At 37.8% G+C, this 72,089-nt stretch overlaps 1 protein-coding gene and 1 non-coding gene across 3 annotated transcripts; both read right to left on the bottom strand.

Annotated features, from left to right (window-relative positions):
• Positions 1–20,789: 20,789 nt before the first annotated feature.
• Positions 20,790–23,815, bottom strand: LOC112800902 (binding partner of ACD11 1). Of its 2 annotated transcripts, none has more exons than XM_025843352.3 (5): positions 23,760–23,815; positions 23,349–23,485; positions 22,389–22,464; positions 21,798–21,911; positions 20,790–21,516 (listed from the first exon to the last, which is right to left on the bottom strand). In XM_025843352.3, exons 2-5 carry the CDS (start codon positions 23,465–23,467, stop codon positions 21,085–21,087), a joined length of 741 nt encoding a protein of 246 aa, XP_025699137.1. In that variant the 5' UTR covers positions 23,468–23,485; positions 23,760–23,815; the 3' UTR covers positions 20,790–21,084. The 2 variants fall into 2 exon arrangements, with proteins under 2 accessions (XP_025699137.1, XP_025699136.1); XM_025843351.3 differs by having other exon boundaries at positions 23,658–23,768.
• Positions 23,816–46,963: 23,148 nt separating this feature from the next.
• Positions 46,964–47,070, bottom strand: LOC112805081 (small nucleolar RNA R71). Its single transcript, XR_003203692.1, has one exon. It is a non-coding gene; the product is annotated as a small nucleolar RNA R71 (small nucleolar RNA).
• Positions 47,071–72,089: the final 25,019 nt, after the last annotated feature.

The raw sequence follows: 72,089 nt of genomic DNA, 5'->3' as shown, positions 1-72,089 counted from the left end.
CGAAGGCACAACTCCAACACCATGAATCTAGTCTCGTCCAAGTAATGCATTATAGCTAGCCTTCGAAGACACCACCACAAAAACTGTGTTTCGATATGTGATGCAAATTTTGAATACCACAAACTAACCGACAAGTGAATCGGGTCGTATCAAGTAATAACTCAGGTGAGTGAGTGTTGATCCCACGAGGATTAATAAACTAAGCAACAATAGTTGAGTGACTAGGCTAGCCAGCCAAGTTGAAATGAGTGTTTTGAATTCCAAGTAGCATAAAACAATAAATCAGTGAGTTCAAGAATGGAAATAGTGAATGATTTGTGAGAATAATATGAGAAAATAGTTACGGCTTTGGAGGTATTTAAATTTTTGGATTGACAATTCTTATCAACTACTTTAATCATGCAAAGATTCAATTCATGGCAAACCTTAAGTGATTAAACCCTATTTCCTTAGTAATTTAATCTTCTCTAACCCAATCAACTGCCAATTCCTTGGTCACTTATAGATTAGAAGGTTAAGTTCAATTCTAGTTCATGAACCACACAAACCCAAGTACCAAAAAATGTGGTGATTATATGTCACGTATCGCATTAAATCCAGATAATTAGAGAGTTGTAAGGAATTGATTTCAAGCTTTAATTCTAGTGATATAACTTTTCGAAGATTCAATAAGAATTCAAATAGAAAAAGAGTTATCTTCTAATATAGTCTAATTCCTTGGATGAAGAACGAAATCAATTCTTGAATTTAAAGTATTGCATTGATTAAGAGTAGAATGACAATAGTATTAATCCATCAAAATAAACAGAGCTCTTAACCTTAATAATGGAGGTTTAGTTACTCATGGCTAAGAGAAAAACCTAGAGTTGTGAAAATTGTAAAAGTGCGAAATGAGGAAGAAGAAGAGTGACGGAGGGAAATCGTCAGTTTGAATTTTCACAAAAATAATCTCGTTGAAGTATAGATCTAAACCAAACAAACAGCACTCAATCAAAGTTTAATTTGTTTGTCACTTAAGCAAACCAATAAAAATCAAGAGTATTTAAACCTTGGGTCGTCACTCAAGGAATTACAGAGAAGTATGCATATTATTGGTTATGGGAAAGTATTTTTGGGGTTTTGAATGATAGACAAGAAATGTAAATAACAAGAAAGTAAAGCTACAACTAAGAAGGTCTTGGCAAGGTGAGAATTGAAATTCCTATCCTCATTGTCATCCTCAATTGTGATGGTAGTTGTCTTTTGCTCTCACTTAGTTATCCTCTAACAATTAAAGAAAAGTCAAGTGAGTAAAATAGACTCTTGTCCACAAGTCCTAATGAAATATTAGCATTAGTATAATTCAAGCCAACTAGCAATCCTCAATCACCAATTAACAAAATAATTTGAATACTCAAGAGTTTCCAATTACTCATCTCAAACCAAGAGTACAAAATTCTAATCTAAAATCTAAATAAGCATTTTATCAAACACTTAGAAAGTATAAAATGAAAGCATGTTAAACAAGAAATATAAAATCTAAAGTTACCAAATGCAAGATAACAATAATAGAAACTCAATTAAGCAACAATAAACAAAGAAACATCAAATTGCATTAATAGAAAATCAAGATCCAACAAGAGTTCATAAACATAAAAGTGACTAAAATAAGAAATTAATAAGAAGAACTAAGAAAATTAAAGCAATAGAATGAGAAATATTAAAGAAAACTAAATCAAAACAATAATTGAAACCTAAATCTATGAAAAGAAGTAATCTAAAACCCTAATTTCTAGAGAGAAGAGAGAGCTTCTCTCTCTAGAAATCTAACTTAAAACACGCTACTAAACTATCCTAATTACTGTCTCCTTGTTCCATCTTGAATTCTGCATCAAATACCTTTGGAAATGAGTTAGATTTCGGCCTGGATGAGCTCAAAAATTTCCCCCAGCGTATTTTCTTTAATGAGGTCATGTGCTGTTTATCATGCGTATGCATGGGTCACTTGTACGCATGGCCTGGCAAGTTCTTGTCTCACACGTACGCATGAGTCACACGTACGCGTCGCCATAAATTCACCAAATCTTTATTTCTTCACGAATTCTCCACTTTGCATGCTTTTTCTTCACTTTTTCAATCCAATCCTTGCCTTATAAACCTAGAGTCACTCAACAAACATATCAAGGCTTCGGATGGAATTAAAGTGAATTAAATTTGGAAAATTAAGTGCATAAAAAGCATGTTTCCACTCTTAAGCACAATTTAGGAGAGATTCACAAAAACCACGCTATTTCATTGAATAAATGTAGGAAAAGTTGATAAAACCCACCAAATTCAATATAAGATAAACCATAAAATTATGGTTTATCAAAGAGAAGAGAGCCTGAAGGGCAGAATCTTTTCTCCTTTTATAACTAATCCTAATTGATACAAAATTGAAATTCTAAAACCTAATAATATCTTTTCTTAATTCAAAAATTAAATAAAAAACCAAAAATGTCTTCGGTGGAATTGCTTGACACATGTGGTCCCCACTTGAAAATGCGGGCCTGGCGCTAAACGCCTAGTAATGGCGTTTAGCGCCACTAAGATAGAATGCTTTTCCCAGTTTATGAAGAACCTAGCACTAAACGCTGGTAGTGCCGTTTAGTGCCACCTTCATAGAATTGTTCCACCATTTACAAAGCTTGTGGTGCTAAATGCCGAGTAGTAGCATTTAGTGCCAGCTTCACAGAATGCTTACAGGAACTACGAGGCCTTCGGTGCTAAATGCCAAGTAGTGGCATTTAGCACCAGCTTGATAGCAACTATTTTTCTTACTTTTTTCTGCACGAACTCTGTCAAACTCGCCCAAATTTTTTCTGTAATAAACAAAATAGCAGTACAACTCAAAGTAGCATTCATGATGGTCGAAAATACCAAAATCTCATAAAATTTCAATAAATCCACATCTAAATTACTAAGAAAAGATAGGAAAGAATCTCACGCATCAATATGATGATCCCACTTGCACTTGGAAAGTCACTAACCCTTTTGCAGGGGTTGATACACCACTATAATCGGTCACTGAAATATTAGTAGGGATCAAATCATCAGAATGCTTCCCTATCTTAGTTAACATTCGTTCTGGCAACAAACTAATCGTTTCTCCTCCATCGACCAAAGCTTTGTTAACACAGATACCACTCATATAAGCAGTAACATGCAATGGTCACAACTGTGATTTTTGCTTTTTTGTTGGTCTTTGGAAATATCCCAATTTGTCTTTTGAACGAACAAAAGCAAAAGCCTCTTTATCTTCCACATCATAATCCTCATTCGGATTACCTTCGTATTCGTCTAAGTATTCAGTTGATATCAAAGATGGTGCTTACTATTTCCTCATCTCCTTTCCCAAAATATTCTTCATCCAAATCGACATCTTTCTCTTTATAATCGACTGACGCGACAACAACAACCTTGCCTTTTTTGAACTTAGCTAGAGATGGAATTCCTTTAGAAACAGTTTTCCCATTAGATGGGAAAACTATGCGAGAATGAATAGAAGGCATTGCCCTATTGTCCTTAGAGTTTGTTGATTCCTTCTGCACTATTTGTCGTCCGTACCTTCCACCTCAATTTCCTCTAGCTCTTCCTCGAGGATATGGATAACGGCCTCAATTAAAACCTCTGACCTCTCTGAGGATTACGCCTATATTGTGCATCTTGATTACGAAACTCTTGATAATTTCTTATCCATTGCACACCCAAAGCTTGCGAACGACTCATCGAAGAAAAAAAATTCATCTGAGGGACACCAGAACTTTGTCACTCTTGTCTTCGAGGAAGTTGCCTCTAACGAATTTGTTCTTCTTTATAACCTAATTCTTTTTTCATTCTTTCTTTCTTAAAGATAGCTACAGCATTAGCATCGAACACAATATTACACTGAGGGTACAAAGACACATCTCGATCTTTCAATTTCTGCTGCATCAGGAATTCTAACAATCCTTCACTAACACCCGGATACACTAACCATGTTGATCCCTAAGAAAGACTCCGCAAAATTTGCACCAGCATCAAAAGGATCAGAGTCAACCTTCATATCTTTTTTACCATCATTGAACTTTAATCTCCCTTCCATAATTGCTTCTTGAATCAAGTTCCTGAAAGGACACAGTTATTAGTTGAATTTCTAGTTGCTTGATGAAATTTACAATAGGGTTTTCCCTTTAAATCTTTTATTGAAAGCAATGTCTTGCCTTCTGGAAAGATTACTTATTTATCTTTAAACAACACATCAAATATTTGATCTGATTTTGAAATATCAAAATTGTACTTCTTTTCACTCTTATGTTTCGTATCATTAGATCTATCGACAGTAATAATTTTCTTAAGCAGAGAGCATACATAAGGTGGACCTTTCTTTAATTCAGCAAAATCAACTTTAGAAAATTCAAAATCAGACTCCTCACTTGAGGATTCCATTTCGACATATGAAACCTTTTCTTTTCAAGAAAGATATTTATTTTTCAACCTTTTCTCATTTTTAAATCTTTCTTTCTCCTTTTGAAGAATCTCCACCTGATGAACTCTTTCTGCCAGATAAGCTAAGTCAGGTATATGGACATTAAGTAACTTTTGATGCATGTAAAATCCTAAACCCATAGTTGCTATTTTCATTACTTCACTTTCAAGAAGAGACACATAGCATCAACTTTGAGCATTTTTAAAACGAATCATGAAGTCATCTATTGATTCATCATCCTCTCATTTCAAAGCCATTAAGTCACTGACTGTCACATTCAATTTTCCTCTAAACAATTGAGAATGAAAAGCACTCTCCAATTGTGCCCAAGTTACAATAAAATAAGCTGAGGTTAGAAAATCAAGTAAATGCATTCATCGTTAAAGAAGGAAAAAATTTCATCTTCAGGTTTTCATCATTTGCTAAATTTTCTAATTCAACCATATATCGAGCAATATGCTCCGTAGTCAACTCACCAACTTCTCCTACAAACTTTGTTACTATTTTATGATTTTTTACACACATAGGAACCTCTACTGCTTGCATAACAGCAAGAAAAGCAGAAACAAAGTATGGTCGATTCATGAAACTCACATTAAATTCGAATCTATTAAACACATCCCCAACATTTCTAGTAACTTGGTATCTCTCACCACGTTTATTAGCTCACATCCAAACCCTTATTAACTCAAGAAAGTACTTATTGTAGAAAGCTGCCTGGAATAACGTCTATGTAATGTCCATATTCTGTTGGTGTAGCAGTCCGTGCTCTCCTTGCCACCATTGTTGAGCTTCTCCACTAGTTGATAAGCCACATATTCCATGAATTGGTCATAGGGTACATGTTGAGTTCGCAATGCACTCTCCACAGCTTGGAACCAGTTGTCTGCTTCGGTAGGGTTTGTTGATCCACTGAAAACCGGTGAGTCAACTTTCAGGAAAGCAGCTAGAGTTCTCGAAACACCATCTAAGCGGTCCTCAGCACCTTCTCTATTTTTGTTTTTGGCTGATTGCCTTGTCCGCCACATAGCATGAGTAGTCATAGCAGTGCTCGCTTGAATCGTGTTAACCAAGTTAGTCATCGCCGCCATGAGTTTAGCGTGATTATCTGTCAACGGGTTACCCTCACTCTCTCTTTGAGTATGTGTTTGACCTCGTCTGTGAGTCACCATTCAGGGTCTTGTCTACACCAAGCAATTGATATCAAGGTGATCAGTCTCAATATCTCAAGCCTAGTATTTCGATTATCCCAAAAAAGCACTCACAAACAAGCATGCTATGCAATATCAAGTAGATAACCTAAATAGCATCAAAGAAAAAGACACAGAGTATGCAATGAAGTACAATCAGTCCATCCTTTAGGCCCACGAGGACCAACCGTTCTGATACCACTAAATGTAACATCCTAATTACCATAAGCCTTACCTTATTCCGTAAAGCGAAGGTTAATCAAAGGTTACGACAATTCTAAGGCTTATACATAAATACATATAGAAAAGATTAATAGTTCTAGAAGCCTGATGAATAAAATAAGCTTAAATCCAAAATTACAAAGTGCGAACATTCACATGAAGCTATAACTTGCAAGCAAGAAAAAGGTACAAGATAACAAAAATACAAGAGTATAATAATCATAAGATACTAACCACAGCCTGCGGATTTTAGGACGACTAGTTAAATACTGACATACAAAAGTGAAGGTAAAACATCTTATACAATATTTCTCTCAAGGTAAACCTCTAAGGCAATATAAATACAAAACTGAGAGAACTAGTCAAAATAACCAAAAGACAACAAAATGGAATAAGGTCCTCTGCTCTGTCACCATCAAGCAACTCACCGAGGTGGGTTGTGACCTGCATATGAAAAATAACAACAGAATATGGAATGAGAATTGGAAGTTCTCAGTATGGTAACAGTGCCCAATAATGTAAGGTATGAGACCCCGGGATACTAGAGGCAATCCTAGAGCTTTATATCAATCATAAGATTCAACTTAAAGCATAACTAAAATTAAAACCATAACCTTAAAACATTTATGAAATAGGGTAAACTAACTTAAGGGATTTCTAACTATCAATTCACCATTGTCCCATAGCCTTCACCAGCTTAACCGCTCTACGATCCCATCGCCACCGCCTTCCGAACCTGCTCAATCCCAGTAGAAAACACAAGTAATAACAATGCAAGTAAAACACAAGTATAGCATGTATATCAATGGTGCACGAAATTGCAATCACACTTTTGCAATCCGCACAACTAACCAACAAGTGCACTGGGACGTCCAAGTAATACCTGACGTGAGTAAGGGTCGAATCCCACGGAGATTGTTGGCTTGAAGCAAGCTATGGTTATCTTATTATTCTTAGTCAGGATATAATATCAATAATAATTTTTAGTTTCAATTGTAAAAAGTAAAAGAGCATGAAATAAATACTTATTATGCAATAATGGAGAATATGTTGGAGTTTTGGAGATGCTTTGTCCTTTGAATTTCAGCTTTTCCCTTGTCCTCCTCTTCATACACGCAAGGCTCCTTCCATGGCAAGCTGTATGTAGGGCGTCACTATTGTCAATGGCTACTTCCCATCCTCTCAGTGAAAATGGACCAAATGCTCTGTCACAGCACAGCTAATCATCTGTTGGTTCTCGATCATGTCGGAATAGAATCCATTGATTCTTTTGCGTTTGTCATCACGCCCAACAATCACGAGTTTGAAGCTCATCACAGCCATTCAATCCTTGAATCCTACTCGAAATACCACAGACAAGGTTTAGACTTTCCGGATCTTCAAGAGTGGTCGCCAAAATGTTCTAGCTTATACCACGAAGATTCTGATTAAGGAATCTAAGAGATACTCATTCAATCTAATGTAGAACGGAGGTGGTTGTCAGGCACATGTTCATGGATTGAGGAAGGTGATGAGTGTCATGGATCATCACCTTCTTCATAGTGAAGCATGAATGAACATCTTAGATAGGAACAAGCGTGTTTGAATGGAAAACAAAAATAATTGCATTAATTCATCGAGACGCTGCAGAGCTCCTCACCCCCAACAATTGAGTTTAGAGACTCATGCCGTCAAAAGGTACAAAATTCAGATCTAAAAATGTCATGAGATAGAAAATAAATCTCTAAAAGTTGTTTAAATACTAAACTAGTAACCTAGGTTTACAGAAAATGAGTAAACTAGGATGGATAGTGCAGAAATCCACTTCTGGGGCCCACTTGGTGTGTGCTAGGGCTGAGACTTAAGCTTCTCACGTGCCTGGGCTGTTTATGGAGTTGAACGCCAGGTTGTAACCTGTTTCTGGCGTTGAATTCCAACTTGCAACCTGTTTCTGGCGCTGAACGCCAAACTGCAACATGGAACTGGAGTTGAACGACAGTTTACGTCGTCTATCTTCGCGCAAAGTATGGACTATTATATATTGCTGGAAAGCCCTGAATGTTTACTTTCCAACTCAATTGAGAGCGCGCCAATTGGACTCCTGTAGCTCCAAAAAATCAATTACAAGTGCAGGGAGGCCAGAATCCAACAACATCAGCAGTCCTTTTTCAGCCTAAATCAGATTTTTACTCAGCTCCCTCAATTTCAGCCAGAAAATACCTGAAATTACAGAAAAACACACAAACTCATGGTAAAGTCCAGAAATATGAATTTTGCCTAAAAACTAATAAAATTATACTAAAAACTAACTAAAACATGCTGAAATCTACATGAAATTACCCCCAAAAAGCGTATAAAATATCTGCTCTCATCAATCAACAAATTCAAGAAGCAATTAATTATGTTATACAATTAGGCAAGCAATTTAAGTTGGCAAAGCAAACAAACAGAGAGAAGATGCGCATGATGAATGCCTATCCTACTGGTTGTGTTATCACCTTGTCAGTTCAACTGCTAACCCGACACATCTCCAAGGAGATGTCGCCCTTCAGAATCATAATGGAACCCCCAAGATATAGTGCCCAAAACACAGTCCAGGATATAGTGCCTGCACACTCTAGTGATCCGAAGGGATGCAAGCGGGATACTTGGTGCACGAAATTATGATCAATACTTTTCACAAATCAAATAATCCCCGGTAATGAATCCAAAAACTTGGTGTTCAATACCATGGCATAAACACAACTTCGCACAACTAACCAGCAAGTGTACTGGGTCGTCCAAGTAATAAACCTTACGCGAGTAAGGGTCGATCCCACAGAGATTGTTGGTATGAAGCAAGCTATGGTCACCTTGTAAATCTTAGTCAGGCAAACTCAAATGGATATGGGTGATATACGAATAAAACATAAAGATAAAGATAGAGATACTTATGTAATTCATTGGTGGGAATTTCAGATAAGCGTATGGAGATGCTGTGTTCCTTCCGTCTCTCCGCTTTCCTACTGTCTTCATCCAACCCTTCTTACTCCTTTCCATGGCAAGCTTATGCAAGGGTTTCACCGTTGTCAGTGGCTACCTCCCATCCTCTCAGTGGAAATGTTCAACGCACCCTGTCACCGCACGGCTATCCATCTGTCGGTTCTCAATCAGGCTGGAATAGAATCCAGTGATTCTTTTGCGTCCGTCACTAACGCCCCACCCTCAGGAGTTTGAAGCTCGTCACAGTCATTCAATCATTGAATCCTACTCAGAATACCACAGACAAGGTTAGACCTTCCGGATTCTCTTGAATGCCGCCATCAGTTCTAGCCTATACCACGAAGACTCTGATCTCACGGAATGGCTGGCTCGGTTGTCAGGCGAGCGCTCGGTTGTCAGGCGATCAACCATGCATCGTGTATCAGGAATCCAAGAGATATCCACCCAATCTAAGGTAGAACGGAGGTGGTTGTCAGGCACATGTTCATAGGTGAGAATGATGATGAGTGTCACGGCTCATCGCATTCATCAAGTTGAAGAACAAGTGATATCTTAGAACAAGAACAAGCGAAATTGAATAGAAGAACAATAGTAATTGCATTAATACTCGAGGTACAGCAGAGCTCCACACCTTAATCTATGGTGTGTAGAAACTCCACCGTTGAAAATACATAAGAACAAGGTCTAGGCATGGCCGAATGGCCAGCCTCCCAATGATCTAAGATAGCATCAGAACAAGGATAACTACCCCCGATGAATATACAATAGTAAAAGGTCCTACTTATAGAGAACTAGTAGCCTAGGGTTTACAGAGATGAGTAAATGACATAAAAATCCACTTCCGGGCCCACTTGGTGTGTGCTTGGGCTGAGCATTGAAGCATTTTCGTGTAGAGACTCTTCTTGGAGTTAAACGCCAGCTTTTATGCCAGTTTGGGCGTTTAACTTCCATCCTTGTGCCAGTTCCGGCGTTTAACGCTGGGAATTCTGAGGGTGACTTTGAACGCCGGTTTGGGCCATCAAATCTTGGGCAAAGTATAGACTATCATATATTGCTGGAAAGCCCAGGATGTCTACTTTCTAATGCCGTTGAGAGCGCGCCAATTGGGAGGTCAGGGAGGTCAGAATCCAACAGCATCTGCAGTCCTTTTTAGTCTCTGAATCAAATTTTTGCTCAGGTCCCTCAATTTCAGCCAGAAAATACCTGAAATCACAGAAAAACACACAAACTCATAGTAAAGTCCAGAAAAGTGAATTTTAACTAAAAACTAATAAAAATATACTAAAAACTAACTAGATCATACTAAAAACAACTAAAAACAATGCCAAAAAGCGTACAAATTATCTGCTCATCAATACTCTTGCCAGGGACCTCACATCTAAAAGTAAGCGAAATAAACCTACCGTCCTTACGCCGCCGCCGTGACCTCGACAGGCAGAATTAACCTATCGTCCCTGCCAGGCGCATAGCGTCTCAACCATCTCAGTATAAAACAGTGATTCAGTGGTTTTCAAAAATCATTTTTCAGTATATCAGGGATCCATCATTCCATTCCGAGTCCCAGACTCGTCTCAACCAGTCAACCACCATCAATTCATAATTTCCACAATGCATAGTCAGTGATCATCAACACAATACTCTACCTTCTCACTCAACCAAATCCGTCCTCGGCACTCCAGAAATCTAAGTCTCCATTTTCTAAATTTTTTACAAGAAAATATCTAATTAATTTCGCCTCGAGACCTCTCTATGTTCTGACACCTAAAAACAATCTCAATAGTCTTATATAAGTGTCACGAAAGTTTACAACCTTACTGGGAAGGTAAAACAGATAAAAACAAGATTTTTATTGAAGAACAGGGCAGTGTGCGTACGCATAGGGGTGTGCGTACGCACACCCAGAAGGATTTCCAAGAAGTGTAGGTACGCATACAGGTTTGCGTACGCACAGAAAGTAAAAATTTCCATTTTGCGTACACGCACAGATACGTGTGAACGCCCTCAAAATAATGCACCTTGTAGTGTGTGCGTGCGCATGAGGTTGTGCGTACGCACAGCTTGCAAATTTCGCAAGGTGTGTGTGCACACCTGAGTGTGGTAGCGCTCCCAATAGTAGGCACCTCCCTGTGTATGCGTGCGCACAAGGGACGCACGTTTTCAAATTTTCATAGAGTGTGCATGCACACGGGGCTGTGTATACGCACAACCCTAAAATCGCCACAGATCAGAGCACGTGCACAGCAGTGTACGTGCGCACACAAATCTGAAATCACAAATTCTGCAACTTCACAGAATTCATATTTTTTACACGAACTTCCAACAATCATATCTTTCTCTACAAAATCTATACCATTTTAAAGCTCTTTAAATTATCTTTCATTTGATATAAACTTTATTCAATTTCAAAAACTGTAGCTAAAGATATGATCCGTCAAAGTTCACCCAAAATCCATTTTTACCAAAGTTCACTAATTTCTCAAATCCTTAAAACTCATAACCAAAACCAAATCAAAAACCACACCAAACTCCAATTTACCTCAGAATTTAACCTTTTGAGTCTTATTTTACAAATCTTACCAAGTTTCCATTCACATTACCCAATTCTCAGCTCCAATGATCAATTATATCATACTAAAACAATTTCTCACCCAACACAATCATCAATCACCATTATATCACTATCAATCATCATAATCAAACTCATTCAACTTCAATATCAAACTTCAAATATCATTTATCAACCTCAACATCACAATTCATTAAAAATATTCAAATTCATCAAAGCATCATACATCCTCATTCATCAATCTCAACAACCATTTCAATCCAATCTATCCTATGAATCACTAACCTAAGAGTTGATGCGTGAACATCTTTCTTATCTTTTTCTAGCGAATTTGCATTTAAATTGTTGAGTTTAATCAAGAATTAATTATCTTTTAGCCACTATGATTGCTACTTTGAGTCTCGTGCAATTTTGTTTATTTTAGGTAGCATTTGGCTGGATTTGATAGAGAGGAAGCTTGCATAAATAGATGGAGCACAAGAATTAAAGAAGGTGATCAGCGAGAAGCGATGTGTGCACGTACCTGGCGCGTGTGCGTGATTTAGAGAATTGTGCAGCGACGCGTGCGCATACCTGACGCGTACGCGTGACACACGAAGAAGATCATCAATGTGTATGCGTGACATGCGCCACGTACAGAAAATGCTAGGGACGATTTCTGGGCCCCATTTCGGCACTCAAGTAAGGCGCAGCTCTCTGCCAAGTTAGGTGCGGATCCAGTGAAGCCAAGTGGTCCCCACATTACAAGGCGCGGATTAGTTAATTAATTCTGATTTAAATTTAAATTTTAAAATAGGAAAAGATATTATTTTAATTTTAGAAATTAGATTTTAAGTTAATTAGGATTAGATATAAAAAGGAGAAACTTTTCTTCATTAGGGGGATTCCATTAGGGGATTCTATTCCAATTTACATTCCGTACTTTACAGTTTACCTGAATCCTTATTTTCTCTCTGAGCTATGAGCAACTAAACCTCCACTGTTAAGGTTAGGAGCTCTGTCTATTGTATGATTGATACTATTATTTTTCTATTTTAATTCATGTTTTGATTTATATTTCAAGAATTGTTTTCGTTCTTTATCTTATGAATTTGGGTGGAACAGAAGTATGACCCTTTTTCTAATTGAGTTCTTGTATAACTTGGAAAAGCTTTTTACTTGAACAACAGCTTGAAAATAATTTTTCCTAAATGCTAATTATATGGACTTAACGGGATACATGACATATAATCCTCTTATATTTGGATAATTAGGATTTTTGTGGCATAATAGCCAGAATTAAACTTCACCCCCTAATTGGAATTAATTGACCAAGGAATTGGCGATTGATGAGAATTAGAGGAGACTAGAAAGGTCTAAGGAATTAGGGTCTAGTCACATATAGTTTGCCATGAATTAAATCTTGCATGATTAAAACAGTTAGTAAGAAAAGTCAATCCGGAAAATAGATAACTTTAAAGCCTTAACTGCCTTCTTCATATTGTTCTTCCAACTTATTTACTTGCCTGTCTTTCTAATATTCTGAATTTATTGTTAATGCTTTTGAATCTTCAAAACCATTTTCTGTTTGTCTAACTAAGCTAATCATTCAATTATTGTTGCTTGATCCATCAATCCTCGTGGGATCAACCCTCACTGACCTGGGGTATTACTTGGTACGACCCGATGCACTTGCCGGTTAGTTTGTGGGTTATAATTTCTGCACCAAGTTTTTTGCGCCATTGCCGGGGATTGATAGTGATTAACAACTATTAGTTGTTTGATTGCTTAGATTAGGCATTTTAGTTCTAATTCTATTTAAATTTTGCTTTAGTATTTTCGAAAAAAAAATTGATTTATTTTATTTAAATTTGTTTCTTTTCTCTTAATTTCTGGAATTAAGTTTGGTGCCCCCTTAGTTGTTTTACTCTTCCTAGTTATTTTATTTATTGAGTTTAAATTTCCTTTATGTTCTTTCTTCTTTGCTTGCCTGTTTACCACATGGTGTGTTTAATTCTGTTTGGTGTTTTGTGCTAAGGAAAAATAATGGAGAGAGATCACATGGGTTACTACTCACACCTAGGGAGTGACTCTTATTATTGTGGATGGAGAAACTACCCAAATTTTGGTTAACAAAGTCAGAACTAAAGAAACTTTAGTACTCCATGTTCCAACTATCAAGAACCACCATCTCCCTATCTATACCAAGAGCCACCATCTCCCTATTCATACCAAGAACCACCACCTCTCTATCCATATCAAGAACCATCATCTTTCTACTCATATCAAGAACCACCATCTCCCTATTCATACCAAGAACCATCCTCTTTTTACTCTTATCAAGAACCATCATCTTCTTCTTATTCATATCAAGAGCCACCATCGGATCTTGAGCATCTCATGAAAGAATTCATACATGATATAAGGACGAGTGTAAAAAATGTAGAGAAATATGTGCAGTCGATTATCAAGAACCAGGAAAAGGAACAAGCAAATTCCTTCCCAAGAGATACAATGCAAGATCCTATAGAAGAAAGTGAGGAAATCAATCAAAGAAGTTTATACTCCAATAAATTAGAGAACTTTCCACCCTCACACATGGAAGAAGAGGAAGATGCAAAAACAAAGGAGGAAGATGCACCAACAAAAGAGGAAAATACACCAACAAAGAAGGAAGATTCACAAACAACGGAGGTTGTAAAGGATGAAAACAATTATGGGAATCTAGACTCCAATGAAGCAGAGAGTGGCATAGAGAGTGAGTTTATTGAACCACCAATTCAAGAAGTTCTCGATGAAGGGTACACTCTAACCATCACACAACACCAAAATTTTGAAATCAAAGAAGTGAAGGCAACCAAGGAAAGCACTGAAAAGGGGATTGTGACCAAGAAACAGAAGAAAATATCTACGAAGAAGAAAAGGTCAGCAAAAAACAATCCAACCTCTACCCCAACAAGCAAGGTGAATCAAGCTAATCACAATAAAAGAAAACTTGTTAGGAGGACTTGATATCAGGGGGCACTAATCTTCACCTCTCCCCCCTTGGAGTCATTTCTTTTAACAAACTGGAAGAAGAAGAAGAAAAATCAACAATCAAGTGTTAAGCTAGTGACATTAAAGAAGCGGTTGTCGGGAGGCAACCCGATAAATTCGTATCCTTAGTTATTTTCGTAGTTGTGATTTTCTTATTTATTTATTTTTATTGAGTTTTTACTATTTTAACTTCGTTTTACGTGTGTTCTGATCATGCAGCTATTGTAGAACAGGAATCGAATAATTCAAAAAAAATTTCAAAAAAAAAAAGAGCAAAAGAGAGAAAGAGCAAATAGGGCGTAAGTTGCGCTGGAGTTGTGCAGGAACTATGCATCACGCACCAGCTCACCCACGCATACACGTACCAGAAGCGTACGCGTCCCTCTGGTTCACGGACCACCCACGCATGCACGTGCCTTGAAAAAATCGACGTAAATGGGTGCATGGTCGAAAGTTATGCTGGTCTCGTGCTGGTACTGTGCTAGCCGCGCAACTCAACCTACGCGTCCGCGTCCCTGACGCGTACGCGTCACCCTCACCATGTAACCAATCACGCGTGCGCCTGTCTGATGCGCACGCGTCAATTGCGCCGCATCACTTACCCAGCGCGCCGCCCTATTTTCATTCTCTCTCCTCCCAAATCCTAATTCTCTCTCGTTCTTTTCCCCCTTTTTATTGTTCTTTTATCATGCTAATTGTTTTTATATCCCTCTCTGTTTTCAATTCTTCTTTGCTTGAGGACAAGCAAACCTTTAAGTTTGGTGTTGACGCTTCGCTTATGGCTTTTTAGCACCAAAGGGAGATGAATGTTCTTCATCAAGGAATGAGATGACCACCAGCATAAGTGAGGTGGTTGAGTTCCTTTCATTCTATTTCTCTTCTGTTCTTATTTTGTTATCTTCTGTTTTCTGTTGCTTTGATTGCTTGCATGATCTTTAGTACTTTTAGTTAAAAAAATTAAATTTGCCTCATGTATTGCTCACTAAGCTTGAATTTAAAAGAAAAAGAAGTGATGTATTGCATGAGATATTGAGTTTATATTTAAGAGTAGTCTTACTTAAATGTGGTGGTATTATTTGTGATTTTGAATGCATGACATGAACAGTGCATATTTGAATTTGAATCAAAAGATGTTGATGTAAAAGGAATAGGAATTTAGAGAATTATTATGACTTTTCTGAAATAAACAAAAATTTAATCATTGAAGCAAAAGAAATAGCAAAAAAAACTATAAAAGCAAGGTCCAAGGCTTTGAGCATCAATGACTAGGGAGGTCAGACATGATTAAAAGCTCAAAGAGTTGTTTCCCTAGTCATATGCTTGTGGTGTGATTGTGTCAAGTAATCCTTGAGACATAACACTTAGAGTCGAGATCAAGTGCGTTTAACAGAGTATGCCAAAGGCTTTGAGCACCACTGTCTGGGAGTAACTAAAAGGAAATTCAGAACTTAAAGAGATTTTCCCAGTTAAGTGCTTGTGGTGTTTTTGTGTCAAGTGAAGTTTGAGACAAAACATTTAAAGTCATGGCTAGGCTCAAGGTGCAAAGCACCAAAGAAAAGAAAATTAAAGTAAATTTTGTTGTGTTCAAGGATTAAACTGGAGTATAAAGATCCGAGAATTCATAATATTATCCGGATTCTAATTCCGAATGACAATGACATCCTTCCGATTCAACGGAGAGTGAGATGCCAAAACTATTCAGGATTGCAGTTGTAAACCCCATTATAAGAAGAGACATGAGCTTAATCGAACTCTCATTCTCATGCAAATTCACATCCTAAGCCTATATTAGTTTGGTTGCTTGAGGACAAGCAACAATTCAAGTTTGGTGTTGTGATGCGTGAGCATCTTTCTTATATTTTCCTAGTGAATTTGCATTTAAATTGTTGAGTTTAATCAAGAATTAATTATCTTTTAGCCACTATGGATGCTACTTTGAGTCTCGTTCAATTTTGTTTATTTTAGGTAGCATTTGGCTAGATTTGATGGAAAGGAAGCTTGCACAAATAGGAGCACAATAATTAAAGAAGGTGATCAGCGAGGAGCGACGCGTGCGCGTACCTGACGTGTGCGCATACCTGACGTGTACGCGTGACACGCGAAGAAGACCATCGATGCATACGCGTGACTGACGTGTACACATGACATGCGCCACGTGCAGAAAACGCAGAAAACGCAGGGGGCAATTTTAAGGCCCCATTTTGGCACTCAAGTAAGGCGCAACTCTCTGTCAAGTTAGGCGCGGATCCAGTGAAGCCAAGTGGTACCCACGTTACAAGGGGCGGATTAGTTAATTAATTCTGATTTAAATTTAAATTTTAGAAATTAGATTTTAAATTAATTAGGATTAGATATAAAAAGGAGAAACTTTTCTTCAGAAGGGGGAATTCCATTAGGGGATTCTATTCCAATTTACATTCCGTACTTTACAGTTTACCTGAATCCTTATTTTCTCTATGAGCCATGAGCAACTAAACCTCCAATATTAAGGTTAGGAGCTCTGTCTATTGTATAGATTGATACTATTATTTTTCTATGTTAATTCATGTTTTGATTTATATTTCAAGAATTATTTTCGTTCTTTATCTTATGAATTTGGGTGGAACAGAAGTATGACCCTTTTCTAATTGAGTTCTTGTATAACTTGGAAAAGCTCTTTACTTGAACAACAGCTTGAAAACAATTTCTCCTAAATGCTAATTATCTGGACTTAACAGGATACGTGACATATAATCCTCTTATATTTGGATAATTAGGATTTTTGTGGCATAATAACCAGAATTAAACTTCACCCCCTAATTGGAATTAATTGACCAATGAATTGGCGATTGATGAGAATTAGAAGAGACTAGAAAGGTCTAAGAAATTAGGGTCTAGTCACATATAGTTTGCCATTAATTAAATCTTGCATGATTAAAATAGTTAGTAAGAAAAGTCAATCCGGAAAATAGATAACTCTAAAGCCTTAACTGCCTTCTTCATATTGTTCTTCCAACTTATTTACTTGCCTGTTTTTCTAATATTCTGAATTTATTGTTAATGCTTTTGAATCTTCAAAACCATTTTCTGTTTGTCTGACTAAGCTAATCATTCAATTATTGTTGCTTGATCCATCAATCCTCGTGGGATCGACCCTCACTCACCTGAGGTATTACTTGGTAGGCCCGGTGCACTTACCGGTTAGTTTGTGGGTTATAATTTCCGCACCAAGTGTCTAGAAATATTATATATTACATAGAGAAATCCAAAACCATACCTTGGCCGATTCTCAATTTGCCAAAATCCCAAAACTGAGTCCAACTTTAGCCTCCAATCTCCAACAATCAATCCAAACCTCCAAATAAATGCCAACAATCACAACTTCAAGCTATATACATAATATATAACCATTCAACCTAGGGTTCATCATAATCACAATTTTACAAGGTAAAGAGCTTTTTTACCTTTTTCAATGGTGTTTGGGGCACAAACCACCAATAGCCCAACCTTAGATATTACCTAATCAATTGAAAACACAAAGATTCACTCAAAATCATCACCCACATTTTCGGATTTTTAGTGCTGCAGAAAGGAGAAGAAATTTCGAAATATTGCCTACAAAAGTTACATGAGAGTAACGGGCTCGGCAAGAGTTTCACATAGGCACTGACGGCATACGAATCGGAGCGCTGTAACTCGAGTTATGATCAATTGAATGTGGATGTGAATAGTAACTTTGTAACCCTTACTCTCTCCTCTCTCAATCCAAGTTGCAGCTGTGTTTGTGACTTACGAAGGGTGAAGTGGCTGAAATGGCCTTCACTTAAGTATATATATATGTTGGGTTTGGGCCCAACTTGGCTCGGTCTAATCCGTTATCGTTTTTGACCCGTTTGGCCCAACTTTGGATCAAACCTCTAAAATTAGTGCCCAGTTTTTAACTTTAATTTATTTCCTAACTTTTTCTACTGTTTTTATCTCTCATACAGTACCAGACAAATGAAAGCCGGTACTGCCGGTTAATTTACCTGTTCCGGGGGTTACCTGAAACGAGTAGCTCGGACGTCTTGGTGAGGCCCGAGGTGGGGGTCAGGGACCCGAGCTTGATATGTGGAGTGGTTGGTGGTTGTACCTGCAATGACACTCCGATGCTTAAGTTAGCATGGGTCCAAGCAGATATTGAGTAGAATTAGAGTATGAGTTATACCTGGGTGCTCCAGTGTATTTATAGTAGTTGGCTGTGATCTTCCCTGGATAAGATATTCTTATCTTATCTTATCTTTTGGGAGTTTTATCCCTATCTTTGTGGAACCGCCTTTCTCTAGGCCTTTTCGGCCTTTTAGTTTTTGGGCTGCGTTCCTTTTGATGGGCCTTTTTAGCTTTGTTGTCCGAGGTCCGACCTCAGGTGTGGGCCTTGGGACGAGGTCGGACCTTTCATGGATTTTGCCGATTTGGAGGAGCTCGGACAGGGTATGAACATTACCGATACACGTTTTTACGCAATTTTTCGAAGAAAATTACATTTTCCAACTCAGAAAAATCTACTGAGTCCAAATATCATATTTATATTTTCTAATTAATATTCTAAAATTTTGAACCTATTTCGGACATTTAAATTATTATTATTTAACGTTAATTAATCGATTAATTAATTCGTGGTTCTTATACCATCCCTATTTCTAGGCATGTTCAACATATCCTTTCTGTTCACTTGCATATTTTGTTGATCACCTTCATCATAATCAACAATTCGAGCAATTTGCTCAACTTGTCTAGCAAGTTGCTCAAATTTTGACTCATGACCACCCATCATAGGGTTCAATGTAGTGATCATTTTCCGGGTCAATAAATTGACCAAATCATGATAAATTTCATCGACATGTTGTCAAAAAGGAGCCATCAAACTAGGACCATTCGATGTGGAACCCACTTGATAATCGCGAGAAAACTCAAGATGTAATGGAGGAACTGAATTGCTAACTGACGTATTTCCAAATCTAATTGAAGGAACATATGGGTGGATTACAACCTGAAGGTAACCCATAAGGAGGCCAATTAGCGGTTACTGCTGGTTGTGCTTGTGTCAAAGCAATTTGTGGGCGTGGATTTCGTCCGTTATTTCCAACTGGAGGATTGATAACCACTACGTTCTCTACCAATTTACTACTTTCAGACCGCAATGTCATCTCCGCCGATGTTTATGCAACTATAGCAACAGTATCATTTTCAGATGATTCAGCATTAATGTTAGAAATTTCGTCTGACATACATATAATTCTACCACTACTAAGTTGTATACTCTAGATCATTACAAAAACTTTTGATAAAATTAATTTTTAAAATTGTCCCATTGGCGTGCTAATTTGTTTTACAGATTTTTAGCAAATGTGGGTGGATTGATATTTAGTGATCTGTGAGCAAAACCTACTCCTCTTGTTTATTGTGTTCGCTGTTATGTACCTTTAATTGAAAGACATATAAACGTTTACTTGGGTTAGAGTTCTGTCACATATAGAGTTACAAACAATATTAATTCAATATTCAACATTGATCGAAATAATTATTTAATGAAAAAATTTGAATTCGTAAATATTATTACTTGCATTATCTACTATATGGGTGGCAACGGGCGGGTAGGGGCGCATTTTTGTTCTACCCGATCCCACTCCGCCGTACAACAATCCATTTAGAACCCGCTTCGCTTTTATCCGCAGGTAGTAAAATGGTGAACCCTAACCCGCCCTTGCGGGTATCCGCCCCGTCCCTACCCACCCCTATAATCATTAAAATTCAACAAATAAAATTAAATTTCAAAATTTATATAATCATCATCTCATACATAACATAAATTAAAGTAAAAATTTAAATATGATACAATATTATTAATCATTTACTAATTATTTTACATGTATTATACATATTATATATTAAAATTATATATATTATATATATAGCGGGGCGGGTAAGGCGGGTATTTACCTAAACCCGACCCCGCCTCGCTCCTCCAAAGAATCCGCCTAACTAAAAACTCGCCCCAGTGTGGGGTGGGTAATTACCCACCCCGAACGGATAAGGACAGAATGGATACCCGCGGGTTCAGATGGTATTACTATGACATGCAGATGTTCTTTAACGAATGTAAATTTTAAATTAAAGGTCTTATTAACAAATGTCTTTGTAGATATCAAAAATAGAAAACTTCAATAGAAAACGGAAATTTTTAATTTTTAATGCATGAATTATATATCGAAAGAGTCAAAACTTTTTATTTTATTCTTTTTAAACAATACTTTTAAGATAATTTTAACCCCTATATAAGTAAAAGCTATCCGACCCTTATTCTATATCAAAATATTACAATCCACATTCATTTTTGGGCCAATTGAAATTTTAAGTTAGCTGTATCATTCATCCTAACCAAGTCTGTTTTGCTAACTTGTAGAAACTACAACCTTAGTATCCATACAATCATCACGTTATGGTAATCCCGTTGAGGCAACAGTTAACTAAGCTGTGGCCTTGTACAGAATTTCTATTGTTAACTTTACATATAAGTATCAAGATCAACAATTCTACATACATGTAAAACTAATACTATTTTAAACTAATATGGATTTATTTTTTCACAAAAGCTATTCTGTAGAGGAAGAGGTAGACAAGAATACTCAGTGCTGACCACCGCCACGAGCACCCAAGTCAGAAGCAGCATGAGCTGCTCGGGTTAGAGCACCTGACAGCCACAATGCTCCCTTCGAAAAATAGCTACTATTTACTACAGAGTCCGCGGCGGCTGCCACCGATCTTCCAGTTGCAGATGCAGCTGACCTGGCTGTTTCAGAGACATTATATTTCTGATCCACAGATTTCATAGCTCCAACACCTGCTGATATCTTGTCAGCGAGGCGAAGTCTCTCGCTCAGTTCAGAAACTTTCGCTGTTGCAGTCGCAGAAACCTGATGAGATTCGTCGAACTCTCTAGCCTTAGCCAATGCGTCCTTACTGAGAACATATCCCTTTGCTAGCATGGTCTTCACAACTTCTTGAGCCGCAGTAACTGCTTCTCCAGCAGAGGAAACAAATTGGCCTCTATGTTGTGTCTGAAAGTGAAAAGAGATCATGTATGTACGGCCAGATGTTAGATCCAACGTTAAAAGCTGATTAGTCTTTTTTTACATGCATAAGAAATGGAAGAAATACTTGCGTGATCCAAGAATACATCTATTGTGTGCTCCAAAACATTTACACTTACTCATTTTAAGCTATAATGCTTAAAGTTAGATATAAAATTCAAAAATGAGTAGTTGTAAATACACCTAGAGCCACATTGAATATACTTTTGAGACCATGCAAGAATTCCTAAAGAAGTAGATATACATACATCTGAAGCAGTCTCATCGGCATGGTTGTAGGAAGGCTGATTCCAAAAACCATAGCCATCGTCGCACTGCCCCCAACGCGTTATGCATACACGTTGATCTAAAATAGTGGCTCCCTAACAGAAAATATTATAGAAAAGAAACTGTGCAATTAACAATTAAGTAATGCAGAATTGCAGATTGCTCAGTCGGACATACTTTTTGCTATTGGAAAATTATGCAACAATCAATCAGACAACATGCCTGTTTGATTCAGAAAAATGTTTCATGTTTTAATTTTTTGCTTCTTTGCTACAAAACTACCACCTTATCTTGATTTAGCTTCTTGTTTCCAAGATTGTGAAGGAAATATCTAGAAGAAAAAGGAGGGAAAAAAGAATTCAGTATTCCGTTTACAGGACACAGAAACCACAGAACAAGGTGACGGTTTTGAAATTAACATTGGAAACAGAAAATGAAACCTGGAATTTTTTTCCCTTTTTCTTTTCTCTTTTCTTAGAACCAAAACAGAACCTCAAGGACCAGTTATCACAAGACGATTCCAGCTACCATAATTGTAAGTATTCTGCACTTTAGTATGGAAAAATACTCACACTAAGCAAGCAAGCAGTTTCTTGAGAATATGCATCTTTGAATGTCACATATGCAGTACAAGCACAATCACCAGACCTGCCACCAGCAATAATAACTGTCTTATCAAGTCTCTGCTACACCAAAAACAAAAAATACCTTCAACTACCATGCTTACATTATAAAATTGCAGGAAAATAAAAATGATCCCTTTCGGAGAGCTTAATAGACTCGCAACTGATAACGAAAACCTGACATCTTATTGAAAAAATTTTACAGAATGTGTCCAGGCAAAATTTATGAATCGTGTTGTGCTAAGCCATGAAATTGAAAGAAATGATGACGATAAACATCATCTCAAAGAGAGTTTCTAACAAGAAACCAAGGAATCAAGTTTTCTTTTTGGTGACAGCGAACACCCAATCTTGCTACTTTTTACTTAACAAAATCCAAATAACAAATTTGTCCCCACCATTCAAGGAAAGATGGTGCATTAGTTATTCCATACAAAATTCATTCATGCACAAGAGGACTAATATGCCTAGGTACGAATTTGACACTTTTAAATCCTGAGGACTATTTTGTTCCCTACGACTTCATGTTGTGTGTTAGGAATATCAATTATCATCAATTGGATTCGTTCAACAAACCTCAGTGTACTCTAGCAGTGGCACTGGGTCAGTTAGGAATTAGGAGATGCCTCCTCACTAAATAAAATCTGTTACACTGCTACCACCAATTGTAAAATCAGTTTATAATCAATTAGATTAGTAGATTCATTTCACAATCAACTATCCATCTGTGTAGTACATAAACTAAAAAGAGTGCATGAATTTGCCCTGACCATCACTAACCAATCAGGAGAACATCAGCTTCAATAGAATCAACTAGTAAAATTAAGAACAGAAACATCAAATAATAGCTTAGTATTAATAATTAGTACCCCAAAATTCAGAGAGAAATTACTTGATAGAACAGTATACCTAACGATTTCAACGTGCTCGATCGCGCCGGAGAAAGCGAAGAAATGGTGGAGATCTTTCTCGGTGGTTTTTGGCGAAAGTCCAGTAACTTCTACCATGTATCCACTACCACCAGTCATGATGTTCTTCGCCGGTTTCTGAACAAAGATTGGGGAAAACAATTGAAGCAAATCCTCAACAATTATAAGTTTATAACCTAAAATCCAATTTTCTTTTAAGAAAGAAAAGGAATAGTAAATTAGACGTAGGAGGTGGTAAATAGAATCAATATGAGAGTGAAGAATAGTTTGGATGCGACGCTCTTCTTACAAGTTCCCAGTTTTCAGAAAGAACTAGAAGAAAGTGACATGACTACGAAAACATATTCATAACTCATAAGTCAGAAAAAAGAGGGGGGAAGAGTTTATTTACATGGTCGTTAGCAGACTCACCGCCATTTTTTTTGGTTTGTTTACTTGCCGCCACGCCAATATTTTATTTTTGAGTTTTGTTAGAGAGTCAATGGAATATTTGTATAATAGCTATGAGTTACAAAATGAATATTACCCATAATATTAAGAATAACCATCCAGGTACTAAAAATAATAAACATCTCATGTCATAAAATTACTCATTCCAAAAGTCTAAGTTGATTTTGGGATTCGCTTTGCTACCAGATCATGATACCACTTATCCCAAAAACTTATGCTAATGGAAAAAAGTAACACTAATATATCTCTAATATTCTTTAAACTTCAATTATACACATTGTACAAATATTCTATTGCCTCCCTATACTTTTTTATTTTTCTACTCATTACTAGTATTTGTTTCCATAATAACATTATAGGCGAATAAAAATCTTTTAAAATTATATTGGTTTTATTCTAACATTATGGATTGCAGTGTAGAAAATTTATAACATCAAATTATTTTTACAAAAAAAATTATAAATGACAAATTTTTGTTGGTTAAAAAGATAAAGATGTTTATAGATAAAAAAAATAAATAATAAATTTTTTAGTTATTATTTTTATGTGAAAGAATTTAATTTTTTACTAATAATTAATTTTAATATTTATTATTTAAAATTTTAAACAATTTAACATGTATATTAAAATATTTGATTAAGTATTAAGTCAGTTGTTTAAATAAAAATAATTAATTTTTATTCTTGTTATTTTAAACTAATTTTTTTCTTTCTATTAAGAGAGTGTACCAACGAATCTTCGTGAGTGGATCTAGCCTTTCTTTTGCAACTTGCATTGAAATTTTATCTTGAATTTCATCTTGAAAAATGAATTGATCGTCTTTCCAATTCTATTCCTTAATTGCATGAATCTTGTCTCTTCCGAGATGAATCTGAGCTTATCTTGGTATAATCATGTAATCCTTAAATCTAAGGAACTTGATCTGAATGGAATTGCCCTCTTTTACAAATTGTATTATGTTAAGATCAGCTGAGACTTACCTAATTCGTTATGCCTTGTTCTCTCTATCAAGGTCTTGATTTGAATTTCTTTTTTGAGATGCACCTTAGATCCTCTTTTTGTGCATTTCGTTATTTCTGTACAACTCTATTTGACCGCATACAAGACCTTCTTCTGATTTCTTGTGAGTACCATTTCTGTTGTTCGTTTGAACCTAACATCTCTTTGAAAATCAACTCGTGCTGGAATTCGCGTCGCGCACAACTCCTAGATGCAACCATTAAAACGTTAGTTCCTTAGAGTAAGACTTCTGAACATGGGAGATGAAGCATGTAAGTATGCAACATCAAGGAAAGTTTTCGAGCCATAATTCTTGCCGACCATATTGCCTGTGATTAAGTTGACTCACAAAGATACACTATTCGTATGGACGCCTAACCATGAATAGAGTTTTCAAACTGGGAAGGAGAGAGTGATTACGGCGCCAATACTTGTATTACTTGAACTTAATGAACTAATTAAGGGTTACTGTGATGCGTCATTGAAGAGCTTAGAATGCGTGCTGATGTAACATCATAATGTAGTGATGAACGTCCTGAGTAAGAAGTTTCGAAATTATGCTTGGATGTTAATTGATGAGCGGATAATTTATACACTTTTTGGCATTGTTTTTAGTATGTTTTTAGTATGTTTTAGTTAGTTTTTATTATATTTTTATTAGTTTTTAGTTAAAATTCACTTTTCTGGATTTTACTACGAGTTTGTGTGTTTTTCTGTGATTTCAGGTATTTTCTGGCTGAAATTGAGGGACCTGAGCAAAAATCTGATTCAGAGGCTGAAAAGGACTGCAGATGCTATTGGATTCTGACCTCCCTGCACTCGAAGTGGATTTTCTGGAGCTACAAAAGCTCAATTGGTGCGCTCTCAACTGCGTTGGAAAGTAGACATCCTGGACTTTCCAGCAATGTTTAATAGTTTATACTTTGCCCGAGATTTGATGGCCCAAACAGGCGTCCAAGTCAGCTCAAGAATTCTGGCATAAAACGCCGGAACTGGCACAAGAATGGGAGTTAAACGCCCAAACTGGCACAAAAGCTGGCGTTTAACTCCAAGAAGAGTCTCTACACAAAAATGCTTCAATGCTCAGCCCAAGCACACACCAAGTGGACCCGAAAGTGGATTTTTATGTCATTTACTCATCTTTGTAAACCCTAAGCTACTAGTTCTCTACAAATAGGACCTTTTGCTATTGTATTTTCATCTTTTGATCAATTTAGATCTTAGGATCATCTTTGGACGTCTAGTTCTTAGATTATGGGAGGCTGGCCATTCGGCCATGCCTAGACCATGTTCTTATGTATTTTCAACGGTGGAGTTTCTACACACCATAGATTAAGGTGTGGAGCTCTGCTGTACCTCGAGTATTAATGCAATTACTATTGTTCTTCTATTCAATTCAGCTTATTCTTGTTCTAAGATATTCATCCGTACCCAAGAACATGATGAATGTGATGATTATGTGACGTTCATCATCATTCTCACTTATGAACGCGTACCTGACAACCACTTCCGTTCTACAAGCAAACAAGGCTTGAACGTTTATCTCTTAGATCCCTTAATCGGAATCTTCGTGGTATAAGCTAGAATTGATGGCGGCATTCAAGAGAATCGGGAAGGTCTAAACCTTGTTTGTGGTATTCTGAGTCGGATTCAAGGATTGAATGACTATGACAAGCTTCAAACTCGCGATTGTGGGGCATTAGTGACAGACGCAAAAGAATCACTGGATTCTATTCCGACATGATCGAGAACCGACAGCTGAATAGCCGTGCTGTGACAGAGCGCGTTGAACATTTTCACTGAGAGGATGGGAGGTAGCCACTGACAATGGTGAAACCCTACATACAGCTTGCCATGGAAAGGAGTAAGAAGGGTTGGATGAAGATAGTAGGAAAGCAGAGAGACGGAAGGGACAAAGCATCTCCATACGCTTATCTGAAATTCTCACCAATGAATTACATAAGTATCTCTATCTTTATTTTATGCTTTATTCATAAATCATTCATAACCATTTGAATCTTCCTGACTGAGATTTACATGATGACCATAGCTTGCTTCATACCAACAATCTCCGTGGGATCGACCCTTACTCGCGTAAGGTTTATTACTTGGACGACCCAGTGCACTTGCTGGTTAGTTGTGCGAAGTTGTGATAAAGAGTTGAGATTGCAATTGAGCGTACCATGTTGATGGCGCCATTGATGATCATAATTTCGTGCACCATTAATTCATGAGGAAGAAATATAAGTGAGTTGGAATCTTGAGTTGGGTGTTGAAAAAGTGGATAGAGGTGTCAAACTAAACTAATTACAAATTACAAGAGATTGTAAGGTCAAGAATTTGAAAAAATTAAAAAAAGATCAAGGGAGACAAGGAAGGAACTTGGAGGATAATGGAAGGGATTTGGAGGTATAAGAAGAGAATTAATGTGCCTAATATCGTAAGTTAACACGTAAACTATTGTCTGAAGCTCACAAAAACTGATTTTCGAACTCACCCTAATGTTACTGAGATGTATCATAAATCAAAGAAGACATTTTTGGTGGCCGAAATAAAGAATGATGTGGCGACGCATGTGACTCAATGTCTTACATGTTAGAAGATGAACTATTCACTAGAGCAATTGACGAGACTATACGTGAAGAAGGTAGTGAGGTTACAGGGTATGCTAATCGCATCTGTGTTGATACAAACCCGGAGAATCAAGCATTTTAGGTCCCGAAATAGTAAGCGAGACAATAGAGAACAAATCAAGCAAATTCGAGTTAAGATTTTCACTGCAAAAAGCTGACATAAGGGTTATGCAAACCTGAGGAGAAAACTTTTCACATTTGAAGAAGGAAGTCCTGTATTCGTGAAAATTACTTCAACAATTGGAATATAAAGAGCAATCAGATCTAAGCAGTTGAGAAACCCGAAGATATTGGTCCATTCCAAATTTTGAAGAGGATTGGTGGCAGTTGGCATATCAAATAGTTTTACTACCGTATCCTTCGGACCTACATGATGTACTATATATTTTGCAAAATTTGGGAATACATTTTTTATTTTGACTTATGTCTTATGACTTGAATCAGTTCAATTGAAGAAGCATTGCCGTTCAAGTGATACTAGTTAGAATTGACGATACCAATGTTAAGCGACTACGAAGAGAGAAGTCTCATTAGTAAAGGTTGTTTGGAATCGAACTGGAGACAAGGAACATATGAGGGAGCTTGAATTGGAAATGATGAAGGGCTAACCGCACTTATTCTTCGATAACTGAATTTTGGAAACAAAATTCCTAATTAAGTGGGTAGAATATAAAACCCACAAAATTAATAAATAATTGGCCAATGAATTAATTATTATTTGAAGAAATTAGGAAATTTAATTTTATAGTTTAGAAAGTAGAAATATTTAAAATATGAATTTTGACACCAATTTTAAAAATTTTGACCCAAAATTGAGCCAACAGACTGAATCGATTGAATCGGACCTATATTGGATCCAAGGCCCAATCCATATCAGCTCCATTCAAAGCCTTCAGCTCATTAATCACACCAAGGGGGGGGGGGACGTTGGAAGTGAAGAGGGGAGAAAGGGTTTGGGAAAACACTATTTATCATTAACTTCTATTGCCCATAACTTTTGATCCGGAGCTCCGATTACGGCACTATTTATGGTCACACGTTTGTCTCGTCGAACTCTTCAATTCTATCCAAACAAAGTGGTAGGCATCTCTGAATTTCGTGTCCATTCTTTTGTTCCCCTCTTTTTCACGAATTTAGTTTGGGATTTTAGTGATTTTGATAATTTTGGTGGTTTAGGTGCAATCTAACATTGGATAATTATTGGATTTTATTTCAACCATCAATCAGTAAGATAAGATAAGAAAAGTCTAAACCTTTATGGGTTATACAATTTTGTTTATCTTAGTACTAATCTTGAGGAATTATATGAATTAGATTGATATTATATTGAATTGGAGTTGAATTGGCAAATTGGAGCTCTAGGGACAAACTTTTGGTGGCTGGAATCATTGGGTTTGACTCGGAGTCTTGGAAGCTTGAATTGTGGCATTTTGAGCTTAGGAAAGAAACGGCCAAGGTATGGTTTTGGTTTCTCATATTTAATATATAATGTTGCGTGAAAACTTAGGCTAGTTGCCTTAGGATAGGATTGAATGACATGAATTGGTTGGTTTGACTAATTAGAAATGGTATATGTATATGATGTGATTTGTTTATGATTAATGTTGAAGTTGGTTAGAAATTATAAATATAATTGTTAAATAGATGGAGATTATGATATGAGTGAGAAATGTGAATGGTGGAATGTGAATTTAATTGAATAATTAGGAGTGGTATGATTGAGGTAGGATAAAAAGGGCAGTGATATTGATTTGGTTGGTGTTGAATTGAGGTTTGATGCTGATACGGAATTTTTAAATCACATTCCGTAGAACTACCGGCAAGTGCACTGGGTCGTATCAAGTAATAAACTCACGGTGTGCGAGTGTTGATCCCACGAGGATTAACGGATTAAACAAGCAATAATTAATTGATTAGTCTAGTTAGACAATTCATATTGAGATTATAAGCACCACGAAATGTAAATGACATGAAATTAAATGAAAGCAATATATGATGGAAATGTAAAGTGTTGGAAATTAAATTGAAAGAATGTAAATAACTAGAAAAGTAAATAGCAAGAATTAATAATGAAAAGAACATTGGGATCAAGAGATATTGCATTCTCAGGATCAATAGCTCTAATCCCCTGTTCAATTATATAATCATTGATCTCTTGGCAAATCATAAGTGATTGAATTTGAAGCCCTTGGCAATTCAATCCCTCTTAACTTGAGCAATTGCAAATTCCTTGATCTAATTGTTCATGAAAAGAGATGAAGATTGGTCTCTGATTTAGAACCACACAATTTCATGAATCAATTTGTGGGTTGATTATATGTCATATATCAATTCCAAACCCAAATTCATAACCATTGTGAGAAAGAACTTCAAGCATTAATTCTATGATTCCTTTCCCAAGGCTCCCATAGAATTCAATTAGATTCAATTCCTCTTCCGATAGAATTTGAATCATTAAAATGAAGAACGAAGATTCTTCCTAAAGAAACAATAAAAGAAGAAATAAAATTAATCCATTGAATTGTAATAGAGCTCTCTTTCCCACTTAAGAGAATTAGAAACTCATAACTAAAGAAAACTACAAAATAGATATAAAAGAAAATGGAAGAGGAGAAGAGAATGAGAGTGAGGAGAGAGTCCAAAGACTCCCCTCTAAGTGGTGATTTTTTGTGAAACTAAGGTCCTATTTATATGCTATCCTAAATTACAAATTCAAATGAAATTCAAATTACAAATAAATGAAAAGTTCCTAACTACTTCTAGATGATTCTTGTGGCCTTGATTGATTGTTAATTGTGGCTTAACTTGGATGGAATTGTGTTAGGCTTGTGAAGTTTTAATTCTCTTCTTAGAGACTTGAAAAATTGAAGAATAATTGAAGGAATTGAGGTACTAGAAAGGGCCCAGTGGAGTGTCATTGAAGTGGCACTTTGGTGACACTTTGGGCTAATGAAGGCTTGCAACGTTGAAAGATGGCATCGTTCGCGGCCCCAAACTGAACATCCACTATAGACTATTATATATCATTGGAACACTCTGGAAGTCAGCTTTCTAACGCCACTAGAAGTGCATCATGTGGACTTCTCTATCTTATTTTATGATCTTTCGAAGGTGAAGAGGTCATCCTGATGTGTTTGCAGGAAATTTGGCCTAGCGTGCGACTTCCCAGGCACACTAGCCACACGCCAGGTTTGTAGTGTTGAAAGTATAGTGATTTGCACCCTCAAATCCACTGTCCACTATAGAGTGTTATATATGGTTGGAAAGCTCTAGAAGTCTAATTTCTACTGGAACTTGAATCACCTCATATGGAGCTTTGTATCTCAAGGTATGCTTGTTGGAGTATTAAGAGTTCAGGGTTGCAAATCCTCTTTGCTTCTCTTGAGTTTGTTTCCAACTCTCTTGCCACCTTGGGAGTGTACTTCCTCTATTAGTGCTTTTTATTGTTTCTTTTTCTATCATTTCCTAGAAAATTCATTAACTCAAGCAATCAAAGCAATATTCAATTTAAGCACCAAAGCACTCCATTATTAAGCATTGTGCATTGATTTCTTATATAGAAAAGCATGGAAAAACACATCATGCGCATGCATCACAAGACCAAACATAAAACTTGATTGTCCTCAAGCTAATAGAGAATTATGCAATACAATTAGACAATCCCAGGTGAAAAGAATATCAATTTTTAATGTTTATGGTTGGCTAGTTTACTTATGCATGCAACAATCACAAAAGAATTTTAAATGATTGATGTTTCTATCTTAATCACTTTATGAAATCTTTTCTTTTATTCATTCCTTAAAACAAGCTTTTCATCTTTTTCTTCTTTTTCTTAGCTTAGCTTCTTCGATGCTTTGCACCATTTGTTTTAAGCTTCGACTCTAAATGCTTTGTTTTCAAGTATTACCACTTGATACATAAGCACCACAAGCATGTAACTAGAGAACTCTTTAAGCTCATTTGTTTCTTTTCTTTACTCTCTAAACATTAATGCTCAGAGCCTTGCGCTTTGAGGGAGTGCTATGCACTTGAACCTAGCCTTGACTCTAAGTGTTTTGTTTTCAAACTTTTTTCTTGATACATAAACACCACAAGTACTTGACTAATGAATTGTCATTGGTACTCAGAGCCTTCAACTTTCTCCCTTTTCCCTTTTTCTTTCTTGATCATAAATTGATTTGCTTCTTCAAGGTTTTCAAAGTTTCAAAAATTTCATAAAGTGTTCTAGATGAAAACTTCAATAAAAACATTCAAATATGTTGAACTAGAATAGTCATGCTAGCCTCCCAATACTTACATGATCGTGCTAGCTTCTTCTTTAGTTACCTTGTTTGTTTATGATCATGATGCTTAATTACTAACAACTTTTAAGATGGTAGTTATGATATAAAGACCAACATTTTACAATTCAAAATTAAACTATACTTATCTAAAAGGAAGAATACACATGCATATAGAAGAAATAGAAGGCAATCATGCAATTGAAAGTACTAAAAACAAATAAGAGAAAAAAGAACTGAACCACCTTGAAGTTCATTGGTGCACGAAATTGTGATCTCAATGGCGCCAACAACTTGGTACGCTCAATTGTAATTTCAACTCTTTTTCACAACTTCGCACAACTAACCAGCAAGTGCACTGGGTCGTCCAAGTAATAAACCTTACGTGAGTAAGGGTCGATCCCACGGAGATTGTTGGCTTGAAGCAAGCTATGGTCATCTTGTAAATCTCAGTCAGGCAGATTCAAATGGTTGTGGAGTTTTAATAATTAAAAGATAAATAAAGCATAAAATAAAGACAGAGATACTTATGTAATTCATTGGTGAGAATTTCAGATAAGTGTATGGAGATGTGTTATTCCTTCTTAATATCTGCTTTCTTACTGTCTTCATTCCATCATTCATACTCCTTTCCATGGCAAGCTGTATGTTGGGGTATCACCGTTGTCAATGGCTACCTGCCGTCCTCTCAGTGAAAATGGTCCAGCTATGGGTTACGTAGGGCTAATTGATGACAAGTCATCATATACCCATTTTTCAAGCTAATTTCACTAGTTTTATTAGTCTTTATGCACTTTCTTGCATCCTAAGTAAGTGATTTGGATTGAAAATGCATAACTTCTTTAAATCAAGCAACTACCATTAAATTGATGCTAAATCACGAGGTTTGAGCAAGAATTAATTGATTTTTAATGAATTATAAATCTTGTGAATTTAAAGATACTTTGAGTGGTTGTTTTGGTTTCTTGTAGGTGAAGAAAGAAAGAAAAAAAGGAAAAACGTGGCTTAAGAAAGCGTGGCCCAAGGAGAAAAGAGTGTGGCGTATAGAAGGAGGAAGCAAATGTTGCCCTCCACAAGGGCACACTGCCCTCCAGGAGAGCAACATAATGAACCAAGCTTTGAAAAGCAACATTGCCCTGCCCACAACAAGGGCGGAGCACAATTTGATGCTAAGGAACAAAGAGAGCAAAAACTCTGCCCTGCCCTCCTCAAGAGCAATATCGGGCTTCAATCAAGAATAATTCAAAGGAAACTGCTTCCTAGTGCTTCCTATGGGTTTCGAACCCAAGGACAAGGAAGGAAGGAGTAGCGTTCAAATAAAAAGAAAACAAGCTTGCTTTCAAACTCCAAGAATTGAACACGGCGCCATGAGGAAGTAAGGAACTAGGCGTGACTTTGGTGCCAAGAAAACCAAGGAAAAAGGAGCAACATATGCCTCCACCGAGTATCGAACGTGGGATTTCACCTTTGGCACATTGCCTTGCCCTCCACAAGGGCAGGGCAGCATTTTGTGATGCACGGCCAGCGCACAAGATTGGGCGCACCAAGGGAGTCTCGGCAGCAGCAGCACGCACGGGCAGCAGAATCTGGCGCACCAAAAAACTCTGCCCTGCCCTCCACAAGGGCAGGGCAGCATCCTGCAGCACCACACGCACCAACACGCACGCACAAGGGCCGCACGCACAATTTCCTGCCCTGCCCTCCACAAGGGCAGGGCAGCCTCCTGGAAGCCAATTTTTCATGGGCTGAAAATTGGATTAAAAATCCAATTTAATTCATTTCTTCACCAAATCAAAAGCCCATCCAAATTCCAAGATCCAAGAATAGAAAGTGTATAAATAGGAGATAGTTTGATGTAATTAGGACCTTTTTCTTTGGAGCTTTGAACCTTTACTTTACTTTGAACTTTTGAACCTTCTTTTGAATTTTGAGACTTCATTGAGAGCTAGGAACTGAGATTTCAGAGAATTAGGGAGGAGAATTGATCTCTCTTCTTCCTCATTCTTACTTGAGCATTTTTACTTTTCTTGTTTGAGTCTTGGGTGTGAAGAATTGAGGAATTTCTATCTCAATCTCCATTCAAGATCTCTTTAATCTCTCTACTGCATAATTGAGTTCAATTACATTTTCTTTGCTGCTTCTTCTTTAATTTCTTTTTAATTGCTTTGTGAACTTGGATCTGGGAAGGCAATTGAGATCTAGACTTTGCTCTCTAGTCTCTGGAGTCCTGAGATCCCATTTTCCTTTTTGGTTCTTCTGTGAACCCCTGCTTGCAATTTAATTTCATTTCCTGTTTGAATTCTAGTTACTTCCAATTCATCTTCTGCTTTATTAATTGCTACAATTTAATTTCCCTTGCTTAAATTCTGAATTCCCAGTCCTCAACTCCCTTTTTCCATTCAAGAAATTTATATTTCTTGCACTTTAAGTTACTGCAATTTACATTTCTTGCACTTTAAGTTTCAGTCATTTAATTTCTTGTTCTTTAAGATTCAGCACCTTTACTTTCAGTTCTTTTTAATTTCTGCAATTCATCCCTCTCCCTTTACATTTCCTGCTATTTACTTACTGTTGGATACAAAATCACTCAACCAATACTTGATTCGCTTGACTAAATCAACCACTAAACTAAAATTGCTCAATCCTTCAATCCCTGTGGGATCGACCTCACTCCCGTGAGTTTTATTACTTGATGCGACTCGGTACACTTGCCGGTGAGTTTAGTGTTGGATCGTTTTCCACACATCACTAATCATCTGTGGGTTCTCACTTGTGATGGAATAGGATCCAGTGATCCTTTGGGGTCTGTCACTACGCCCAATAGTCATGATTTTGAAGCTCGTCACAGTCATCCCATCCCAGATCCTACTCGGCATACCACAAACAAGGTTTAGACTTTCCGGATCTCAAGAATGCTGCCAATGGATTCTAGCTTATACCATAAAGACTCTGATCTCAAAAAATTGAAGGCTCTATTGTCAAGAGAGGCAATCAAACGCATGGACCAGGAATCCAAGAGATATGCATTCAAGCTTGTTTTCATGTAGAACGGAAGTGTTTGTCAGGAACGCATTCATAAGTTGAGAATGGTGATGAGTGTCACATAATCATCACATTCATCATGTTCTTATGTGCGAATGGATATCTTAGAACAAGAATAAGCATGAATTAAATAGAAAATAGTAGTAATTGCATTAATACTCGAGGGACACCAGAGGTCCACACCTTAATCTATGGTGTGTAGAAACTCCACCGTTGAAAATACATAAGTGATGAAGGTCCAGGCATGGCTGAATAGCCAGCCCCCATAAAAGTCTAAGATAGCATAAAACTGATCAAAGATCCCTAATATAATAGTAAAAGGTCCTATTTATACTAGACTAGTTACTAGAGTTTACAGAAATAAGTAAATGATGCAGAAATCCACATCCGGGCCCACTTGGTGTGTGCTTGGGCTGAGCATTGAAGCTTTCATGTGTAGAGACTTTTCTTGGAGTTAAACGCCAGTTTTTATGCCAGTTTGGGCCTTTAACTGCAGCTTCTATCCTGTTTTTGGCGTTTAACGCCAGAATAGGGCAGGAAGTTGGCGTTTGAACGCCAGTTTTTGTCATCAAAACTCGAACAAAGTATAGACTATTATATATTGCTGGAAACCCCAGGATGTCTACTTTTCAAAAAAATTAAGAGCGCACCAATTGGGCTTCTATAGCTCCAGAAAATCTATTTCAAGTGCAGGGAGGTCAGAATCCAACAGCATGTGCAATCCTTTTTCAGCCTTTGAATCAGATTTTTGCTTAGGTCCCTCAATTTCAGCAAAAAAATACCTGAAATCACAGAAAAATACAAAAACTCATAGTAAAGTCCAGAAATGTGAATTTTGCTTAAAAACTAATAAAAATATACTAAAAAGTAGCTAGATCCTACTAAAAACTACCTAAAAATAATGCCAAAATGCGTATAAATTATCTGCTCATCATTCATCATCATTGTTGTTGTCATTTTTCCTCATATTCTCTCCCTCCAACACCAAACTTAGAATGATTGCTTGTTCTCAAGCAACAAGTGAGAAAAGTGTGATGGGATTAATCATGAATGTCTTAAACCAATGATGTAAGTAATGCAAGTGTTTAAGCAAGCAAAATTAAAGATAACAATAAAGGCACAAAAAATCATAGGCAATATGATTGCATTGACAAGTGGGTTGTGCATGATACAATGCATGAAAGATAAATGGTAACACCAAACTTGGCGTGCTACTTTCATCTAAAATTATGCAAGTACCCAATGAAGATTGAAAATAAAATTGTTGCATGGCAACACCAAACTCATCCTATGCAATTACATGTCATATTATTTGAAAATAAATCTAAGTAAAGAAAGAAATTTGTTACCAATAGTTAGGTTACCTCCCAACAAGGACTTGTTTAATGTCATTAGCTAAACATGTGGTTCTTGAATTTCTTCCTCTTCTTCTAGTTAGTTAAGAGAAACGACTTCAAGGGAGAAGAAGAGAAAATTGATGCCCCTATATTTGATTGCCTCCTAACAAGCTTTCTTTTGTTATTGGCTTGACTCCACTTGCTTGTTAGGGTAAGGGTTGGATTGCTTTTTGTTGACCTTTTCTTTTCCATGGATGTTATCTTTTGTTTCTTGGTCACAATCCTTCTTTGAGTGCTTTCCTTGATTGGCTTCACTTCTTTGAGTTCAAAATATGGGTGTTGGGTGATAGTTGGAATGTCCTCTTCATCAAGAACCTCTTGGATTAGTGGTTCAATTAAATCACCCTCCATGCAACTCTCTGCTTCATTGGAGTATGAACTCCCTTGGTTGGTTTCCTCCCTTTTTGCATGATTTTTGATGAGCGGATATTTTATACACTTTTTGGGGGTAATTTCATATAGTTTTTAGTATGTTTTAGTTAGCTTTTAGTATATTTCTATTAGTTTTTAGCATGGTTCTGAAAACCAAACCGGACCGGCCGATTCAACCGAAAAAATAGGGAACCGATCACCTAACCGGTCCGGGTAAGGTCAAAAACCGTCTGGCAAAAAATCGGTAAAAAAACCGATCGAACCGGCGATTAACCGGTAAATCGGGAGAACCGTCCGATTTTTTGCAATTTTTGGTTTGAAATTTGAAACATTAAATGGCGTCGTTTTGGCTCTTTGAAAAAAAACTCCTAAACAAAACGAAGCCCTAAATCCCCTAAATTTGTTCGATTTTGATTTTGTTTGTGCTAGGCCACATAGTTGCAGGCTGAGAGAGAGAGAGAGAGAGAGAGAGAGAAATGGAGGGCGGAGACGAAAGAGTGGAGATGGTAGCAGAGACGGAGGACCTTCAGCAGTAGACTAAGGCCTTTGACAAGCTCACCGACCGCGTCGAAGATCGCCAGCTCGATTCCACTCGTGTCCAAGAGGCCATGACCTCCGTTGCTGCCTCTGCTCAAGCTGACTGGAACGCCATGTGTTTAAGGTTACATTTTCTTTCTTCTATTTCCTATTAACATTTCCTTTTCCAAATTTAGGGTTATGCTTTCAACATCACTAATTAGTCATGGAAGCTGGATAACCGTTATATATATATCATAACTTTTGTTCATTATTTTCTTGCGTGCTACTTACTTTATCGATTTGAGCATGACTAAGAAGAATGGGAAGCCATGGAGCTTTGATCCTGGTGGTTATCCTCTCCATATATGCATACAAAGATAGTTTAAGAGAGGTGGGAGCAGGGTTTCAACTTTAGTCCTAGAGTTTCTAGTGCTACATAAGCTTGTTTAGAATGTGGAACTACTTGAAATTTAAAGATTCTTAATCTCATATTTGTTATCATTAGTGTTCTGTCACCTTCTGATCTAGGAACAAACAAGTGTTGTTAGAGCTTGACCCCATGGCTGCAGTGTCTTTGGTTCACTCTTAATAGGTCCATCTTTATTATGTGCTTTTTTTTTGTTTTTAGTTACAAACTTTGATGTTTGAAGTTGTTTGTAAACCTCTAATATTAAGTTACGGATTATTTATTATGTGAAATTTTAAATTTTATTAAGTTAGAAATTATTGAATTTATATATTTAAAATTATTTTTAGGTTTTTTAATAATTTTATTTAATATTTAATTAAACCGGTTGAACCCCGGTCGAACCAGTAAACTGTTGAACCAATGATCTCACCGATTTATTGACTGGTCCGGTTCTCGCAACCTTGGTTTTTAGGCAAAATTCATATTTCTGGACTTTACTATGAGTTTGTGTGTTTTTCTGTGATTTCAGGTATTTTCTGACTGAAATTGAGGGAGCTGAGCAAAAATCTGATTTAGGCTGAAAAATGACTGCTGATGTTGTTGGATTCTAACCTCCCTGCACTCGGAATGGATTTTTTGGAGCTACAGGAGTTCAATTAGCGCGCTCTCAATTGGGTTGGAAAGTAGACATCCAGGGCTTTCCAGAAATATATAATAGTTCATACTTTGCACGAAGATAAACGACGTAAACTAGCGTTTAACGCTAGTTCCATGTTGCATTCTGGCGTTCAGTGCCATAAACAGTTGCAAGTTGGAGTTAAACGCCAGAAACAGGTTACAACCTGGCATTTAACTTTAGAAACAGCCCAGGCACTTGAGAAGCTCAAGTCTCAGCCCCAGCACACACCAAGTGGGCACCAGAAGTGAATTTCTGCACCATCTATCTTAGTTTAATCATTTTCTGTAAACCTAGGTTACCAGTTTAGTATTTAAAACAACTTTTAGAGACTTATTTTGTATCTCATGACATTTTAGATCTGAACTTTGTACTTTTTGCCGGCATGAGTCTCTAAACTCCATTGTTGGGGGTGAGGAGCTCTGCAGCGTCTCGATGAATTAATGCAATAATTTCTGTTTTCCGTTCAAACACGCTTGTTTCTATCTAAGATGCTGATTCGTACTTAACTGTGATGGATGTGATGATCCGTGACACTTATCACCATTCTCAACCCATGAACGTTTGCCTGACAAACACCTCCGTTCTACATCAGATTGAATGTATCTCTTAGATTCCTTAATCAGAATCTTCGTGGTATAAGCTAGAATCCATTGGCAACATCCTTGAGAATCCAGAAAGTCTAAACCTTGTCTGTGGTATTCTAAGTAGGATTCAGGGATTGGATGACTGTTATGAGCTTCAAACTCACGAGTGTTGGGCGTAGTGACAGACGCAAAAGGATCAGTGGATCCTATTCCGACATGATCGAGAACTGACAGATGATTAGCCATGCTGTGACAGAGCATTTGGACCATTTTCACTGAAAGGATGGGAAGTAGCCATTGACAACGGTGATGCCCTACATACAGCTTGCCATGGAAGGAGCTTTGCATGTTTGAAAGTGAGAAAGCATTATATTACAGGAATTCAGAAGACAAAGCATCTCCAAAACTCCAACATATTCTCCATTATTGAGTAACAATTACTTATTTTATGCCCTTTCATTTTTTTTACAATTGAAACTAAAGAACCCTATTGGTATCCTGACTGAGAATAATAAGATAACCATAGCTTGCTTCAAGCCAACAATCTCCGTGGGATTCGACCCTTACTCACGTAAGGTATTACTTGGACGACCTAGTGCACTTGCTGGTTAGTTGTGCGAAATTACATAGTGTGAGTGTAATTTTCGTGCACCAAGTTTTTGGCGCCATTGCCGGGGATTGTTTGACTTTGAACAACTAACGATTTATCTTGTTACATAGATTAGGAAAAATTTGTCTTTTTTGTTTTAGAGTCACTAGAATTGCATCTTTTATTATTCCATTTAAGAAAAATAAAATAATATTTTTTCTTTTTTCTTCAAAAATATTATTTTTCTTTATTAATTTTTAGTTTTTCTGTGAGTTTGGTGTCAATTGCATGCCTTTTGTGTTCCTTCAATTTTTCAAAAATAGTTTTTCTCCGTTTTGTTCATGCATTTTTTGAATGTGTCTATTTTCTTGGGAATAGTTGCCCATTTGAGTTTTCCTTTTTAAAATCTTTTTAAAAATAAATTTTCTTTGATTAAATCTTGTGCCAAATTTTAAGTTTGCTGTTTTCTTGTTAATTTTCTTTTAGTTTTCAAAAATTTCATTGTGGTTTTCTAAAAATTTTAAGTTTGGTGTTCTCTCTTTTGTTCTTGTTGTTCTTGTAAGTCTTCAAGGTGTTCTTGAGTCTTCCTTGTGTTTTGATATTAAAATCTTTAAGTTTGGTGCTCCTTGGTGTTTTCCCTACAAAATTTCGAGAACAAGGAGCATTTGATCTAAAAATTTTAAGTTGTGTGTCTTTTGTGTGTTTTCCTCTTTCATAATAAAATTCAAAATTAAAAAAATATATATTTTCCTCAAATTTAATAATTTTCGAATTACTTGGGTTGACTTGGTCAAAATTTTTCAAATCATATCTTTTTCAAAAATATCCTAACCACTTTCTCTTTCCTCACTTTTTCGAAAATCTTCATAAAATATTTTCAAATTTTTTATTTTTATTTTTATTTCGGTTTTTATTTTATTTTATTTTATTATTTCGAAAATAATTTATTTTTTTATAATAAAATAAATAAAATAAATTCACATCATCTCCCTTTCTCCATCATGGACCTAAGTGGAAATGAACAGTCCAGAAGGACTCTGGGGTCATATGCTAAGCCCACTACTGCTTCATATGGGAGTAGTATCTGTATACCCTCCATCGGAGTCAATAGCTTTGAGTTGAATCATCAGCTCATTATCATGGTGCAGCAAAGTTGCCAGTATTCCGGTCTTCTACAGGAAGAACCTACAGAGTTTCTGGCACAGTTTTTACAAATTGCTGACATAGTACATGATAAGGAAGTAGATCAGGATGTCTACAGATTGTTACTGTTTCCATTTGCTATAAGGGACCAAGCTAAGAGGTGGTTAAATAACCAACCTAAGGACAACATAAAGACATGGAAACAACTGTCAGAAAAATTGCTGAATCACTATTTCCTCCAAAATGGATGACACAACTAAGGCTGAGCATCTAAGGCTTCAAACAAGGAGATAATGAATCCCTTTATGATGCCTGGGAAAGATACAGAGAGATGCTAAGAAAATGCCCTTCTGAAATGTTTTCAGAGTGGGTGCAGTTAGACATCTTCTATTATGGACTTACAGAGAGAGCTCAGATTTCTCTAGACCACTCAGTTGGTGGATCTATACACATGAGAAAGACAATTGAAGAAGCTCAAGAGCTCATTGATACAGTTGCCAGAAATTAGCATCTGTATCTAAGCAGTGAACCTTCCATGAAAGGAGAGGTAAAATAGTAATTGCTGAACTCAATCCTGCACAACAAGTTATAGAATTCAATTAGCAATTAGATTTTCTGACAAAATAGCTAGCCGAATTCAAGGAGATACTACAAGAAATAAGAATGGCTAATATGAATATGGAACTATAGTTGAAGCAAACAGAACAACAATTATCAAAACAAATAACAGAAGAGTGCCAAGTAGTTCAATTAAGAAGTGGGAAAACATTAAATACCTCACTTCAAGGCAGCAGGAAGCCAAGAAATGAACAAATTACTACCCAAAATCCCTCTGAGGATAGTCAGAGCCCAGAGAGAAATAACTCTGACGCTCAAACGCCAGAAAAGGGGTGGAGAGCTGGTGTTGAATGCCCAACTCAAGCTCAGTCCTGGCATTCAACGCCAGAAACAGGCAAGGAATTGGCATTGAACACCCAAAGGAAGCACAGTTCTGGCGTTCAGACGCCAGAAACAGGTAAGGAGTTGGCATCTAACGCCACTCCAGCTTCCACCCCTAGCATTCAAACGCCAGTGGGGGATCAGACACATACAAGTGCTGATAGCAACCTCTCTAAAAAGGCTTCTCAACCCACATCTGTAGGTAATAAACCTACAGCAACTAAGGTTGAGGAATACAAAGCCAAAATGCCTTATCCTCAGAAACTCTGCCAAGCGAAACAGGATAAGCAATTTGCCCGCTTCGCAGACTATCTCAGGACCCTTGAAATAAAGATCCCATTTGCAGAGGCACTTGAGCAAATACCCTCTTATGCTAAGTTCATGAAAGAGATCTTAAGTCATAAGAAGGACTGGAGGGAAACTGAAAAAGTTTACCTCATTGAAGAATGCAGTGTAGTCTGAAAAGTTTACCTGAGAAGCTTAAAGATCCCGGAAGCTTTACGATACCATGCAAATTAGAGGGTACTTGTACCAAGCAAGCTTTATGTGATCTTAGAAGTCAAACCAACCCAGATATGTCTCCAACTTGCTGATGGCTCCATTAAATACCCATCAGGCGTGATTGAAGACATGATTGTCAAGGTTGGGCCATTTGCCTTTCCCACTGACTTTGTGGTGCTGGAAATGGAGGAGCACAAGAGTGCAACTCTCATTCTAGGAAGAACTTTCCTAGCAACTGGACGAACCCTCATTGACGTCCAAAAAGGGGAAGTAACCCTGAGAGTCAATGAGAACGAGTTTAAGTTGAATGTTGTCAAAGCTATGCAGTATCCAGACACCCCAAATGATTGCATGAGCATTGACATTATTGACTCTTTAGTTAAAGAGGTCAATATGACTGAGAGTCTCGAATCAGAGCTAGAGGATATCTTTAAAGATGCTCAGCCTGATCTGGAGGAACCAGAGAGAATAATAGAACCTCTAAAAATCCCTCAGGAAGTGGAGAAACCTCCTAAACCCGAGCTCAAACCATTACCACCATCCCTGAAATATGCATTTATGGGAAAAGGTGATACCTTTCCTGTAATTATAAGCTCTACCTTAGAGCCACAAAAAGAAGAAGCACTAATTCAAGTGCTAAGGACACACAAGACAACTCTTGGGTGGTCCATCAGTGATCTTAAGGGCATTAGCCCAGCCAGATGCATGCACAAGATCCTATTGGAAGGAGACGCTAAGCCAGTGGTTCAACCACAAAGGCGGCTAAATCCAGCCATGAAGGAAGTGGTGCAGAAGGAGGTCACTAAATTACTAGAGGCTGGGATTATTTATCCTATTTCTGATAGCCCCTGGGTAAGCCCTGTCCAAGTCGTCCCTAAGAAGGGTGGCATGACAGTGGTTCATAATGAAAAAAATGAACTGGTTCCTACAAGAACAGTTACAGGGTGGCGTATGTGTATTGATTACATATAGCTCAATACAACTACCAGAAAAGATCATTTTCCTTTACCATTCATAGACCAGATGCTAGAAAGACTAGCAGGTTATAATCATATTGCAGTAGATCCCCAGGATAAAGAGAAAACAGCATTCACATGTCCATCCGGAGTATTTGCATACAGAAGGATGCCATTTGGTTTGTGCAATGCACCTACAACCTTTCAAAGGTGCATGCTCTCTATTTTCTCTGATATGATGGAAAAATTTCTAGAAGTCTTCATGGATGACTTTTCAGTATTTGGAGACTCATTCCGCTCCTGTCTTGACCATCTAGCACTTGTTCTAAAAAGGTGCCAAGAGACTAACCTGGTTTTGAACTGGGAGAAATGTCACTTTATGGTGACTGAAGGAATTGTCCTTGGGCACAAAATTTTGAACAAGGAAATAGAAGTGGATCAAGCTAAGGTAGAGGTAATTGAGAAATTACCACCACCTGCCAATGTTAAGGTTATCAGAAGCTTTCTGGGGCATGCAGGATTCTATAGGAGGTTTATAAAAGATTTTTCAAAAATCGCCAAACCTCTGAGTAATCTGCTAGCTGCTGACACGCCATTTATCTTTGATAAGGAGTGTCTACAGGCGTTTGAGACTCTAAAAGCTAAGCTGGTCACAGCACCAGTCATCTCTGCACCAGACTGGACATTACCATTTGAACTAATGTGTGATGCCAGTGACTATGCCATTGGTGCAGTTTTCGGAGAAAGGCATGACAAGCTTCTGCACGTCATTTACTATGCCAGTCATGTTTTAAATGACGTATAGAAGAACTACACAACCACAGAAAAAGAGTTACTTACAGTGGTTTATGCCATTGACAAGTTCAGATCTTATTTAGTAGGATCAAAAGTGATTGTGTACACTGACCATGCTGCTCTTAAATATCTACTCACAAAGTAGGATTCAAAACCCAGACTCATCAGATGGGTGTTGCTTCTGCAAGAGTTTGATATAGAAATAAGAGACAGAAAAGGGACAGAGAACTAAGTAGCAGATCACCTTTCCTGAATAGAACCAGTAGAAGGGGCGTCTGATGCCAGGGCATCTAGGCCAGTTTCACTGACCTTTTCTTTACTGTTTTAGGGTAGTTTCATGCATTTTCTTAGAGAATAAGGCATGTTTTGGATAAAAATACACTCACACCTTGATTCAAGCAACTATTATGAATTTCACATGATTTCATGAGGATTTTGCAAGAATTGAATGACAAATTGATGATGCATAATCTCATAAATTTGACTAGAGCTTTGATGCACTTTATTTGCTTGATTTCAGGACAAAGGAAGCAAGGAAGAGCCACGTTAGTAGCCACGTTAACCTAGTTAACGTGACCACTAATGTGGAGTGGGAAAGAGCTTGCAACGTTAATGAGAAAAGTGATCACCAATAATGCCTACGAAGCCATCATAAGCCCACGTTAATTGCCACGTTAACTAGATTAACGTGGTAGTTAACGTGGAGACAAAGAAAGCTCCAACGTTAGTGGTAAACGTGAACACCACTAACGCTCCAAAATGTGGCAATGAACCACGTTAAGAGTCATGTTAACTTAGTTAACGTGAACTCTAACGTGGAAGAGAGGAACAATGCCAACGTTAGTAACACTCACCTTTGTCACTAACGTTGGATCAAACTAGCATTGCCCATGTTAGTGGTCACGTTAAGACCACTAACATGAAAGTTAACGTGGAGCTAAGATTGATGAGCCAATGTTAGTGGCACTCACATTTGTCACTAACGTTGGAGATGGCATTCACTACCACGTTAGTGGCCACATTAACTTAGTTAATGTGAGCTCTAACGTGGAGAGTAGGGGCACTTGGAGCGTTAGTGACAAAGGTAAGTGTCACTAACGCTCTCGAAAATGAGGCATACCCACGTTAAGAGCCACGTTAGTTACACTAACATGAACTCTAACGTAGGGACAAGGGGCACAAGGCAACGTTATTGGGAAAGGTGAGTCCCAATAATGCTTGCGAAGGTTTATAAGGCAATGTTAGTGGTCAAGTTAGTGCCACTAACGTTGGAGTTAACGTGGGTTATATGGGGTTGGAACGTTAGTGAAAAGGTGATTGCCACTAATGTTCTCGAACCCACAATGTCACTTAACGTTAACTTCACTAATGCCCATGCCTAATTCATACTTTTCTGCAAGCTGAGCCCACTAAATATTGTAATTGCTTCAATTCAAGATCTAAGGCCCACATCCAAGACTTGAAGAACTTACTAGAAGATCAAGAGAAGTAGTATATATAGGAGTAGTTTTGAACTATAGAGAAGCTTGGCACTTTGGAGAACTACCCTCTGTATATTTACTTTTCTGCACTTTTAGCTAACGATGTATTCTTTTCTGCCATTTTCTATTTCTAGAGCTATGAACAACTAAACCCCTTTCATTGGGTTAGGGAGCTCTGTTGTAATTTGATAGATCAATTATAGTTTTCATTCTCTTATTCTATCTTCTCTTTTGATTTACTAGAAAGCTTTCGATCTTAATTCAATTGGTTAGTTGTCTTGGAAAAGAAACTCTCCATAATTGGATCTCCTCTGAGCTTTGAAAAAGGGATGAGGAGATCATGCTAGAAATGCTTTCTCATGTTGGACCAAATTGGAGTCTGGGCGGATATAGTGACATGTAATCCTCCCAACACTTTGATTTGGAAATACATGTGGTATAATCAGTGACCACACTTTATCTCTTCCTATGAGCAATTAAATCAAGGAATTGGGCAATTGTTCAAGCTTAGAGAGATTGGGTTACCAAGGAATTGGAACCCAATCTCTTAAGATTGCCAAGGAAATCAATAGATGGTTTGATTGAGGAAGAGATGAAAATGAATTTGATCCGGAGAATACAACATCTCCTAAGCCCAATGAATTCCCCATTTTCGATCGTACCCATTCTCTTTACTTTCTGCCATTTATTTACATGCGCATTTCCCCAAATTCCCATCTAAGATTCTGCACTTTTTGTCTGCTATTTACTTTTTCGCCATTTAATTTTCTGCAATTCTCAAACTACATTCTGTTTAGCTCAACTAGCATACTCTTCCAACTAAAGTTGCTTGACCAATCAATCCCTGTGGGATTCGACCTCACTCTATTGTGAGTTTTTACTTGATGATAATTCGGTATACTTGCCGAAGGGAAATTTGTTGAGAGAAAAGTTTTCATGCATCAAGTTTATGGCACCGTTGCCGGGGATTGATTTTGTATCAACAATGATTAAGTTGGAAGTTCACTAGATTGAGCATTTTTCTTTTGTTTATTTACTTTATTCAGTTGTTTACCTTCAGTTTGTTTCGTTTCTTCTTCACCCCATATACCCTCTCTGTTTTCTTTCTTTCTTTATTATTATTTACAATTCTGCTCACTAACCCATTAACTATTTGATAATTTGCACCACTCACACTAACAATTACTCTAACAAGAATAACCTCTTCATTTCATCTCTTGCTGTGTGTTTTGTTAGTTGTATGACAGGGAGAAGAGGGGGAGCTTCAACTTCCTTCGATTCAGAACCTGAAAGAACCCTCCGGAGACTAAGGAGGGAAGCAAGAGGGAAAGGAGTTGTTGGTGCTGAGGAAGAGGAAGAGTATTTTGAAACCAACATGGAGGAGAACTTGGAAAACAATCATGAAGGAGAAGCTCACAACCATGCTAGAGAAGGCCCTGCAAACCATGCTAGGCAAGAAAGGAGAGTTCTAGGCTCCTACATCAATCAAAATTCAGAAAACTGTAGAAGTAGCATCCAAAAGCCCACCATACATGCCAACAGCTTTGAATTAAAACCCCAGCTAATCTCCCATGTTCAGAACAATTGCTCATTTAGAGGAAGTGCTCAAGAAGATCCCAATCAACATCTAACCACCTTCTTGAGAATTTGTGACACTGTGAAGTCTAATGGAGTCCACCGGATGTCTATAGGCTACTTTTGTTCCCCTTTTCACTCAGGGACAAAGCATCCAAGTGGCTTGAATCCTTCCCAAAAGAGAGCTTGACAAATTGGGAAGATGTGGTGAACAAGTTTTTGACAAGATTCTACCCTCCTCAAAGAATTAACAGGCTGAGAGCTGAGGTGCAAACCTTTAGGCAACAAGATGGTGAGACTCTCTATGAGGTATGGGAGAGGTTCAAGGACTTAACAAGAAGATGCCCACCAGATATTTTCAATGAATGGGTTCAACTTCATATTTTCTATGAAGGTCTTTCTTATGAGTCAAAGAAGGCTGTAGACTATTCATCAGGGGGCTCTCTAAACAAGAAGAAAACCATTGAAGAAGTCATAGATGCCAATGAAATAGTAGCTGAGAATGACTACTTCTATGCCTCTGAAAGAAGCAATACTCGAGGAGTAATGGAGCTGAACCACATAGATGCATTGCTAGCTCAAAATAAGATGATCACCAAGCAGCTAGTAGATCTTACCAAGAAGGTGGAGGAAAACCAAGTTGCAGCAGTCATCACTTCATCACCAGCTCAAGAAGGAGTGAATATAGGAGAAGAAGGTGACTGGGAATAAGCCAACTATGTTTGAAACTCACCTAGACAAATCCATGATCTTGATGTATGAAAACTTGTCTCTCAACAAATTTCCCTTCGGTAAGTATACCGAATTGTCGTCAAGTAAAACTCACAATAGAGTGAGGTCGAATCCCACAAGGATTGATTAGTCAAGCAACTTTAGTTAGAAGAATATGCTAGTTGAGCTAAATAGAATTTAGATTGGGAACTTGCAGAAATTTAAATGACTGGAAAGTAAATAACAGAAATTAAAGTGCAGAATCTTAAATGGGGATTTGGGGTAATGAGCATGAAAATAAATAACAGAAAGTAAAGAGAATGGATAAGATCAGAAATGGGGAAATCATTGGGTTTAGGAGATGTTGCATTCTCCAGATCAAGTTCATTCTCATCTCTTCCTCAATCAATGCATTAATTGATCTCCTTGGCAATCTTAAGTGATTGGATCCCAATTCCTTGGCAATCCAATCTCTCTAAGCTTGAACAATTGCCCAATTCCTTGATTTAATTGCTCATGGGAAGAGATGAAGTGTGGTCACTAATTATACCACATGTATTTCCAAATCAAAGTGTTGGGAGGATTACATGTCACTATATCTGCCCAAACCCCAATTTGGTCCAACATGAGAAAGCATTTCTAGCATGATCTCCTCATCCCTTTTCCAAGGCTCAAAGGAGATCCAATTATAGAGAGTTTCTTTTCCAAGACAACTAACCAATTGAATTAAGATTGAAAGCTTTCTAGTAAGATCAAGAGAAAAGAAAGAAGAAGAAGAATAAAAACTATAATTGATCCATCAAATTACAACAGAGCTCCCTAACCCAATGAAAGGGGTTTAGTTGTTCATAGCTCTGGAAATGAAAAATGGCAGAAAAGAAGAATCCATGCTAAAAGTGCAGAAAAGTAAATATACAGAGAGTAGTTCCCAAAAGTGCCCAGCCTCTTTCTATAGTTCAAAACTACTCCTATATATACTACTTATCTTGATCTTCTAGTGAGTTCTTCAAGTCTTGGATATAGGCTCTGGATCTTGAGTTGAAGCAGTTCTCATCTTTTGTGGGCCCAGCTTGCAGAGAAATATGAATTAGGCTTGGGTATTTAGTGAGATTAACATTGAGTGCCATTGTGGGTTCGAGAATGTTAGTGGCATTCACTTTTTCCACTAATGTTCCACCCTTATGTACCCACGTTAACTCCAACGTTAGTGGTCTTAACGTGACCACTAACGTTGCCTTCTCAATTTTTGGCCAACGTTATTGGGAATCACTTTTTCCATTAACGTTGATTGGTGCCTTTTGTTCCTACATTAGAGTTCACATTAGTGTAGCTAACGTGACTCTTAACGTGGGTGTGTCTCACCTTCGAGAGCATTAGTGACACTCACCTTTGTCACTAATGCTCCAAATGCCGAAATTCTCTATGTTAGAACTCACGTTAACTAAGTTAACGTGGCTCTTAACGTAGTAGTGATGCCATCTTCCAACGTTAGTGACAAAAGTGAGTGTCACTAACGTTGGCTCTTTGATCTCAACTCCACGTTAACTTTCACGTTAATGGTCTTAACGTGAGAGTTAATGTAGGCAATGCTAGTTGGTCTAACGTTAGTGACAAAAGTGAGTGTCACTAACGTTGGCTTTTGTTATCCTCTTCCACGTTAGAGTTCACGTCAACTAAGTTAACGTGAGTCTTCACGTGGATTATTGCCAAGTTCTCAACGTTAGTGGTGTTCACTTTTACCACTAACATTGGAGAAAAACGTTATTGGTGTTCACGTTTTCTCTTAACGTTGGAGTTCTATTTTTCTTCTACGTTAACTACCATGTTAACTTAGTTAACGTGGCAAGTAACGTGAGCTATGGATGGCTTCGCAGGCGTTATTGGTGATCACTTTTCTCATTAACATTGCAAGCTTTTCACCATTCCACATTAGTATTCACGTTAACTAGGTTAACGTGAATACTAACGTGGTTCTTCCTTGCTTCCTTTGCCTTGAAATCAAGCAATTAAAGTGCATCAAAGCTCTAGCCAATGTCATGAGATTCTACATCATCAATTTATCATGCAATTCTAGCAAAATTCTCATGAAATCATGCAAAGTTCACAATAGTTGCTTGAATCAAGGTGTGAGTGTATTTTCATCCAAAACTTGCCTTATTCACTAAGAAAATACATGAAACTACCCTAAAACAGTAAAGAAAAGGTCAGTGAAACTGGCCTAGATGCCCTGGCATCAGATCCATACTCCAAAACTTACAACTCTGTATGGAGAAATTACCCCAGCTTTGGGTGGGAAAATCAACAAGACCAAGGCCAAGACTAAAGACGCCACAATCACAACCCCAACAACAATGCAACTTACCAACATCCCTCACAGAGGTCCTATCAACAACCACCTAATCCCAACCCACCATCACTAACCGAGGATAGACTTTCAAAGATTGAGACTCTACTTGAAGACATATGTAGAGAAATCTAAGATAATAAGGTGTTTAAGGAGGAAGTGCGAGCCAATATCAAAAACCAAGGGGAAAACATCAAGAAACTGGAGTCTCAAGTAGGGTATCTAGCTCAACAAATTCCCAAACCGACTGATGATTTTCCAAGTGACACAGAGAAGAACCCAAGAGGAGAAACAAAGAAAGTAAGGTGGGAAGAATGTAAGATGATCACCACAAGTGATGAGAGGAGTGTGGAGGAAGTAGAACACCTCCAAGACAGTCCAAAGGAAAATCATGAAGAAAGAAACTCTGCACCTCAACTCACACTCAAGGAAGAGCTGAAGTAGAGGGAGATACTGAACCTATATACACCCTTCCTCCACAGGCTTAAGGGTGGTGTAGCAGGGAGAATGTACTCAAGGTTCCTCGACATGTTTGCATCTCTTGATGTAAATATACCATTCATTAAGGCCCTCCAGCAAATGCCATCCTACATCAAGTATATAAAGGAGCTACTAGCCAGAAAAACTTTATTGAAGGATGGACAAATAATAAAGATGAATAGGGATTGCAGTGCTCTCATTCAAATAGAGCCACCCACAAAGAAGAAGGATTTAGGGAGTTTCCATATTCCCTGTGCTATAGGAGAGACAATGATTGATAAGGGGCTCTATGACCTGGGAGCGAGCATCAACTTAATGCCTGTATCCCTCATGAAAAAGCTTCAAATCAATGAGCTAACACCCACAGATGTAATCATTAAACTGGCTGACAAAACCCAAAAGCAGGCATTAGGAGTGGTTGAGAATGTGCTAGTGAAGGTTGGGAACTACTTCCTCCCCACAGATTTTGTCATCCTGGAAATGGATGAGAATCCTATTCACCCCATCATTCTGGGAAGGCCATTCTTAGCCACAGCCAGAGCACTTATAGATGTGGAACGAGGAGAGCTAGTATTGAGAACACATGATGAGCAGCTCACCTTTAATGTTTTCAAAATCTCACAAGAAGCAAATCATGATAACAAAGAGCTGAAGGAGGAGTCAAACAAGGGAGCTCAAGCACTACCCCTAAGAACTCCTATGGCTAACAACTAATGTGATCAGAAGGAGCAACAACCAAGTGCAATCCAAAAGGAACCAGACACACCAGAGTCATATGAAATAGGCAACAAAACCATTCTCAAAGAGGAAACCACAAGGATCAAATTGACATCAAGGGACACAAGAAAAAAGGTCCCAAGGGGATGGAAAAACAAGAAAATCCCTTTAGAAGATTTCTCACCAGGAGATGAAGTGGTCTCTACATACTTTCTATCTATACTACCTCACCTCCCCACTATTCCATCTCAGCTGCCTCCAGTGTACACCATCAACAAAATCGTATCCTTAGAACTTGTGGAACTTGTCAACAAAGCCAATGGAAATAGATTCACTGCAAGGGGGGAAGATTTTAAGCACTACCAACCACCTTGACAAGGACCAAACGTCAAGCTAATAATGCTAAAGAAGCGCTTCATGGGAGGCAACCCATGTTCTATACCCTCTCTCTTTAATCTCTAATAGTAGTAATAAAGCAAATTTCATGGATTTTTAAATCAATTTTGCCAACCAATATAAGACCCCTTACATGCAGCATATAGTACATGCTAAGTTTGGTGTTCAAGGCACACCAAGAGAGCTTGAACACACTTCATGATGAGAGATTATTTTTGAATCTTGTTGCACCATATGATCACAAACAAGTTTGGTGTACCAACGTTGCATGCATGGACAATTTAGTGGTTGATTGATTTACATTCATAAAAAAGCATTTAGTATTTAAAAATAAAAGAAAAAAGATTTTTTTTCTAGTAGCTAGTTCACACCTTAAGTCTTCCCACCAAAATTCTCAATTGACTGTTTGCATTCCTTTTTGTCTTGTATAGGAAATCAAAAAGGACATTGATGGTACTTGATAGGACAATAAAGGAAGGGACATTCGGCCACTATACCAAGGAACTTATACACTTGTCTCAAAGGGGAGTATCTTGGAAAGTGTTGCCATGCAACATTGAAAAGTGGATAGCCTTGGAAACCAAACCAAAACCCTCATAAAAGGGGTGATCTTCGTGCTCATCCAAGGTCAAGCCCCAACCGTCCGTCACTAAACCAACACCATCAATCCACACCTTTCAAACACCCATCACTCTTCTATATAAAGGGTCCTCATTCTGCACCCTCTCCGTACACTTCTTGTTTTCATTCATCTCCCTTCCCTCTTTCGAAAACACAGTTCATCATCCACCAAAATTTTCATACACACCATCCTAGCCATTTTGTGAGTAACAAACACACCAACCATTACTCATGGCTTCATCCAGTTCTAAAAGGAGAAGAGGGAAGGAGCCCATGGAGCATCCTCCTTTTGATACTAGGAGATTCAAGACTACCTTCCATGAGCTTCAATAGGAATGGATCAAAAACAAGAAAATCTTGCCAGAATTGACATTCCAGTTTAACGAGGATGAGTGCCCTAAGATCAGGGAGAAGATTGCACAGAGGGGCTGGCAAAAGCTCACCAACCCAGAGACAAAGATAAATGCAAACCTCATCAAAGAGTTCTATGCAAATGTGGTCAGAGAAGATAGCACTAAGGCTCCCACATTCAAAAGTTACGTAAGAGGAACAGAGGTGGACTTCAGCCCCAATGCTATAACAAGGACTCTTCAACTGAAATCACCACATTTTGATGAGCTTAGCTATCAAGTAAGAATAAGTAATGCTCCCGAGGAAGATGAACTTGAAGAAATTGTGAGTGATATCTGTGTTATTGGGTCTGATTGAGAAAGATAATCGGACAAGAGACCGAGGTTCATTAGGAGAGGAGACCTTATCCCAGAAGCCAAGGGATGGTTTGAGCTAGTAAGGAGGTCTATCCTTCCAGCCGCAAACAATTCTGATGTCAATATTGCTCGAGCCACCATGGTACATTGCCTGGTGAAGGGTGGAAGCATCAATGTGCATGAAATAATAGCTGAAGGAATCCAGGATTCAGCCGAGAAGAATGATCCGGGTGCTAGACTTTAGTACCCCAGCACCATCCTGAGACTATGCATGAAAGCCAAGGTGGTGTTCGAAGACAACAATCCACAATGGGTGAATCCTGGGAGGCTAGTCACATTCCAACGCATAAACTATGTGACACATTCTCAACAACAAAGAAGACCTCGGATAGGGAAAAGAACTGTACAAGAAGAACCCCACCAAGAAGAACCCCAACAAACAGGGCACCAGCAAGAAGGACAATATGATCCAACCAACGTAAATCTGTTTCACATCAAGGAAGCCATTGAGTATATGGCAAGTAGCTATATGGAGGGACAAGAACAACAACTACATGTCCAAGCTCAAAGGATGGATCATCAAGAAAAACTACTCTCTAGTTGGATGGATCAACAAAGAGAGTGGCAGAAATAGCAAATGGAGTGGTAATAGGAGCATTACTCTCAGCTCACCCAAGCCATCAATTAAGTGTCCAAAAGGCAAGAAAGCTAGGACAAACACCTGCAAGAACTCAACCAACGCCAGATAGCTCAGATAAAAGCCTCCAATGAATTTAGTGTGCTCAATGAATGAATGCAACTGCATCGAGAAGAATTTAGCATAAATACTCAGGCCATGTTAACTTATATGACTGGGTATATGCATAACTTGCACCTTGACATCCCAAGTTATGAGGCAATCCGCAAGGACTTAACAGAACAAGAAGAGGAGAAAGTGAAACAGCAAAAGGAAACATTAAAGAAGAAGATGGAGGATGCTGGTTTTTGGAAAAAGCTGATAGGGAAGCGCAAAGGGAATGGGGACTCAAGCAATCAAGGAGGATCCCAAGACAAAGGAACATGAGCATCCCAATAAGTGAAAGGTGGTGGAGTTCCTTCTTAGTTCTATCTTTTTCAAAGCTTTAAATAAGGAAAATCATATATGAAACAGAACATGCTTCCATAGTAGTTTAGGAATTTTCAATTATGCTTTAAAATGTTGTTGCTTAGGTCCATGCTCACTAGTCTAGGTCCTTAGTTTTCATCTTCATCTTTCTTAATTGTATGCCTGTCCTTTAAGTTAATCAAAAAAGAAAATGTTATGATAAGAACAAGAGTAGATTTATTTTGTGAAGTAAGTTCTGAATGTTTGTGGTAGGGTGATTAGTTAGCTAAGTTAGTTCACCAACAAGGAAAGAAGGCAACTATCTATCCTGAATCCTATGCTTAAAACACATCCTATGAGACTAACTAAATAATAAGATCCCAATAAGAAAAGAGAAAGAGCAATAAAAGTGAAAAGGAAAGAAACACAATAAGAAACAAGGCTAGGCACCAAGGGTTTTAAGATTGAGGCATGTGTCTGTGGTGTTCATGTGCAAGGGATATGCTTGGATGAATAAGCTCTTAGGGGTGCCTCATCACTTGGTAACTTGGATTAACTAATCTGGGATTATCAGCTGAAAGTCCACTATCAAGAGTGACCCTTGCTACAGAACACTTAGTAACCCAAAAAGGTGCTGGACACCAAGGTCTCAAGAAAGGAAAATAACAAACCATGTGCCTGTGGTGTGTATGTATGGGGGAAAGAGACTTGAGGGAGTAAGTCCTTAGGGGTGTCTTAACACCTATCACCTTGAACCAACTGGTTCGGGAGTGTTGGCTGAAAGCTTATCATAAAGAGTCGCCAAGGATCAACAATTAAGAAGTCTCAAAGGATGCAATCAAGAGAGTGACCAGGGACCTGATAAAGGCCTGAATCCTAGTAAAGGAATAAACCTAAGTTGCTATGTATGAAACCCCATAAACCAGGAATTCTACTTCTATATTATCTTCTTGTTCTTTCATCCATTCTTCGTCCCTCCCTCTTATTGAGATCTCTGAAAACTTTCCAGATGAGCAACTCTTTGCCATCCAGGAAGTGCCATAGTTTGCAGACATTGCAAACTACAAGGCAGTGAGATTCATACCCAAAGAGTACAATAGGCAGCAATCAAAGAAATTGATCACGGATGCAAAGTACTATCTTGGGGATGAACCATATCTCTTTAAGAGATGTGCAGATGGAGTAATCCATAGATGTGTGCCTAAAGAAGAAGCACAAAAGATCCTCTGGCACTGCCATGGATCATAGTATGAAGGACATTTTAGAAGTGAGCGAACAGCCACAAGAGTCCTCCAATGTGGCTTCTACTGGCCTACTTTCTATAAAGACTCCCGAGTGTTTGTACTTAATTGTGACAGTTGTCAAAGATCTGGCAATCTGCCTCACAGTTATGCCATGCCTCAACAAGGGATCTTGGAGATTGAGTTATTTGATGTATGGGGTATTGACTTCATGGGGCCTTTCCCACCATCATACTCAAACACTTATATTCTGGTGGCAGTGGATCATGTATCCAAATGGGTGGAAGCTATTGCAACACCCACTAATGATACTAACACAGTGCTAAAATTCCTCCAGAAACACATCTTCAGCAGATTTGGTATCCCTAGAGTACTAATCAGTGATGGGGGCACTCATTTCTGCAATAAACAGCTTTACTCTACTTTGGTTCGATATGGAGTTAGTCATATGGTAGCTACTCCATATCATCCACAGACAAATGGGCAAGCTGAAGTCTCTAATAGAGAACTTAAAAGAATCCTGGAACGGACTGTGATTAACCGTAGAAGGGATTGGGTAAGAAGCTTGGATGATGCTCTGTGGGCATACAGAACAGCATTCAAGACTCCTATAGGAACTTCTCCATACCAGCTTGTGTATGGAAAAGCCTGTCACTTGCCAGTGGAACTGGAGCATAAGGCCTATTGGGCAACCAGATTCCTAAACCTTGATGCCAAATTAGCTGGAGAAAAACGACTGCTCCAGTTAAATGAGCTAGAGAAATTCAGACTCAATGCTTTCGAAAATGCAAAAATTTACAAAGAGAAAGCAAAAAGATGGCATGATAAGAAGTTATCATCCAGAGTCTTTGAGCCAGGGCAGAAAGTTCTACTGTTTAATTCTAGGCTCAGATTATTCCCCGGGAAATTGAAATCCCGGTGGAGAGGTCCATATGTGATTACAAGTGTGTCACCATATGGATACGTAGAGCTTCATGATAATGACTCTAACAAAAAATTCATTGTTAATGGACAGAGAGTCAAACATTATCTTGAAAGCAATTTTGAGCAAGAATGCTCAAGATTGAGACTTGATTAAAGCTCAGTAATAGTCAAGCTAAAGACAATAAAGAAGCGCTTGCTGGGAGGTAACCCAGCCATTAACAAAGCTTATTTTTCAATTAATTGATTTTTATAGGTTCATATTAATTTTCTTCAAGGTAAAATGGCAATTGCATGAGTTCACAGAGTCATAGAAGGATTCAGAAGATAAAACAGCAAAAAGAAGCTCACTGGTGTGAAAAAGCCAGTAAGAGCTGTTTTGGGCGTTGAACACCCAAAAGAAGCATCTACTGGGCGTTCAACACCAGTAGAGATAGCCATCTAGGCGTTAAACGCCAGAAAGAAGCATCTTCTGGGCGTTAAATGCCAGAAAGAAGCACCTTCTAGGCGTTGAACGCCAGATTTATAGCGTCCTGGGTGTTCAGAAAAATGCCCAGTGACAAAAGAATTCATGGTGTTTAACGCCAGCCAGAAGCAACAGCTGGGTGTTAAACACCTAGGAGAAGCTACAGATGGGCGTTAAACACCCAAAACATGCAGCGTTTGGGCGTTTAACGCTAGGATTGTAGGGAGGAGTTGAATTCGTTTTCAACTCAATTTTTTTTCATTTTTCATGTTTCAATTCATAATTTCTTGCATCAACATGTTACAAACTCTAATCTTCCAACCTTCAATTCCAAAAATTTTTAATCCTAATTTCTAAAATCCCTTTTTCAAAGGATATCAAATGTATCTTCATTCATAAACACAAATCCTTTTCAAATCCTCTCCAACTTCTTTTCAAATCTTTTTTCAAAACTCAATTATCTTTTCAAATTCATCTCAAATCTTCTTTTTAAAATTCAGATTTATCATTTTCAAATATCTTTCATAACTTTTAAATTTTAAATTACATATTTTTCCTATCAAACTTATCTTTTACAAATCATATCTTCTATCTTATCTTTTTCAAAATTTTCAAAAACCCACACCTACCCTTTAAATCCACGTTCGGCCTCTCTTCTCTCCTCCACAATTCGAAAATTAGCTCTCCTTCTATCCCTATCATTTCCTTTCCTTTGCTTGAGGAAAAGCATACCTCTAAGTTTGGTGTGTTTATCCGTGATCACTAAGCCATATCCACTAAGATCATGGCCCCTAAAGGAAAACAAGCCACTCCAAGAGGCAAGAAAGAGAATATTCCAAAACAACTTTGGAATCAAGGGAAGCTCTTAACTAAAGAACATTCAGACCATTACTACAAAATAATGGGTCTAAGGTCAGTGATCCTGGAAGTTAAATTTGATCTGAAAGAAGACGAATATCCGGAGATCCAAGAGCAAATTCGAAACAGGAACTGGGAAGTCCTAGCTAATCCTGAAATAAAGGTGGGAAGAAACATGGTTCAGGAATTCTACGCTAATCTGTGGCAAACAGACATGCATAGAATATCTGGAACTGCCCTCTATGACTATTGGACCTTGGTCAGAGGAAAGATTGTTCACATCCACCCTGACAAAATCAGGGAGATCTTTAAGCTACCTCAGCTGAAAGATGACCCAGACTCCTTGAAGAACTGAAGATTGATGGTTTAGAAGTTATAATAAATTCTCGTTGCAAGTATAGTTTCTAAGCTAAGCAATCAACCTTTCTTACAAAAGTTTTGGTTGTCACAAGTAACAAACCCAATAAAATTTATAAATCGAAGTATTCAAACCTCGCACGTCGTCTTCTCAAGGAATTGCAGGGAAGTATGATTTATTATTGGTTATGGAAAATAGTGTTTTGGGTTTTGAAAAGGGAAATGGGTTGCAGAAATTAATAGATTAATAAAGAAGAAATCTCTTGGCAAGGTATGAAAACTGGAAGTTCTATCCTAGTTATCCTTATCAATGGTGATGAGAATTATACTGTTGCTCCCACTAAGTCAACCTCTAACTATGAAGGTCAGTTAAGTGGATAAATTAATTTAATACCTAAAGTCCTAGTCAATTCCTTAAGGAAAGACTAGAGTTATAGGAATCTAAATTAATCAGCAAGAATAATAATTATCAATCACGATGAGTTTGATAACTCAAGAGTTACCAATTAATCAACCAAAGCCAATAGTAAATAATCTAAATTAAAAATAAGGAAAAGCAATCATGAGTCTGAAATACCTCGAATTATATTTAAATAAAGATGTCAATTCTAACATGGACAAGTTCATAAATCAAATTGGAAAGACAAATAAAAAGGACATTGAACCTGTAATTGAAGAAGATGAAAATATTCCTAAGTCCTTTAAGAGGAGTACTAATCCAAATCCTAAGAGAGAGGACAGTACCTCTCTTCTAAAAACTACATCTAAATCCTAAAACTATGTATGAATCCAATATTCATTCTCTAATCTCCATATGCTCATGAATAGATGGATTCCTCCATTTATAATCCTTCAATCTGTGTTCTCTGGGCTTAGATCTGGGCCAAAAGGGGCCCAAAAATCGCTGAGACGGACTTCTACAAATTCTGCAGATCGCGCACGTCACGCGGTCGCGTCATCTGGATTGTTGCTTTTCCACGCGGTCGCGTTAGTCATGCGCCCGCGTCAGTTGTCTTTCACAGGTCACGCGTTCGCCTCATCCATGCACTCGCGTCAATTCTCTTTTGAGCAAACCACGCGTTCGCATCGTCCATGTGGACGCGTCACTGCCAGTTTCTTCCAAGGACTCCAGTTTGTGCTTTCCTTTCATTTTTGTATGTTTTCTTTCCATTCTTTAAGTCATTCCCGCCCTATAAAACCTGAAAGTGCTCAACAACAAATCACGGCATCAAATGGTAATAAAGGATAATTAAATTTGGTAATTTTAAAGCATAGGAAACATGTTTTCTCATATATCAAATTCCAAGGAAGGAATTGTAAAATCATGCAAATTCATATGAATAAGTAGCTGAAGAGTTGATAAATCATTCAATTTAAGTACAAGATTTATCATAAAATAGTGGTTTATCAACCTCCCCACACTTAAACAATAGCATGTCCTCATGCTAAATCCAAGACAAAGAGTAATGTAAAGTGGTGGAACCTCATGCAATGCAATCTATTCTAAATGCATCTACCTAAATGAGTCATGCAAATCTAGTTATTATTCACTTGTATATAAAACTTACATGTAGTTAAATTAATTCACATTCTCAAGGAATTATGTACGCATAGCCAACCTTAGATAATGTTAAAGCACTTTTACATTGAGATGGGTAAACATATTTTTCAAACTTGCAAGACAATTAACAATTGAGGTAGAGATATATGGTGATGAGCTATTAAACCCTCACTGGATTTTGTGTTTATTCTCTAGTCACTCAGTGTTTATTGGGTTAATCACTCTATTCTTCTTTTTATTCTTACTTTCTATAACTTTGTCTTCATCTAACCAATCAACAATTATAGAATACAGACATACAAAAATTATGAGGTCTTGTCAAGGTTGTACTGGGGCCAGGGTAAAGGTAAGGGTATATGTATAGGGCTAAGTGAGCTAATAAGTGAATTCTTGATTAGTCTAAGATCTCACCTAACATATACATACTTTATACAAATCAAAGTTTCTTAACCTATTTGCCCAAATTTTTCCACTTTGTATTGCAAACTCATGCATTAAATTTAACTTTGCCCCATGAGCATTGATTTTTCTTATTTTGTGTTTGGGGAATTTTTGTATCCCCATATTGAAAATAAAATTTTTTTTATGCACATGGTAATTTAATTAATTTGATTTCACATGAGAATGCTTTCCAAATTTTCAAGTAATTTATTCAATTTAAATTCCTACTTTTTCTATCATCCTATGTTCTCATAAAATTTCCCACACTTAAATTTTACACAATATCTATCTTAAGCTAACCAAGAATTCAACTTGGGATTTTTTTTTATTTTGTTTTTCTGCTTAAGGCTAGTAATGTGGTTATAAAATAGAAGGGGATTAAAAAGCTCAAGAGGGCTAACAAGGGTGGCATAAAAGGTAGGTTTTATTTGGGATAAGTGAGTTAATAATCAAATATGGCCTCAATCCTATCTTGGTATGTATCTATATTCTATATTGGACATATAGATTAAAGCAAAGTAAAGAACACCAGAATGAAAAAGAAGGGCAAAACACACAGGAATGAAATTTATGGTTTGAATGCAACCATACAATTAAGCTCAAAACTCACAGGTTGTGTGTTCTCAAGCTCATAAATCATATATCAGTTATGTGTGTCATGCAAGTAGAAATTAGGAGTTTCCATTATTCTCAATGTAAAATTTATTTGGGTGGCTTTAAAGTTTTAGTGTTCCTCCTTGATGACATGTTGTTAACTAACTAACATGTAATGCTATATATACAAGGGGTGTGGATTGTTTTGATTTTGTTAAAGTCTCTAGCTTACTTCCTTTTTATTTTCAATTTAAACCAAACTTATCATATGCTAAAAGGGTAAACTACACTAATTAATCCACTTAATATATAATTAGTAAACTAAGGTGCAAACTAAGCTAAAATATCCAAGATATATACAGCCCAAAGTGCAGAATGCAAAAGTACAACAAAAGCAAAAGAGAAAAATGTGCAAATAAAATACAAAAAATAGACAAAATAAGATAAGAGTCTGTAGTGGTTCACCAAAAGAAATATATACCAGAGATGGCAACCTCCCCACACTTAAATAATAGCATCGTCCTCGATGCTCACTCAAACTGGGTGTGAAGAAGTGTCATCTCCGGAAGGATGGGCTGCTGGTGTCTCAATGGTAGGCTGAGGATCTGTGAGGGTAGGAGGAGCGGTCTGCTGAAGCGGGGGCTCTGTCCGTAGAGGAACCTCCAAATCTGCAGTCTGTAGCTAGTAGTGCTCCACATGATGTGGGACAGTGTGCTCTGGACCTCCCTGCTTAGCCTGGGTAGGTGCCTCCTCCTTATGATCGCTCACCTCCTCCTTAGATGTGTCGGAGAGCGTGTCAGGCTCGGAGGGGATGTCACCACCAGAGCAGATCATCAGCTTGAGGTGCTCATAGCGTTGCTTGTGGCGACGCTCAAACCTCTCAAAACGTCGCCTGTTGCGACGTTCATACCTCTCAAACTGCTGCTGGTGATGGCGCTCCATCTGATCTAGGCGGTCAAAGAGTCGGTGCACCAGACGGTATACGGGCTCAGGAACAGGTGGGGGTGCAATGGGTGGTGCTCGGCCAGTGGAAACAGAGGGAGCAGCTGAAGAAGTGGCTGCCTCAGTAGTGTCAGTGAGAAATGGAGGTCGGTAGTCGAAAGCCAAAAACTTTTGACTATGAGGAATGATCTTCCAGCAGTCCACGGCGGGTGGCCTTTCATCAGCAACCTCCCAAGGTACCTCAGCTCGGCGACCCAACTGAGTAATCAGGTAAGAAAAGCAGAGGGTGCCTCTAACATGGACCCTGGCCATGTAATTCCGGATGAAGCAGGGTAGATATAGGTCCTTACCCGTCATCACACACCAGATGAGGGTAATCATAGCAGCTGGCACCTCTGTCTCGTGGGTGCTCGGCATTACGTAGTTACTCAGAATCTGTTGCCATAGCCGAGCCTCATCATTCAGATATATAAGCTTAATTCCCTTGGGTACCACTGTGCTCGTTCCCATGACCCAAGGAACAGTAGGATCAAGAGTGATATCCCTCTTCACTGTATCCCAATCAAACTTCATGAATCTCATATCCTCCTCAACTTTCTGGTAACCATCTGGCTGATTTGATTTAGGTGGAAGCTGGAGGATGTCTTCAATTGCTTCCTCAGTAACCAGAACTTGTTTGCCACGGAGCTGTACTGCATCCAGGGATGATAGAAAATAGTTACAGTAGAATTCTCTAACCCAGGATGAGTTGACCTCAGTTAAGTTTCTCTCCAGGAAGAACCAGCCTCTCTGTTTGATCTAATCTGAAGTGTACTGCTTGAGTTCTTCTGAAATTTTGAGTGTCCTTTCCAGGTGTAGGTTCCTGGTGGTGGCAAAAGTCGGGTACTTCAGCTCACAGTATTTGTTTACAAATTTAACCAGGTCAACTGCAGGTACCAACTGATCAGCCTTTTTCTGCAGGATAAAGTTTTTCTCCCGCCAGGAATCATCATGTAAAATGCCAAGGATGGAACCAAGGATTTGCCTCTTTTTCTTTTGCCAGTGGTAACTTTGCCCTTTACCCTGCCTTGAGAGTCAGACATCCTGAAAAATAGAATTTCCAAGATATAATTGAAGAATAAAAGCAGGAAAACAGGTAAGCAAAAAGGATAATAGCAATATAGGCATAGAGTGGCAAAAGAGCGAGAGAAGCGAGAATTGAGTGAAAGATGTGAGTATTCGGGATTGTGTTTAAGGAAAAAGTCTGAAAATAAAAATGACATTCCAAAATACATGCTAAGTGGAATTCATGTTAATAAGGAAAAATAGTAATCATGCCTTGAATTAGAAGGTTAAAGTAAGTAAAGGAAAACAGAAAGGAGAGGTTTTGAAAATTAAAATGGTTTGGAAGGAAAGAGGAAGTTAGAAAGTTAAAGAGTGAGTTAGTGAAAAGATGGTTAAAATTAGTGGCATGAGAATGGTTTCCTAGGTAACAAGAAATTCACAAAGTAAAAGAATAATTCACTCATATTCAAGCAGGGATAACAGGGTATTGATGATGATTCATATAGATATCGAAGTAGTAAAAAGTAAAATCAGATCATCAATAAACCAATTTATTAACCAGGAAATCAAAAGTAATAAGAATGCTGGCCCGTGCATTCAAGAATTGGTTTGGTATTCGTGGAGTAGTGCAAAATAGAGAATTGCCAAAACCAATACTTGAACGTAAAGAGGAAATAATTTGCAGAAAATTGGGTAGCATTCCGGCTAAAATTGGATGTTTTCGAAAAATAAACGGCAAGAAAAACAGTTCATATGAGAATAACAATTGCTGCAAAGAGTCACAAACAATAGGAATGGTAAAGAACAGTCTAACAGCAGCAAGAAACATTTAAAGAACAGCATATGAACAGTATTAACATCACAGCTAGATTAAAATTGCAGAACAGATAAAACAAGTAACAAGTACGGTGCAATTATCAGGCCTAAATCCACTAACCACATCTTAGCTACCTAACCACCTAAAATTCACTACAAACATGCATCTATATCTAGCCTATTCGGGAAAAAATTTGGAAAACGAACTAAAGAATCGTAAGGAGGAATCACAGTATGGTGGAACCTGGTGCGTAAAGTGCAATAAGATGGAACAGGGATGAGGGCAGAGAGGTGGTGATGCGGCGGCGCTGGGTGAAGCACGGCGGCGGTGCGGTGGTAGAGCAGGGGCAGCGGAAGGGTTACAGTAGGTGTTGAATGGTAGAGGGTGGGGTATGGTTGAGAAGAGGGGGTGAGAGTTGGGGTGGTGACCGGCGGAGGTGGGCTGCGGCGGTCCGAGGCTGGCCGCGGTGAGGGCAGCGGTGGAAGAGAGAGAGAGGGAGGGAAAAGAAAAAAGAGAGGGGAGGGGTGGTGGTCGCGGTGGTGTCTAGGTGGTGGTGGTGTGGCGACGGCCTTGGTTGTTGGAGGTGGTTGTTGGTGGTGGCTGGGGGTGGTTGAGAGAGAGAAAGTTGCAGAGGAGAGGAAGAGGGTGGGTTTGGGGACGCGACGGGCTAGGGTTCGCATGACTTGGGGTTAGTGATCGCAAATCCACACAGACCAAACAGAAATCTGAATTATTATTGGGCTAGGGTTCGCGTGACTTGGGGTGAGTAATATGAATTCTCACTGCAGTGACCAAACAGCTTCCGAGATCCTTTCAATTGAACTTGACACCAATTCTTGCACCTTAAATTGAAGTGTGAATCCTCATTGAATCTTGCATACCAGCGCTGAGTGCGAGTCATTTCCCTTTTACTCTTAAAGCCGCAGAGAGCTCTAAGCTGGCCATCTGTTTCAAGTAAACCTTATTCAAGTGGAAAGATAAAGATGAAAGCTAAGGATGTTACCCACTTAAAGTTTGTGTTGGGTGGTAATGGCCTTGGGAGAAGTGTTTCTAGTGGTTCGGCAAGCTCTACTCCCTTGTGGTCTTCAGTGAATTCCTCAACTTCTTTGCAAATTTCTTTCATTCCAACCATGTCTTGGTCAAAGTCTTCCATATCTTCCTCATCACTTGAGTCATAATTAGGAGGTTGAGAAAAGTCTACCTCTGCATCATCTTCGTATTCAATTGGGGAAGATTCTTCTATCTCAAAGAATTCACTTGCGGATGCAAGTTCATTACTAGGAGGGCTTGACTTGTGATAATCATCATCAAGGAAACATGCATCTTGGGTTATTCCGTCCAATTCCTCATAAGATACCTGCCTTGGGGGTTGTGTACTATCCTCCTTAGCATCAATTTAACATCCTTGATGGAATTCTCCACAACTCTGGATTCCTGCGGAGGTTCGGCATCTCCTAAATCATCAACCAACTCTTCTTCTTCTACAATGAAAGCGTCCTCTACTTGTTCCAGTACGAAGTTATGCTCTATGATGTCCACTGGAGTTTCTAGTGTCTCCTTCATGCTGCATTCTTCATTAGATTCTCCACATGAAGCTATGGGAGTTCCTTGGGTGTCCGAACATCTGGAGGATAATTGATTTATTGCTTGCTCCAGTTGATGAAGGGTTGCATGAAATTGATCTACTGATTCTTCGAAGCGAACCTGTGATTCTTGGTTTGATAGACATGGACATGGTGCATAGGGGAGTGGTGGTTCTTGGGAGTAATTGGATTGGTGTTGGGGCGGATAAGGGTCACACAGTGGCGAATGGCAAAAAGAAGCTTGTGAGTATGGTGGTTCGAAGCTATGTTGAGAGGATTGTCTCTGAGCATAGGGTGGGGCTTGTTGGTAGCTACAAGGGGGTCCACCATATCTATCAGTTTGGCATGCATTGTAGAATGGTCTTTGTCCATGATATCTAGGAGGGTGTTGTTGCCTAAAGGGTTGATCAGATCTTCTGGGCTCCATCCATCTTTGATTGCTTAGACCTTGATGCATTGTCCTGTTATAGCTTCCATTTCTTTCAACAAAAGCAGAACCAAACTCAAAGCGAGAGGGGTGAGAATTCATAGTAGCTATCAGAAATAAGAAGGGAAAACAAAAACAAATAAACAAGTAAAAGAAAAATATTTACAATAACCAATAATAATGCACACATTTGCAATTCCCCGGCAACGGCGCCATTTTGAAGAATTGAAGATTGATGGTTTAGAAGTTATAATAAATTCTCGTTGCAAGTATAGTTTCTAAGCCAAGCAATCAACCTTTCTTACAAAAGTTTTGGTTGTCACAAGTAACAAACCCAATAAAATTTATAAACCGAAGTATTCAAACCTCGGGTCGTCTTCTCAAGGAATTGCAGGGAAGTATGATTTATTATTGGTTATGGAAAACAGTGTTTTGGGTTTTGAAAAGGGAAATGGGTTGCAGAAATTAATAGATTAATAACGAAGAAATCTCTTGGCAAGGTGTGAAAACTGGAAGTCATATCCTAGTTATCCTTATCAATGGTGATGAGAATTATACTATTGCTCCCACTAAGTCAACCTCTAACTATGAAGGTCAGTTAAGTGGACAAATTAATTTAATAACTAAAGTCCTAGTCAACTCCTTAAGGAAAGACTAGAGTTATAGGAATCTAAATTAATCAGCAAGAATAATAATTATCAATCACGATGAGTTTGATAACCCAAGAGTTACCAATTAATCAACCAAAGCCAATAGTAAATAATCTAAATTAAAAATAAGGAAAAGCAATCATGAGTCTGAAATACCTCGAATTATATTTAAATAAAGATGTCAATTCTAACATGGACAAGTTCATAAATCAAATTGGAAAGACAAATAAAAAGGACATTGAACCTGTAATTGAAGAAGATGAAAATATTCCTAAGTCCTTTAAAAGGAGTCCTAATCCTAATCCTAAGAGAGAGGAGAGAACCTCTCTTCTAAAAACTACATCTAAATCCTAAAACTATGTATGAATCCAGTATTCAGTCTCTAATCTCCATATGCTCTAGAATGGATGGATTCCTCCCTTTATAATCCTTCAATCTATGTTCGCTGGGCTTGGATCTGGGCCAAAAGGGGCCCAGAAATTGCTGAGACGGACTTCTGCAAATTCTGCAGATCGCGCATGTCACGCGTCCACGTGGGTCATGCGGTCGCATCATCTGGATTGTTGCTTTTTCACGCGGTCGCGTCAGTCATGCACCTGCGTCAGTTGTGTTTCGCAGGTCACGTGTTCACCTCATTTATGCGCTCGCGTCGATTCTCTTTTGAACGAACTACGCATTCGCGTCGTCCATGCGGACGCGTCGCTGCCAGTTTCTTCCAAGGACTCCAATTTGTGCTTTCCTTCCATTTTTGTATGTTTCCTTTCCATCCTTTAAGTCATTCTTGCCCTATAAAACCTGAAAGTTCTCAACACACAAATCACGGCATTGAATGGTAATAAAGGATAATTAAATTTGGTAATTTTAAAGCATAGGAAACATGTTTTCTCATATATCAAATTCCAAGGAAGGAATTGTAAAATCATGCAAATTCATATGAATAAGTAAGTGAAGAGTTGATAAATCATTCAATTTAAGTAGAAGATTTATCATAAAATAGTTGTTTATCACTCCTTTAATAGGAGAATGATGAGAACAAATAAGGGCTTGGACAAGATTCTAGAGGACATATGCCTCCCTGGAACCAAGTGGACAACCAGCACCAAGGGCATCCAAAATCAACTCAAGAGAGAAGATCTCAAACCAGTCGCCAGAGGCTGGCTGGACTTCATTGGGCGTTCTATACTGCCCACTAGCAACCACTCTGAAGTCACCATTAAAAGAGCAGTGATGATCCATTGCATTATGTTGGGAAGAGAAGTGGAAGTTCATCAGCTGATTTCGTGTGAACTTTACATAATTGCAAACAAGAACTCCAAAGATGCCAAATTGGCTTATCCAAGCTTAATCTCTATGCTATGTAAAGATGCTGGGGTGAAGATGGGAGTAACTGAGTATATCTCAGTTGAGCGACCAATCACCAAAAAGTCAATGGAAGGACAACAAGTGCAGGACGATCCCATCAAGAGGAAAGCACAGGAATTCCTCCCGGAGATCCCTCAAATTGAATACTGGGAGCATCTTGAAGCATCTGTTGCCAAGTTGCAAGAAGCTATGGACTAAATAAAGGAAGAACAGAATAATCAAAATAGCATGCTTTGCAAACTGCTTGGGGAACAAGATGAGCAAAGGCGTGACTTGAAGGAACTGAAGCGTCAAAAGCTATCTCTTGAAGGACCAAGCACCCCACAGACTAGAGGAACATCTATTTACCAAATTAAAGGTTGTTGAGTCCTAATCTTAGCTTTAACTCTGTGATAGTTATTCTTATAGAAATTTACCTTAGAAGTTATATATGAGTAGTAAGTAGTATATCTATTTTGATTTTAGCTCTAAATAAGCTATAATTTATTTTTCTCATCATCATCAAACATGAATAAAATAGTAGAATTTTTAGAATAAAGAGGCAATAATTTTTCGAGTTCTTAATAAGGAAAATTCTAATTATTTATATGTGGTGGCAATATTTTTTGTCTTCTGAATGAATGCTTGAACAGTGCACATTTTTTATATTGAATTTTATGAATGTTAAAATTGTTGGCTCCTGAAAGAATAATGAACAAGAGAAATATTATTGCTGATCTGAAAATTCATGAAATTGATTCTTGAAGCAAGAAAAAGCAGTGAAAAAAAAAGCAAAAGAGGTAGAAAAAGCCAATAGCCCTTTGAACAAAAAGGCAAGGGTGAAAAGGATCCAAGGCTTTGAGCATCAATGGATAGGAGGGCCCAAGGAAATAAATCCAGGCCTAAGTAGCTAAAATCAAGCTGTCCCTAACCATATGCTTATGGCATGCAGGTCCAAGTGAAAAGCCTGAGACTGAGTGGTTAAAGTCGTGATCCAAAGCAAAATAGTGTGCTTAAGAACTCTGGACACCTCTAATTGGGAACTTTAGCAAGGCTAAGTCACAATCTGAAAAGGTTCTCCCATTTATGTGTCTGTGGCATTTATGTATCCGGTAGTAATACTGGAAAACAAAGTGCTTAGGGCCACGGCCAGACTCATAAAAGTAGCTGTGTTCAAGAATCAACATACTTAACTAGGAGAATCAATAATACTATCTGAATTCTGAGTTCCTATGGATGCCAATCATTCTGAATTTCAAAGGATAAATTGAGATGCCAAAACTGTTCAGAAGCAAAAAGCTACTAGTCCCGCTCATTGATGAGCGGATAATTTATACGCTTTTTGGCATTGTTTTTAGGTAGTTTTTAGTAAGTTTGAGCTACTTTTAGGGATGTTTTCATTAGTTTTTATGTTAAATTCACATTTCTGGACTTTACTATGAGTTTGTGTGTTTTTCTGTGATTTCAGGTAAATTCTGGCTGAAATTGAGGGACTTGAGCAAAACTCTGAAAAAGGCTGACAAAAGGACTGCTGATGCTATTGGAATCTGACCTCCCTGCACTCGAAATGGATTTTCTGGAGCTACAGAACTCCAATTGGCGCGCTCTCAACGGCGTTGGAAAGTAGACATCCAGAGCTTTCCAGCAATATATAATAGTTCATACTTTGTTCGGAAATTGACGACGTAACTTGGCGTTGAACGCCAAGTAGATGCTGCTGTCTGGAGTTAAACGCCAGAAAAACGTCATGATCCGGCGTTGAACGCCCAAAACACGTCATAACTTGGAGTTCAACTCCAAGAAAAGCCTCAGCTCGTGGATAGATCAAGCTCAGCCCAAGCATACACCAAGTGGGCCCCGGAAGTGGATTTATGCATCAATTACTTACTCATGTAAACCCTAGTAGCTAGTCTAGTATAAATAGGATAAGTTACTATTGTATTAGACATCTTTTGACAGTTTAATCTCTTGATTGTTTAGCCTTTGATTATTCGGTCTCTTGATCACTCAAGGGGGCTGGCCATTCGGCCATGCCTGAACCTTTTACTTATGTATTTTCAACAGTGGAGTTTCTGCACACCATAGATTAAGGGTGTGGAGCTCTGCTGTACCTCGAGTTTCAATACAATCACTATTACTTTTTATTCAATTCTCTTTTATTCTTATTCCAAGATATACGTTATACTTAACTTGATGAATGTGATGATCCGTGACACTCATCATCATTCTCACCTATGAACGCGCGTGATTGACAACCACTTCCGTTCTACCTTAGGCCGGGCGCATATCTCTTAGATTCCCCAACAGAATCTTCGTGGTATAAGCTAGATATATGGCGGCATTCATGAGGATCCGGAAAGTCTCACCTTGTCTGTGGTATTCCGAGTAGGATCCTGGGAATCCGGAAAGTCTAACCTTGTCTGTGGTATTCCGAGTAGGATTCCGGTATTGAATGACTGTGACGAGCTTCAAACTCCTGAAGGCTGGGCGTTAGTGACAAACGCAAAAGAATCAATGGATTCTATTCCAACCTGATTGAGAACCGACAGATGATTAGCCGTGCTGTGACAGAGCATAGGAACGTTTTCACTGAGAGGACGGGATGTAGCCATCAACCATGGGTGATGCCTCCAAACGATTAGCCGTGCAGTGACAGCGCATAGGACCATTTTCCCGAGAGGATTGAAAGTAGCCACCGATGATGGTGATGCCCTACATACAGCTTGCCATGGAAAGGAGTAAGAAGGATTGAAGGAAGAGTGAGTAGTGAAGCAGAGTTTCAAGAGGAGCACAGCATCTCCATGCACCTATCTGAAATTCTCACTATTGATTTACATAAGTATTTCTATCCCTTTTTATTTTCTTTTTTTATTATTAATTTTAGAAACCATAAACAAATTTAATCTTCCTAACTGAGATTTACAAGGTAACCATAGCTTGCTTCATACCAACAATCTCTGTGGGATCGACCCTTACTCACGTAAGGTTTATTACTTGGACGACCCAGTACACTTGCTGGTTAGTTGAACGGAGTTGTGAATTCAACTGGAGCCACAATAATGATTTCATACAAGTACAAAAGAATATGGATCACAATTTCGTCCACCAAGTTTTTGGCGCCGTTGCCGGGGATTGTTCGAGTATGGACAACTGACGGTTCATCTTGTTGCTCAGATTAGGTAATTTTCTTTTCAAAAATCTTTTTCAAAATTTTTCTTTTCTTTTTCGTTTTTCCAACCATGTTTTTTCGAAAAAATTAAAATAAAAATACAAAAAGATTAGAAAATCATAAAAATCAAAAATATTTTGTATTTCTTGTTTGAGTCTTGTGTTAATTTTTAAGTTTGGTGTCAATTGCATGCTTTTAAAATTTTTCTTGCATTTTTTCGAAAATCTCATGCATTCATAGTGTTCTTCATGATCTTCAAGTTGTTCTTGATAAGTCCTCTTGTTTGATCTTGATGTTTTCTTGTTTTGTGTCGGTTGTTGTTTTCCATGTGCATCTTTGCATTCATATTTTCCAAGCATTAGGAATTTCCAAGTTTGGTGTCTTGCATGTTTTCTTTGCATCAAAAATTTTTCAAAATTATGTTCTTGACGTTCATCATGATCTTCAAAGTGTTCTTGGTGTTCATCTTGACATTCATAACATTCTTGCATGCATCTTGTGTCTTGATCCAAAATTTTCATGTTTTGGGTCATTTTTGTGTTTTTCTTTAAAAATTCAAAAATAAAAAAAAATCTTTTCCTTATTTCCCTCCAAATTTTCGAAATTTTGGGTTGACTTGGTCAAAAATTTTTAAAATTAGTTGTTTCTCACAAGTCAAGTCAAAATTTCAATTTTAAAAATCTTATCTTTTCAAAATCTTTTTCAAAAATCATATCTTTTTCATTTTTTTCTATTTTTCGAAAATTTCAAAAATCTTTTTCAAAAATATTTTCAAAATCTTTTTCTTATCTTTATATTAAATTTTCGAAAATTAGCTAACAATTAATGTGATTGGTTCAAAAATTTGAAGTTTGTTACTTTCTTGTTAAGAAAGGTTCAATCTTTAAGTTCTAGAATCTTATCTTGTAGTTTCTTGTTAGTAAAGTAAACAATTTCAAAATTTTTGAATTAAATCTTTTTATCTTTTATTTGATCTTTTTCAAAAATTTTATCTTTTTCAAAATTAGATTTCAAAATATCTTATCCAACTTCTTATCTTCTTATCTTTTCAATTTTGATTTCAAATCTTTTTCAATCAACTAACTAACTTTTTGTTTGTTTCTTATCTTTTTCAAAACCACCTAACTACTTCTCCCTCTCTAATTTTCGAAAATCTCATCTCTTTTTCAAAAATTCTTTTTGTCTTTAAATTTTAATTTTAATCTTATCTTATCTCTAATTTTCGAAAATTACTAACCCCTTTTTCAAATTTATTTTCGAAATTCTCCCTCTCTTTTTTTTATTCTATTTAATTATTTAATTACTAACACTTCTCTTCACCATTCTTCATCTAAAAATCCGAACCATTCTTCTTCATTCTTCTACCCCCTTCTTCTTCTACTAACATAAAGGAATCTCTATACTGTGACATAGAGGATTCCTCTTTCTTTTCTTGTTTTCTTCTCTTTCATATGAGCAGGAACAGGGAAAAAGGCACTCTTGTTGAAATTGATCCAGAACCTGAAAGGACTCTGAAGAGGAAATTAAGAGAAGCTAAATTAAATTATTCTAAAGGTAACCTTTTAGAAATTTTAGAACAAGAGAAGGAGATGGCAGCCGAAAATAATAATAATGCAAGGAGAATGCTTGGTGACTTCACAAAGCCAACGTCCAAATTTGATGGAAGAAGCATCTCCATTCCTGCCATTGGAGCCAATAACTTTGAGCTGAAACCTCAGCTAGTTGCCTTAATGCAACAAAACTGCAAGTTTTATGGACTTCCATCTGAAGATCCTTATCAGTTTTTAACTGAGTTCTTGCAAATCTGTGAGACTATAAAGACGAATGGAGTTGATCCTGAAGTCTACAGACTCATGCTTTTCCCTTTTGCTGTAAGAGACAGAGCTAGAATATGGTTAGATTCACA

The sequence above is a fragment of the Arachis hypogaea genome, chromosome 5 (assembly GCF_003086295.3).
Source record: "Arachis hypogaea cultivar Tifrunner chromosome 5, arahy.Tifrunner.gnm2.J5K5, whole genome shotgun sequence".
NCBI lineage: Eukaryota > Viridiplantae > Streptophyta > Magnoliopsida > Fabales > Fabaceae > Arachis > Arachis hypogaea.
The sequence above is the reverse complement of the archived record's forward strand: the minus strand, read 5'-3'. Positions and strand labels throughout refer to the sequence as shown.

Coding starts and splice junctions, on each gene's coding strand:
- LOC112800902 (XM_025843352.3), bottom strand. CDS start 23,467: ATGACTGGTGGTAGTGGATACATGGTAGAAGTTACTGGACTTTCGCCA. Junction 22,465..23,348: donor GAGCACGTTGAAATCGTTAG/GTATACTGTTCT, acceptor TGCTGGTGGCAG/GTCTGGTGATTGTGCTTGTA. Junction 21,517..21,797: donor CCGATGAGACTGCTTCAGAT/GTATGTATATCT, acceptor TTTCACTTTCAG/ACACAACATAGAGGCCAATT.